This window comes from Hyaena hyaena, unplaced genomic scaffold (genome assembly GCF_003009895.1).
Source record: "Hyaena hyaena isolate Hyena2069 unplaced genomic scaffold, ASM300989v1 scaffold_9, whole genome shotgun sequence".
NCBI classification, from domain to species: Eukaryota; Metazoa; Chordata; class Mammalia; order Carnivora; family Hyaenidae; genus Hyaena; species Hyaena hyaena.
This window is the reverse complement of record NW_024080641.1, coordinates 5,187,613-5,258,148: the sequence shown is the minus strand read 5'-3', so window position 1 is coordinate 5,258,148 and position 70,536 is coordinate 5,187,613. Positions and strand designations below refer to the sequence as shown.

Sequence of the window (70,536 nt, the reverse complement as noted above, 5' to 3'; positions counted from 1 at the left end):
CCCCCCCCCCCCCCCCCCCCCCCCCCCATCCAAGCAGGCTCCAGGCTCCGAGCTGTCGGCACAGAGCCCGACTTGGGGCTCGAACTCACTCGCTAACAGGGAGATCGTGACCTGAGCCCAAGTCGGACGCTCAACCGACTAAGTCACCCAGGCGCCCCCTAGGAAAATCTAATTCTGACCGTTTGCCCCAAAGACGATTTGTTCTGCTGCTAATGATAAACGGCCATGACCGCCCCCGCCCCCCCGCCGCCCATGACGCTATTTTAATAGGTGTAATTACTTGAGCATGTTATAAAGCTGGAAGAGCCTCAACAAAGTTTCTTCTCCCATATGCAAGAAGGCCAACAATGACTGACTAAAACCGCAGACTAAGAAATCCTGTTGCATTTTAAATTAACAACACGGACCTGTTACACGTTCTCAACATTTAAGGACTCAGTACACCGCAAGCACTCTGCGAAGCCGTGAGCCGGGCTGTTTCTCTGGCATAAACTGCAGAGAACTTTCCCCCAGGATCCAGCTGAAGATGACTCTCCTTTCTCATCAAGGGTCTGGGAAGAGTCCAGGAAGCCCGGAACGGCCCCACCGCAGAAATCGATGAAGGGCCGGTGGAGCTGCAGCCGGGGCTCCGACCCCTCGCCCCGACGCCGGGCACTCAGGAGCTTCCAAATAACACGGGGCCCGATATTATGACAACATTCCTGGCACCATCCAACCTTTTACTAGGCACCAGGCACTGGTTTTAAGCTTTCCATACATAATCTCATTTAATTCTCAGAAGAACACTACTGGGCAGGCACTAACCCTTTTCAGGCATGGGGAAACTGAGGCAGGGATGCTCGCCCACTGGGTTACCGCGGGGCGCACGCACAGCCGGCTGGAGGGGTGCGTGAGGAGAGCCCCGGACGCAACGAGCGCGCAAGACCTTCAAACTCCGCACGCCACGCGCGCCCGCCCCGACGCGGAGGCTTCGTCCGGGGGAGTCACTCGCCGCCGCCGCCTCCGTCCCCGCCCTCCGCCGCCTGCCGCGGCTCCCCTGCCCCAGGAGCGAGGACTCGGAGGCTGCTGGCCTCACGCCGATGCCGAGAAGGCGCGGAGGGACCGCAGGGGCGCGGGGTTAACTCACCTCCCAGCCAAAAATCTCGGCCCCGACCTCGCCTTCCTAGAGCGGAAGTGTCTCCACTCTACCCGGCTCCTGGACTACACTTCCCAGAATGCCCAAGGGGAAGCGCCTCTGCTTTCACGCAATTCCTGGACTACATTTCCCAGAATGCGCCTTGCGGGACCGCGATTCCCACAGCTGGTTCTTGTTTGGGTCTAAGGTGGGTGCAGGTTGAGTCACCTCTCTGATGCCGTAACTCAGATTTCTTTTCGTTTCCTTCATTTGTTAGAGCTCAGGAGAAAATAGTTGCGAGTTGAAAAAAGTCGGTCGTATGAAAAAGAAACGAACCAGAATTTTTAAGGGAAGGCTGAAAATTGGAAACTTAAAAGCGACTTGCGCTGAATCGCCTAACGCAGAACCTGGGGTACACTGGCTCTCAAACTTGTATCAGATGCAGGCTCCCCGCTATCTCCATTACCACCGTCGGATAATAAACGGAGTTTATCGCTAATCGCAGTGAGGGAGAACCCCACCGCGAGGGACACGGCACCTTGACACGGACACGAAGTCAAGGTTGGAATTTACTGAGAATTGCAAGTTCGGTTTAAGGCGCGTCTTTCAGTGCGACGGCGGACTTGATTAGACTCGCGTAAGGCTCACGGTACTACAGGCCTTTTTAGGAGAACAGCAAGAGTTTTTAGGTGCCAACGGTTGCTTTCTTTCGAAGAGATTGAAGAGTTGATGGGCCTTGTGGACGTTTCTGTGTTGAACAATCAAGCAAGCACTTTGCTTGGACAGGAATCCCCTGGAGAAGTAAACGCGTGCTAATGACGACTGAACAGTTATTTTAACGTAGACGGTAGACAGTCGTAAGGTAGGTAGGTAGATAGGAGGTTTTGGTGGCGAAGCTGTTCCACGCTGTGTCTTGTGCGGAGGGGAAGGAACAGAGGTAAAGGGAGTGTGTTTGACTCCTCTGCCTCCTTTATTCTGCACGGCACCTAAGGGCTCTGGACACCGTTTTATGGCATGAGCTATTGGTTCCAATGTGCTAAGAATTTACAAAAAGTTGATACAAACGTTGATGATGCCTAAAAGGGAAATATTTTTACTTCTTTTTAAAAAATGAGTTGTGTTTTTAAAAAAGCCAAGTAAATTTAAAAATCTAATTGGCTTTATTTATCCATTTGTGAAATGAGCAGCATCCCTTCTAGTAAATGGAAGGGAGCTCCCGGGAGCTTTCCAAAGTAAGCAAGACCTTGCGTTCCTTACCTGAGATAAAGAGCCCAAAACCCCATCCAGGTTTATACCGACTCTCTGAGCATGCCCATAGCCCCTTCCCCTAGTCTGACAGTTATCTCTGTTTCATTATACTATTGAAGTTTCCACCCTGACAAAAGCATAAGATTTATTAAGATAACATAGGATGCATGTATGGGCATGTTTTCTAAGCACCTATGCACAACCTTATGCCCACCTTTGCATACAATGACAAAGCTCCTCTTACTGAATATTCATCCTAAACCCCAAAAAGAAACATCTCACCCCTGCCAGGGGAGTCACAGCTTTGGAACTTATTCCCTGTGGTCTCCTTATTTGCTGCAAATAAAATTTCCTTTGTGTGACAGCTCCACTTGGTGTTGTCTCTATCTGTAATTCACCACGGAGCAAACTCACATTAGTTGGGTGACAGAACTAAACTAAAATGGAGTCTCTTAGGTCAGGGAGAAAATGGAGATGGTTAACACAGGTGCAAATAGGAAACAACCTAATCTTACAGGAATTTACGGCTCATCTCAGAAAGCAGTAGAGAAACCAGCCAATCTCCAAATGCCAAGTCTGTTCATGGCCATGTCTGGACTTCCTTTCCTTGACTCGGCTACCCTGATCCAAATAAGACCACTAGGCAACGAATCAGCTGGAAAAAAAAAGCCAAATGACTTCCATATTTATCCTATAAATACCCTCTTAGCCTATGAACAACTCAGAACTCATTGTTTCTATAGCTGTGATATTCGTGGTTTGCAGGTCAAAAGCAAACAAATTTACAAAAGTAAATTTGTCCTGCTTTGTTTCATTCAGTATGCAGAAATTGCTTTTTGACACACCCAATCCCTTTTCCAGTTACCCCCCAAATCTCTCATAACTCTTTTGTTCAAGTCAGTGTCCAGAGTTGTTCATTCTGTTTATCTACTCAGGTGCATTTATCCTTGAATACTGCCCTTTCAGTTTATCTTTTCAGACCTTTGACCTGTGGAGGAATCCAGTCAGTGGTCGTAATGTCCCGCTTAACTGGATCCAGATAACTGGATCTCTCCAATTATTTTTTTGTGTCATTAAATAATTTGTTCCATGTACTTCCTGTAATGTTTATTTTTAAGTTTTTTTTCTTAGTAGTCTCTATACCAAACGGGGCTTGAACTCATGACCCCAAGATCATGAGTTGCCTGCTCTTCCAACTGAGCCAGCCAGGTGCCCCTATTTTTTTTTTAATATATATATTTTTATTTATTTCTAGGAGAGAGAGAGACAGCGTGAGCCGGGGAGGGTCAGAGAGAGAGGGAGACACAGATTCTGAAACAGGCTCCAGGCTCTGAGCTGGCAGTCAGCACAGAGCCCGACGCGGGGCTCGAACCCACGAACCGCGAGATCATGACCTAAGCGAAAGTCGGGCGCTTAACCGACTAAGCCACCCAGGCGCCCCTGCCCCTATTTTTTTAAGTTTTAATTTTAATCCCAGTTAGTATACAGTGTTATATTAGCTCAGGTGTCCAGTATAGTGATTTCATTCCTGTAAAGTTAAAATCTAAAGTCCTGATAGATTTGAATTTATCTCTCAACAAAAAAATCATAGAGGATAGGGGCGCCTGGGTGGCTTAGTCGGTTAAGCGTCTGACTTTTGCTTAGGTCATGATCTCGCGGTTTGTGGGTTCGAGCCCCGCGTCGGGCTCTGTGCTGACTGCCAGCTCAGAGCCTGGAGCCTGTTTCAGTCTGTGACTCCCTCTCTCTCTGACCCTCCCCTGCTCACGCTGTCTCTCTCTCTCTCCTAGAAATAAATAAAAAAATATTTTTTAAGGGGCGCCTGGGTGGCTTAGTCGGTTGGGCGTCCGACTTTCGCTTAGGTCATGATCTCGCGGTTTGTGGGTTCGAGCCCCGCGTCGGGCTCTGTGCTGACTGCCAGCTCAGAGCCTGGAGCCTATTTTAGAGTCTGTGTCTCCCTCTCTCTCTGACCCTCCCCTGCTCACGCTGTCTCTCTCTCTCTCCTAGAAATAAATAAAAAAATATTTTTTAAGGGGCGCCTGGGTGGCTTAGTCGGTTGGGCGTCCGACTTTCGCTTAGGTCATGATCTCGCGGTTTGTGGGTTCGAGCCCCGCGTCGGGCTCTGTGCTGACTGCCAGCTCAGAGCCTGGAGCCTGTTTCAGTCTGTGACTCCCTCTCTCTCTGACCCTCCCCTGCTCACTCTGTCTCTCTCTCTCTCCTAGAAATAAATAAAACATTTAAAAAAAATTTTTTTTTAAATATTTTTTAAAAATCATAGGGGATATTGAAAATATCTGAGCACCAAGTGAAGCCAATTCAAATCATGGGCAATGCACCTCTGAATAAGAAACTAAATAACAGTAAATATGTGGAAAATAGTGGTTTTAAAGAAAAGAACCATTTTAAGGATTAACCATTTTAAGATCAAAAGATTCTTCCCCAAAAGTAAAAACCTTTGGAAATATTTGTTTTGCAGTTTTATATATTCAGCAGGATCAACCTGATAAATAGGAAAGATAAAAATGACAAATTAACAAATAACAGAGGCTTCCACTTTGAGTAATGGCAAAATAGGTAATTCCCATTAACTGGACACACACATGCGCTGTTGATGAGCACCAGTAAGCTAACAGTGTGTACAGAATGAATAAGCTACAGTGTGTACAGAATTTCAGGAGAATAAGTTTTGAAATGCAGGAGAACTTGGAGTCACTATTCCCCTTGGGGGCACTGGCCACTTCTGGAAATGGTAAGGCTGAGAACAAGGCACTCATCTTTGACACTGTCATGGCTCCAGGGTTATAAAAGTTGGAGGCCAGGGCCTGCCAAGAGTGGATAACTGATAAAACCACCTATATTTTGTAGTGGATGCCAGGAACCAATGCATCCTGGGGGTAAGAGTGAATAGCATATTATCTGCCCTGTCAGGGGTCTGAAGCCCAAATCCAAATCAGAGATAACCTTAAAACTATATAAAAGGAATCTTGAATTGCTAATGCCCTGGGGTACCTGATGGTCAAGTGCATATCCTCTTTGGGTTTTTTTTTTAATTGTTTTTTTCTTAAATTTTTAAAATTTTTAAATTTATTTCTGAGAGAGAGAGACAGTTTGAGCAGGGGAGGGTCAGAGAGAGGGAGACACAGAATCTGAAACAGTCTCCAGGCTCTGCCAGCTGTCAGCACAGAGCCCGACGTGGGGCTTGAACCCACAAACCGTGAGATCATGACCTGAGCCAAAGTCGGACGCTTAACTGATTGAGCCACCCAGGTGCCCCATGAATATCCTTTTTGGAAAAAAGATATCACCCTAAGCCTGAAATTATTATGACAAATTTTTAAATACAATATCAATATCACAAAATATATTTTAAGGCAAGTAGCATTAATAGACCACACAAAAGTTGCACATGGATGTTAAAAGCCTATTAAATTCATAATATTCAGAAAAGTGGAAACCAGTGTCCAGCAACTGAGAAATGCGTAAACAAAATGTGGTCTATCTAAACAATGGAATATAACTTGGCCATAAAAAGGGAATGAAGTGCTGATACATGGATGAACCTTGAAAACATTATGCTAAGTAAAAGAAACCATCCCAAACTGCTGTATAGTATATGATTCCATTTATATGAAATGTCTGTAATAGGTAAATGCATAGAGACAGAAATGTAGATTGGTAGTTGTCAGGGGCTGGGGGGGGGGCGAGGCAGAATAGGGAGGGATGGTGCATGGATGTAGTTTCATTTTGGAGTGATGAAAATGTTCTGGAGGGGGAAAAATGGGGATGGTGCAAAATTTTGTGATTATACTAAAAACCCACTGAATTATATACTTTAAAAGGGTGACTTTTTAAAATTATATCAACACATCTGTTTTAAAAGCATTGCTAGAGAGACCTTCATAACGATAAAATGTTGAGTTCACCAAGAACATCTAACAACTTTAAACTGTATGCACCTGTATAATAAATAGGCTGGCTGAACTTTATCTCCATGTCCTGGAAGATAGCCATTAAATCCTTAGAATCTGCTAAGTAACAGGAGTTTTTCTTATTTATGGGGGATCCCTCAGACTACACCTGACAATTTACACTGGACAGATGAGTTATAGGGGGGGTGGCAAGATAGTTTTATGATAATGGGATGACTCAGTATGGGAGATGATCACACCAGAAATACTAACCATGTGATTCAAGGGTTGGGACTTTGAACCAGGTGATATCAATCTATGGTGGGGAAGGAGGCTGGAGACTGGGTCGCAAGACTAATGATTCATTCAATCATGCCTACATAGTTAAGCCCCAGTAAAGTCATTGGTGTCCTTCATTTTGACTGTTTACCTGATTTAGTTTTATTAAGACCTTTTCCAGGATTCTTCTGAGTAAATTTTATATGAAATTTTTGATATGAACTCAATATAATTTACTCCCTTTTGCCCATTTAACAACTAGTTTCTGGGCACAGCTACAAAGTGTTAAGCAGTGGTAAGATGTAGCTTCAGGAAGGGGGGTTATGGTGGAGTAGGAGGATCATAAATTCACCTTTTCCCAAGGATACATCTAGATAACAACCACATCAATGAAAATAGCCCAGAAAATGATTGGGCAGAACAGACTCTCCACCATTAAAAGGTAGAGAGGAGACCACATAAAAAAGGGTAGAAAGGATGGAGATGCAGATAGGAACCAAACTGACCTTTAGGATTGTACACAAGAGAGAAAATGCTTCGGGTGGAGAGAAAGGAAAGGAGCAGACCACATCAGGCACCCCAGGCATGGGGCACCCACACTGGAAAGACAAATCCCCATTAACATTTGGCTTAAAAATTGGAGGGACTTAACTTCATGAGTTCTTACCATCAGTAGGGTTTAATACCTAGAACTTTAAAAATCAGTGGGTCCCAGACCCAGGAGAAGTGGAGGGTGATAGGAAACTGAGTCTCTGCCCTTAAAAAGAGCATAACAAACAGTCCCACTGAGATATAGTTTAGAAGCAGCAGTTTGAAAAACACCTGAGGTTCAAAGGAAGATTTATTTACTAACCTCAGAACAGGTGCTGGAGGGGCAAAGATCTTTAGGAGACTTCTCCAAGAACAAAAGCACTGTTGCAAACCATTTCCCTCCCCTAACCCCAGACTAGATACACAGACATGTGTGAGAATCAGCATAGTGTGAACACTCTCCACCTGGCTTGCCAACAGCATGCCCCATCCCCACACTCTCCTGCAGACCCACACCCTCTGATCCACCTTCTGCAGTATTCCTGAGTGCCTACAGGTCCCCCACAGCAGAGACCTGTGCAAACCTTGCTAACATGCGCCCCCCAACCCCTGACTCTCCTGTAGCCCAACATCTTCATCGTGCCCTCAGCAAGAGTCTATCTAAAGTGGTGACACGAACATGGCAGTATGCAAGAGGCCCAAAGGAGGCCAGTAACACTCTAAAGTGACTCCTTTCCCAGACAGAAGGGAAAGATAAGCACATACATCAGTCCAATCATGGCTCAATCAATTGGCTGGGGACAGACATCTGGTCTGACTGCAGGCCCTGCCAACCAATGAAAGCGTCTCAGGAGACGATACACAGAGAGAGCCTTGCAGTTCAGTGCTACTAAACTGTGGAAAAAGCCTGGTCTGACCCAACTGAAGCCCATGGTGGCTCCAGACTGGCCCCCTAACAACACAGAGACCAAATTCTGCCCACAGCAAACAAAGAGTCATTGCAGATGACTGGACTGAAGGCAAATGTGGCTTAGCCACGACAGTAGGGTGCATATAACACATGTAGGAGACACCCATGAAGTGAAAGTTTCTGGTGAACAGGGGACCTTGAACTGCAGGGCACTACAGGACCTTTTTTTCATATGGTCACTACTTTCAAGAGCAAGAAACGTAGGGGCGCCTGGTGGCTCAGTCAGTTAAGCGTCTGACTTTGGCTCAGGTCAGATCTCATAGTTTGTGGGTTCAAGCCCTGCATCAGGCTCTGTGCTGACAACTCAGAGCCTGAAGCCTGTTTCGGATTCTGTGTCTCCCTCTCTCTCTGCCTCTCCCCTATTCATGCTCTGTCTCTCTCTGTCTCAAAAATAAATAAACTATAAGTTTTTTTTTTTAAAAAAAGAGCAAGAAACAGCTGAATTTCCTAACACAGAAACAGACACACAGAGTTAGACAAAATGAGGAGAGAGAGGAATATGTTACAAATGAAAGAACAGGACAAAATCATATCAAGAGAGCTAAACAAAATAGAGATAAGCAATATGCCTGTATAGAGAATCTAAAGTAATAGTCATAAAGATACACACTAGATTTGAGAAAAGAGTAAGGGACCTTTGTGAGACCCTCAACAAAGACAAAACATAAAAAAGGGCCAGAGATGAAGAACTCAAAAAGTGAAACTGAAAATTCTCTAGAGAGAATAAATAGTAGATTACAAGAAGTAGAAGAATGGATCAGTGATGTGAAAGACTGAGTAATGGAAAACAATCAAACTGAACATGAGAGAGAAAAAATAAAAATAAAAATAGATTAAAGGAATTCAGCAACACCATCAAGCATAATAACATTTGCATTATAGGGATCCCAGAAGGAGAAGAGAGAGAAAATAAGGCAGAAAATTTGTTTGAAGAAATAATAGCTGAAAAAATCCTGAATCTGTGAAAAGTAACAGAAATCCAAATTCAGGAGGCACAGAAAACCCTCAATAAAATCAAACCAAGGAAGTCCACACCAAGACACATAGTAATTAAAATGGCAATAAGTAGTGATAGAGAACTTTAAAAGCTGCAAGAGAAAAGAAAACAATTACATACAAGGGAAATCCCAGAAGCTGTCAGCTGATTTTTCAGCAGAAACTTTGCAGGCCAGAAGGGAGTGGCATGATATATTCAAAGTGCTGAAAGAAAAGAAAAAAAAAAAAAACTGCAGCAAAGCAAATTCTATTCAGTAAGGCTATCATTCAGAATAGGAGGGATAAAGAGTTTCCAAGACAAAAAAAATTTTTTTTTCAAAAACTAAGTTAAGGAATTCATCGTCACTAAATCATCCCTGCAAGAAATGTTAAAGGGGACTCCAAGTGGGAGGGAAACACCACAAGCAGGAGTAAGAAACATAAGAAGCACAAAAGCAGTAAAATTAAGTATATCTATACAAATAAATCAAAGGATTAACAAATTAAAAGGACATAAAACATGACACCATTTACCTAAAACATGGGGGGAGTGAGGAAGAAAGAATGGGTTCAAACTTAAATGACCAACAACTTAATATAGACTGCTATATGCAGAAGGTGTTATATACAAGCCTAATGGTATCCACAAATCAAAAAAACACTAGTAAATATGCAAAGAATAATGAGAAAGGAATCCAAGTATGTCACTAAAGAAAGCCAGCAAACCATGAAAGAAGAGAGCAAGAAAGGAACAGAACTAGAAAAAGAAAAAAAGTGAGTAAAAAAATGGCAATAAGTACATACCTATCAATAATTACTTTGAATGTAAATTGACTAAAGGCTCCACTCAAAAGACAACACATGGCAGAATGGATAAAAATACAAGGCACACTCATATGCTGCCTATGAGAGACACACTTCAGACCTAAAGACACCTGCAGATTGAAAGTGAAAGGATAGAAAAGCTTTTCTTATGCAAATGGAAATGAAAAGAAAGCCAGGATAACAATACTTATATTGGACAAATTAGACTTTAAAAGTGGTTGTAACAAAAGACAAGGATACAACATAATCATAAAGGGAAGAATTCAACAAGAGAATATAACATTGTAAATATTTATGGACCCAACATGAAAGCACCCAAATAAATAAAGCAGCTAATAACAAACATAAAGGAAATAACCAAGAGTAATACACCCTACTTAACGTCAAAGGAAAGATCATCTAAACATAAAATTAACAAGGAAACAGTAGCTTTGTATGACACATTAGACCAAATAGATTTAACAGATATATTCAGAACATTCCATCCTAAAACAGTGGAATACAGTCTTTTTGAGCACACATGGAAAATTCTTCAGAATACATCACATGTTAGGCCACAAAACAAGTCTCAACAAATTAAAAAAGACTGAAATCATACCATGCATCTTTTCCGACCACAACATTGTGAAACTAGAAATCAACCACGAGAAAAAATCTGGAAAGAACACAAATACATGGAGGTTAAATAACATGCTACTAAACAATGAATGGGTTAGCCAAGAAATCAAAAATGAAATAAAAAAATACATGGAGACCAGTGAAAATGAAAACACAATAGTCCCAAATCTTTGGGATGCAGCAAAAGCTGTTCTAAGAGGGAAGTTTAGCAACAGAGGCCTTACTCCCGAAGAAGGAAAAGCTTCAAAAAATAACCCAACCTGGGGGCGCCTGGGTGGCTTAGTCGGTTAAGCGACCGACTTTCGCTTAGGTCATGATCTCGCGGTTCGTGGGTTCAAGCCCCGCGTCGGGGTCTGTGCTGACTGCCAGCTCAGAGCCTGGAGCCAGTTTCAGAGTCTGTGTCTCCCTCTCTCTCTGACCCTCCCCTGCTCACGCTGTCTCTGTCTCTCTCCTAGAAATAAATAAAACATTTTAAAAAATGTTAAAAAATGGGGCGCCTGGGTGGCTTAGTCGGTTAAGCGTCCGACTTTCGCTTAGGTCATGATCTCGCGGTTCGTGGGTTCGAGCCCCGCGTCGGGCTCTGTGCTGACTGCCAGCTCGGAGCCTGGAGCCTGTTTCGATCTGTGACTCCCTCTCTCTCTGACCCTCCCCTGCTCACGCTGTCTCTCTCTCTCCTAGAAATAAATAAAACATTAAAAAAAAAATTTATAAAAAATGTTAAAAAAAAAATAACCCAACCTTACACCTAACACAACAGGCAAAAGAACAAAGAAAACCCCAAACCAGTAGAAGGAAGGAAATATAGAACAAAAACAAAAACTAAAACAAAACAACAACAACAAAACAACAATAGAACAGATCAATGAAACCAGGAGCTGGTTCTTTGAAAAGATCAACAAAACTGATAATCATTTAGCCATACTCATCAGAGAGACAGAGAGGGAGAGAGAAACAGAGAGGGAGAGAGACAGAGAGAGAGGACTCAAACTAAAATCAGAAATGAAAGAGGAGAAATAACAACTGATACTACAGAAATACAAACAATTACAAAAGAACATTATGAAACATTATATGCCAACAAATTGGACATCCTAGAAGAAATGGATAATATATCCTAGAACAATATACTGTACCAAAATTGAATAAAGAAGAAATAGAACATGTGAATAAACCAACTACCAGTAATGAAATTGAATCAGTAATCAAAAAACTCCCACCAAACAAAATTCCAGGACCAGACAGTGTCACAGATGAATTCTACCAAACATTTAAAGAAGAATTAGTACCTATTCTTTCCAAACTATTCTAAAAAGTAGAAGAGGAAGGAAGTCTTCCAAATTCATTCTATGAGGCCAGCATTACCCTGATACCAAAACCAGATAAAGACACCACACACACACACACACACACACACACACACCCTCTACAAGCCTATCTCTGATGAACATAGATGCAAAAATCCTCAACAAACTATTAGCAAACTGAATCAAACAGTAGATTTTTAAAAATCATTCACCCTAATCAAGTGGGATTTATTTCTGAGATAAGAGGGTGGTTTGATATACACAAATCAATCAATGTGATACATCTCATCATCACAGGAAAGATAAAAACTGTATGATCATTTCAATAGATGCAGAAAGAGCACTTGACAAAGTACAACATCCATTTAGGATAAAAACCCTCAGCAAAGTTGGTTTGGGGGAACATACCTCAACATAAGAAAGGCCATATATGAAAAATCCACATCTAACATCATACTCAATGGTTAAAAAGTGAGAGTTTTTCCCCTAAGGTTAGGAAAAAGACAAGAATGTTTACTCTCACTACTTTTATTCAACATAGTACTGGATGCTTTTGGGCACAGCAGTCAGACAAGAAAAAGAAATGACAAGCATCCAGATCAGTAAGGAAGAAGTAACTTTCACTATTTGCAGATTACATATATCATATATAGAAAACCCTAAAGACTCCACCAAAAAACTACTAGAGCTGGCAAATGAATTCAGGAAGGTCATAGGATCCAAAATCAATATACATAATTCTGTTGCTTTTCTATATGCTAATAATGAAATGGCAGAAAGAGAAATTAAGAAACCAATCCCATTTATAATTGCAAAAAAAAGAAAAGAAAAGAAAATTCCTAGGAATAAACTTAACCAAGAAAGTAAAAGAAGACCTGTACTTTGAAAACTATGAAACATTGGTTAAATAAATTGAAGATGACACAAACAAATGTGAACATATTCCATGCTCATGCATTGGGAGAACAAATATTGTTAAAATGTCTATAATACCCAAAGCAATCTACACATTTAATGCAATCCCTATAAAAATACCAACAGCATTTTTCACAGAACTAGAACAAATAATCTTAAATTTTGTATGGAGCCACAAAAGACCCAAAACACCCAAAGCAATACTGAAAAATAACAAAACTGGAGATAACACAATCCCAGATTTCAAGATATCCTTCAAAGCTATAGTAATAAGAGCAATATAATACTGACACAAAAGTAAACACATAGATTAATGGAACAAAATAGAGAGCCCAGAAACAAACCCTCAGATGGCCAACAGGCACATGAAAAGATGCTCAACATCACTTATCATCAGGGAAATACAAATCAAAACTATAGTGAGATATCATCTTACACTTGTCAGAATGGCCAAAATAAAAAACACAAGAAACAAAAAATGTTGGCAAGAATGTTGACAAAAAGGAACCTTGTGCACTGTTGGTGGGAATGTAAACTCATGCAGCCACTGTGGAAAATAGTATGGAGTTTCCTCAAAAATTAAAAATAGAGGGGCGCCTGGTTGGCTCAGTTGGTTAAGCATCAAATTCTGCTCAGGTCATGTTCTCCCGGCTTGTGAGTTCGAGCCCCATGTCGGGCTCTGTGCTGACAGCTCAAAGCCTGGAGCCTGCTTCGGATTCTGTGTCTCCCTCTCTGTGCCTCCTCTGCTCGTCCTCTGTCTCTCTCAAAAATCAATAAACATTACAAAAAAAGAAATTAAAAACAGAATTACCACCACAGGTTATTTACCCAAAGAATAAAAAAATGCTAAGTGAAAAACACATACACACCCCTGTGTTTACTGTAGCATTATTTGCCATAGCCAAGGCATGGAAGCAGCCCAAGTGTCCATCAATAGATGAATAGCTAGAGAAGATGTCGTAAATACATATACGATAGAATATTAATCATCTGTAAAAAAGAATGAAGTCTTGCCATTTGCAGCAATATGGATGGATCTAGAAAGTGTATGAAGCCATGTGAAATAAGTCATTCAGAGAAAAATAAACACCATATGATTTCACTAGTATGTGGAATTTAAGAAACAAAACAAAGAAAAAAAGAGACAAATGAAAAAACGGACTCTTAGCAATAGAAAATGAACTTATGGCCACCAGAAGGGAGGTGGGTGGGGGAGGGTTGAAATATGTGAAGGGGAATCAAGCGTACACTTACCGCAATGAGCACTGAATAATGTATAGAACTGTTAAATTATTATACTGTACACCTGAAACTAACATAACACTGTGCATTAATTATACTGGCATTAAAGAAGTAAAATAAATATTGAAAAAATATATCCTTTGGGAGCAAGAAAAAAAGACTGTAGCTTCAGCAGTGAACAAAGTCTCTGCATTCATCAAGCTTATATCTTAGCACACAACATGCACATTTAATCATATTTTCTAGATTTATAACCACTTATACGTTAGTTAACCACCATTATGAACTCTCAACAACCTCCAAAATAATTTCAGAATTTTATTTTCTAAAACGTTTATTTCCCTATTATTTCAAAGTCTCTAAATTTATACTGATATCTAAATGTTTGAGTTTTTTTTTCAATAAACTTTTCCATTCAGTGCTAGATGACTTGGTAAAAAATGTTTAGAGAACTTCCCCTCCCTCCCTGTAATAGTTATTAATAGTTATTAAATGTTGTTTCTTCTGTTGTTGTGGCAGGTGCCTGATAAACAGCCTCTATGTAATTCTGCCTACCAGAGTGTTTGAGAATCAGGGCCACACTGCACATCAGGGCTTCAGGGTGCTGCTCAAAATGTTTAGTAAAATGTTTACAGATAGATTACCAGGGAATGTGTTCATACACAGTTTAAAGCCTTTTTCTGTCTTGAGTATCAGATTGGAAAGGACGGTGAGGCCCTGGAATGGTTGGAATAACTGGCGAGTTTGGGAGAAGATACCTTATCACCCAGTCACGAAAGGCAGTGTTTAAGCAGACAGTGACCCTTTGGCTCCTTTGGGATGGTTTCTCTATGAAAATGAAGGGGAAACAAAGCAGAAGTGATAACATACAGTATTTTACAACCTCACGGTAATTCAGACCTTCATAAATTCCGGGGGGAAGGGGGAGTGAAAACCCGGAAGCTCATCTTTTACAACACAGATAGAGCCTGGGAGAATGAAAAGAACAGGGTACAACACAAACTCTGAAAGCCACCCCTTGGAAAGGGCTCGTACTGTGGCTGGAACTTTCTGAAGATAGCATATGGGATGACTCTCTACTTTCCGTAGGTCTCTGCTCAAATGTCAGTAGCAAATTGGTGATTTAACATTGGGTGGCCTTCTTTACTGCTCACAGTAAAAGAAGTCCTCCCCATGCCTGCCTGACTGTTGGGAGTCTCCATCCCATAACGAAATGTAAGCATTAATAAAATTCTGCCAATAATAATTACAGCAGCTGATATCTATGGAGCACATACACGCATCAGGGCACTAATTTAAGTGCTTTACATTTAATATCTTGCTTGATTTTCACAGCAATGAGATAGAGATAAGGACAGTAATTATCCTCATTTTACAGAGAAGAAAATTGAGGCAGAAAGAGAGAGTTCAGGAACTTGTTCCTGATAAGCCAGTAGCCAACAGAAAAGCCGAGATTTCTGCACAGAGCCTTCACTTCCAAGATAGTATCTCCCAACCCTGGCAGCATGTGAAAATTCCAGGGGAGCTCAAAATTTGCCTAGGGCTCTTCTAAAACTAAATTAGAATCTGTCAAGACGTGTAATTTGGGGAAGGACCCTTGGTGATTTTAGGACTCAGTTAGGGCAGAGAACCACTGCACTGTGTGAGAACCCAGGTGACTGGTGAGCTTAGTCCTTTCTGGTACCCATACACTAACCTATCTCACCAAGAGTAAAGGAATCGCCCATGGGATCACTTTATCATACCATATACAAAAGTAAATTCAGAATGGATGAAAGACCTAAATGTGAGAAAAGAAACCATCAAAATCCTACATGAGAAAATAGGCAGCAACCTCTTTGATCTCTGCCACAGCAACTTACTAGACATGTCTCTGAAGGCAAGGGATATAAAAGCAAAAATGAACTATTGAGACCTCATCAATATAAAAGCTTCTGCACAGCAAAGGAAACAACAAAACTAAAATGCAACCAATGGAATGGGAAAAGATATTTGTAAATGACATATTAGATAAAGGGTTAGTATTAAAAATCTATAAAGAACATCCATAAAATAAATACTCCAGTGAAGAAATGGGCAGGAGAAATGAATAGACACTTTTCCAAAGAAGACATCCAGATGGCCAACAGACACATGAAAAGATGTTCAACATCACTCATCATCAGAGAAGTACAGATCAAAACCACAATGAGATACCACCTCACACTAGTTAGAATGGCTAAAATTAAGAACTCAGGAAACAACAGATGTTGGTGGGGATTGGAGAAAGAGGGACCCTTTTGCACTGTTGGTGGGAATGCAAACTGGTGCAGTCGCTCTGGTAAACAGAAGAGGTTCCTCAAGAAATTAAAAAAAGAACTACCCCACAACCGAGCAATTGCACTTCTAGGTATTTATCCAAAGGAAGCAAAGATGCTGACTTAAAGGGACACATGCCCCCCCCATGTTTATAGCAGTGCTATCAACAATAGCCAAATTATGGAATGAGCCCAAATATCCATTGACTAATGAATGGATAAAAATGTGGTGTATATATATGTACATACACATACACACATACATACATATAGTGGAATACTACTCAGTGACCAAAAAGGATGAAATCTTGTCATTTGCAACAACATGGATGGAACTAGAATGGATTATGCTAAGCTAAAGAAGTCAGTCAGAGAAAGACAAACATATGACTTCATTCATCTGTGAAATTTAAGAAACACAACAGATGAACATAGGGAAGGGAAGGAAAAAGAAGATAAAATCAGAGATGGAGACCAAACGTAAGAGACTCTTAAACACAGAGAACAAACTGAGGGTTGCTGGAAGGGAGGGGAGTGGGGAGAAATGGGCTAAATTGGTGATGGCCATTAAGGAGAGCACTTGTGGGGAAGGGCACTGAGCATTATATGTAAGTGATGAATCACTAAATTCTACTCCTGAAAACAATATTATACTACATATTAACTAGTTAGAGTTTATATAAAAATTTGAGAAAAAACATTGTAAGATCAAAAATGTTAATACTTGAAAGATTTGCAAAACTCAGTCATTTAATATTCTCTAAATGAGCAATGCATAATGTCACAAAACCATTAATGGATGAAAGACTCAAAGTACAAGACAGACTAAAAGAGTCTTAATGTAACAGAATGCAAAAAGTACCCAATATGGTTTCAGATTCTACACTGCAATAGCCTTTACGAAACTATCACTTGTCGAACTTTGGTGCAGTATCAAAAAAGAACATTATCTGTAATCTATTAAAGTAATTCCTTTCCAACTATAACTATGGGAGGCTAGATTTTCTTCACTACTTTAACCAAAACAATATTATCACAACAGATAGAACACAGAAGATTAAAAAAAATCCAGCTGTTTTTCTTGAAGTCAGAAATTAAAGAGATTTGCAAAAACTGTAAAACATTGCCACCTTTCTTCTTAAATCTGTTTTTGGAAATACAGTTTCTTCATAAATGCTGTTACTTATAGTCTCATGTTATGGGTTTGTTTTTAAAATAAATTAAAAGGAGGAAGCTAATGGAGGACCGTGTGGGAGAAGAAGGAGAAAAATATTTCCGGAGAGGGAGGGAGGCAAACCATGAGAGACTCTTGAATGCTGAAAACAAACTGAGGGCTGATGGGGGTGGGGAGAGGGGAAGGGTGATGGACATGGAGGAGGGCACTTGTTGGGATGAGCACTGGGTGTTATATGGAAACCAACTTGATAATAAACTATTTAAAATTTTTTAAAAAAAGCCTAAGTATTAATTCCTAAACAGCAAATATACATCTCATAGGACTACTCTAAATGTAATTTGTATCATTGACCTTAAAAATAAAAAGTTATTTTACTAGGAAAAATTGGTGTATTAGGGAATAGCAAAGAACTCCAATTTGGGATATGGAAGCTATGTCAAAACCATAAGTAAGTTCAACAAAGGAGAGGCACATTATTTTATGGAGAAGGAGGACTTGAGAGAGGTTGTTTTGAATAAAGTCCATTTGAGAAAAAGCAACAGTTCAGAGTGATGAGGTGTCTCACTGGCTTAGGTGCTGAGGCAGTGGATTTCTCGTAGAAGATGTATGGTACCTCTTTTCCTGTTGGGCCCTGTAATTGAGTCTTTCCTATTCTTCTATAAGAGTCTGTAATTGGCAGTTCTTCCTGTGATTGACCTCAAATGGTAGGGGGTGAGTGCTCCCTTTTCTGGTCTCCCCACTCCATTAAAAATTTTTTTTAATGTTTATTTTTGAGAGAGAGAGAGAGAGAAAGACAGAGAGAGAGAGAGAGAGACGGAGCCCAGGCAAGGGACAGGCAGAGGGAGAAGGAGACACAGAATCTGAAACAGGCTCCAGGCCTGTCAGGCTCCATGAACTGTCAGGACAGATTCTGACCTGGGGCTCGAATCCACAAAGAGTGAGATCAATGACCTGAGATGAAGTCAGACGCTTAACCGACTGAGCCACCCAGGGGCCCCATCTCCCCACTCCATTTTATTTTATTTTTTAAATTTTTCTTTAATTTTTATTTATTTCTAGGAGAGAGAGAGAGAGACAGCGTGAACAGGGGAGGGTCAGAGAGAGAGAGGGAGGCACAGACTCTGAAACAGGCTCCAGGCTCTGAGCTGGCAGTCAGCACAGAGCCCGACGCGGGGCTCGAACCCACGAACCGCGAGATCATGACCTAAGCGAAAGTCGGACGCTTAACCGACTAAGCCACCCTGGCGCCCCTCCCCACTCCATTTTAAATGAGGTTTCCTTTTATTAATTTTCATAGTACAAAAAAAGCTTAGAAAGCTTAGACTGGAACCTAAAAACCTAAGGCTTAAGTATTGCTCACGACCAAGTACACATCCACATATTCTCTGATTTATATAACTATCGTTGTAGAAGAATGCCAAGTCCTACTTACATAGTGCCCGGATGCCAGGAGCCAAGGGGTCACTGACTCCAAGAGTGCAGAAGGAAAGGAGGATGCGAAATACCGCCATTGTCAGAACCACACTAGGCATCCCAACACTCTTAGGAAGGCACTATCGTCTACTCATTTTACAGATGAGCAAACAAGCCTCAGAGAGATTAAGTAACTCTTCCCAATGTTATCCCGCTAGGAAGGGGCTGGTAGTTGGGCGAGGGGGCGGAAAAACTGCAACGCAAGCCTCACGCACCCCAGGGAGGCAAAAACCTCCCCAAACGGGAGAAGACTTCGCCTAAGTGAACTACAACTGCCCTCCCCATACCTCAAACATCCCTTCTCTCCCCTTTAGAAGCAGACTACTGAGTTGTTGCTGCCTCAAGAGCAGGTGGGAAAACTTCCGAGATTGTGGGCTACTTGACTGACAACCTGTGTAAGGGAAACGATGGCCATAACTTCGCACACCTGGACCGGAAGTGCCAGCCACCACCGGCTGCTCTAGAGCAACACTTCCCAGAATCCCCAGAACGGGCTTCTTGGGAACGGAAGTGCCTAAGACTACACGGAGTTCCGGGACTACACTTCCCAGAATGCCCTAGAGGTTATCCTCTACTGCTCCGACCCTGGGAGCAGAAGTGCCTCCATCACGCTACACGCAGCTCCTGAGTTCTTGCTTTCCAGAATGTTAGAGTAGAGCAAAGGCCACGGGTCACGCCCCCCAGGGGCTGGAGTGCTAGGGGCTGTTAGGAGCGTCTGGACTATGCTTCCTGCAATGGTCTAGGACAATAATAACTACAGTCCCGACACTGTGGCAGAAATGTGGATTACCACATTGAGTTCTTAGATTAAATTTCCCAGAATCCTGGAGAGGAAAACATTCCAGAGATACATCATTCTGGAGCCAAAATGTCTCAAACAAATAAAAACAAAACAAAACAAAAAACACAAAAAGCCAGAGTTCTGGGGGACTGAGCACCACTGACACGCTTGCCTGTTGTAGAAGTTTCTTCAGCTACATGGATCTTCTGCATTAATGTTCTACATCCCTGCACGCACAGTCGTGCTTCTGGCCTGATGGCCCTTTGGTGTTTCGAATACAGGTATCCCTTGCTTTGCCCCACTTTGCTTTTACAAAAGATTTAGATTAGTCGTGACTTTGCTACCCAGAAGAAATCGAAAGAGCATTTTCACGGTTATGAAAAAAGCCATTACCATACTAATGTCTTTCATAAAAACCAAGGAATTCCAATGAAAGTGGGGGATACTGGGGAACACTACTTTCAGATAGTGGAAACCTGCAATGAGGTTCATGGTGGGTGAATTGTGGGCCTCTGGTCAAGCCTAGCTTTCCCTTTTCTTTTTCTCACTTTTTAAAAATTACACGTGTAACCATACTAATTGGCAGTGGTCAAGAAAATGTCAAGTGTAGGAGAGAAAAGTGAAGCTTGAAATACAGAAAGAAAATACAGACCGTCCTAAAGTGGAAAAGACGTGTGGGAGATTTTGAAAGAGGACTGGCCTAAAGTGCACTCACTAGACACCAAATGTAAGGAACACTATTTCAGTCTTACCTGGACTGAATTTCCTTTGTTCAACGTACACCTGGATGTATCTGGAATTCCAACAGTGTTAGCTGGCATGAGTTGTTTCCAAGGCACCAGTGAATGACAAAAGGACAAACATTAATCAGGTCATAAGGCAGAAGCGGCAAAAACTTCTCAAATTTCCTTGGCTTTCATTGCTCTCTAAAGAAATGTGGTCTCTTAGATGAATGAAAGCTACACGGTCAGGGAGTTGGAGAGAGCATTGCAGTATCAAAAGGAATAAATCCTATATAAAATCTTGAAAATATTTCTTCTTTGAATTCATTGTTAGGTATCAAATCACCTACTTCTAACTTGCTCTTAATACAAAAAAAAAAATCAACATTATGCCCTATTATTCCACAAACCAGTTGAAATCAGAGCAGCCGTGATTTTGTGAGATATGGACTCAAGTCCAGAAAACTTTTAGAACAACCACCACCAAGAGAAAACACACACACATAAAACCCAGAAAGTTTGTACTGTCTGCTTTTCCCTTGCACAAGAATGGATATTCTTCTATTATGAAAGTTTTAAAAAGCACACACTGAGAAAAAAATAATTAAATGTCCAGAATCTCATCTTCCATTTTCAACAATATTGACATGTTTCCCCACTTGTTTCACCTCACTTTATTTTCTTCCCTTTTTATTACTGAACTAAATTAAAGTCCATGAGATCTTGTCAAAATATTTTCATATTATTTCTCAAAAACATAAGAGCACTTACTTATATAACCATAATGCACTTAACAAAATTAACAATACTTCCTTAATATTAATTTACTCTATCCTTATTTGAAGTTCCAAGTTCTCTCTAGGGTTCTTCACACTTGGTTTCCTTGAAGCAATATCAAAACCTATCCATTCACTGCATAGCATTGCATAAGTTTTGTGAGTTTGTTGTAATCTAGAACTGACCCCTGTCTCTCCTTTTTGTCATCCTCTAGGCCTGCTGAAAAAGCTATATCATATACTGGATTTCTCATATACTAGATTTTCTCATATATGGAATTTGTCAGACAGCTTCCTGAAAAATCTGTCTTTTAATTTTTCCCTTAGTTGTTTTATGTAGAGGTCTCCAAAGCGATGTACACTGGGAGTCAGAGCGAAAGGGAAGTAGGCCTTCAGCCCATGTCTGAGTCATTTCTATCCCCAAGAGTGTTTTAAGCTGATCCTGGATCACTGATGGCCTCACAGCTAACTAGCAGAAGGAAATAAAATTTTCTGTGGAAGAAAGACATTATTATCATAATTGGCCACAAATTATTACTACATTTAAAACTACAACATAAACAATGGGCAAAGTAAACTTTAAGGCAAACACATTATGCTGGAATTACTAATGGGTCAATCATAATGATAAAGCGATTGCATCTTCCAAGAACACAATACAAACGTGTATTTGTATGCATGTAATAAATATATATTTATTTTAAATATATATATTTTAAAATTGGCAGAACTATAAGGATAAATATTCTCCAGTTACCTAACAGAATAAAAACCAGTGAAAACAGTATATGGAAAATTTGGCACCATCAGGAAATTTGATCCAATAGTTTTTTCTTTTTTTTGTAGAATACACATCTACTTGGGTATATATAAAATGTTAATAAAATTTGACCATATGCTGGGCCATAGGACAAGAGCAGCAAGTTTCAAAACACTTTAATAATATAAGTATGTTCTCTGGCAAAAATGCAATAAAGCTAGAAATCGGTAATAAAATCCTTACTGGATAATTATAGTTTGTCTGAAAATTGAGAAAATCTTAAGCATGGATTCATGATCCATGAGACCTCAGCAGATGGGCTCAGCAGAATCTGGAATATATTTTAAACTGAGTGGTAATAAAAATAATACACATATATATTTATAGAATGCAACCAAAGCCATACTTTAGGGGAAATATAAATAAATATATATATTGGAAAGGAATAAGTGCTGAAAACCAGTTAGAGACATATCCATCTCAAGAAATTTAAACAGGATAGCAATGGACCTCCAGTTCTGAACAGCATGGAGTAAGCACATTCTACCCTATTCCTCCTGCTATTTACAAGTGAAACCCCTACACACACAAAAATAGGGAAACTAAACAAATTATGAAAAGTGGAAAGAAGATGGCAGATAAGCTAAGATATCAGAACTTGAGGCATAATCTGAAGGTAAGCTCCCTGATATGTGTGTGTGTCTTACAGGACACAGCCCTTTTGACTAAATCCATTCTCCTTCAATAATACCACATGAACACACACAATTTCTCTCCCTCCTCACTCAGCCTGGATGTCCTGGAAGCTGTGGGTAGAGTCTTATTGTTCATTTATGCCCTGCACTAATGAGGGGCCACCTCCCCATCCCTACCATGACCTTTAGGGACTGTGAAATGGAGCCTTCTTGACCATTCCTGCCCCTGGCAGTGAGTGAATGTCAGCAAAGAGGCAGCACCCCACTCCATCCCAACTAGAGAGCGAGAGACAGATTTCAGAGAGGAGGAGGTTGAACAAAGGAACTCAACATATCTCAGCAAAATTAAATAAACAAACAAATAAAGCAAATAGGCAAAATCTTTATTGTCATTGAACCTGATGGGAAGAGGGAAGTCCATTTTACCACTCTTTTTGGGTATTTGAAAAATTTACAGCAAAAACTCAAAAGTAATCATAGCTCAATAAATTCAGATTCTACTATTTTTGTGAAACAAAGCAGCCATCTTAACCTCTGAGTCTAGTTTTTAATTTTTGCATTCAAGATGTGTCCACTTTATCAGAATAGGAACACTATTTTTAGGAGAAATAATGGAAATCCCAAATTACCTGGGACGTAGGTAACATATCCTATTTTTTAAAGAAAAGTAGTGTTGAGAAAGAAGGAAAAACACATGACACCACTGTTGAGTGCTTTACCTGTATTATTTAGGTGGGGACTACAGGGCCACAGGATGAAAACAGTTAACTAGCTGTGACTATTGGGTCTCTGTCACTTGCGTGATATCTTCGCACATCATGTTGTTTCCTTTTTCTCAATTTCCTGAAAGCAATGACATCATTTAGGTCCTAAATAACTTGAACAGAATGCTACATAATTGCTTCCTTGGAGATATGTCAGGGAAAATTACTATTATCAAGGAGTGGGGTCTTCCCCTGTTTTCATTTTCTAGAATTCTACTATTGTTCTGGTAGTTTGTTAGCCTGAAAAAAAAAAAAAAGCTTTAAGTTAGTTGAAATCTTAAATCTTGGCTTTCAAAAGTCTCTCTCCACCAAAAATGTGATTTGTCTTGCCCATTGCTTTCTGGAAACACAACTACACATACTGTATTTAAGTCAGGTTGTCCAGCTTGGGGAAACTCGAGTTATTGAGCTATTAACTTCCTAGAAATGTGAGTCTCAGAGACAAGAGTATAAACTGTACTTAATGTATTATTGAGTATAGCTACTTAATTCTTTTTTTTTTAATGTTTTATTTATTTCTAGGAGAGGGAGAGAGACAGTGTGAGCAGGGGAGGGTCAGAGAGAGAGGGAGATACAGACTCTGAAATAGCCTCTAGGCTCTGAGCTGGCAGTCAGCACAGAGCCCGACGCGGGGCTCAAACCCACGAACCGCGAGATCATGACCTAAGCGAAAGTCGGACGCTTAACCGACTAAGCCACCCAGGCGCCCCAATTCTTTTTTTTTTTTTTAGCCAGGTATGACAGAGATTGGTTGTCTGCTCCCCAAACCCACTTCTTCCTTTGGGGTTAGACCACATCTCCCAGGTTCCCTTATAGTTAGATGTGGCCATGTGACTGGGTTCAGCCTAGAGGAATACCAAGGGAAGCTTGGACACCATTTGCAAGCCTGGACCACGGAAACCCTAATGCTTGACTCTCTTTGCTCTTTCCGTGTTTGCCAACAGAATGAAAAGGGCACTGAGAAGGCTGGAGCCATAGGATGACAGAGCCTGGGTCTCTGATTCATCTTAAGGAAGCTGCCCATTAACTAAGTCTTCCCACTGGACAATGAGCCAGAAGTAAAATCCTGTTGTTTTAAGTCCCTGAGATATGAAGGTTGATTTACAGAAGTTGCCCTATCCCCACTAATACAGGTAGGCAAAAAAGGAGGTAGCTTTTGTTTGTTTTTTAAATTTATTTTTGTTTTTGGAAGATGTCCAGAGGTAGGAACAGGTTAGGTCATGAGTGTGGCAAAGGCCATGCTAAGAAAGCAAGGACTTTCAGTGATTCTTAAGCTTTTTTTGGTGTGTGGGTGGGTGGGGAATCAGTGATCCCTTTCAATCAGCTGATGAAAGTTATAGACCCTCTTCCTCCCCAAGCACACATACTCAAACAATTTTACAGATAATTTTGGAAGATTCTGACTCTGTGAAGCACATACATGGAGAGTTAGTTGGTCCATGGTGTCCAGGTTGCTTTGGATGATGAAGAAACACTTTTTTAAAAGTGACACATAATTGGCATATTAGTTTCATGTGTACATCATGATTATTCAATATTTGTATATATTGCAAAATGATCACAATAACTCTAGTTATCATCTGTTCATTTTAGTTATTGTATTTTTTGGTTCTATAGGAGATCAAAATCTCTGATGAAACCTTCCATCTTTTCATCTGTTATCTTGAATGTTTTAATCAATATTATTTAAACTTTTTAAAAAAAGTTTATTTTGGGGACAGAGAGAGAAAAGAGAGGGGCAGAAAGAGAGAGAGAGAGAGAGAGAGAGAGAGAGAGAATCTCAAGCAGGCTCCATGCTGTCAGCACAGAGCTTGATGTAGAGCTCAGTCCCACAAACTGTGAGATCATGGCCTGAGCTGAAATCAAGAGTCATACGTTTAACCCACTAAGCCACCCATGGGCCCCTAATCAATATTATTTTTAAGTCTGTCAGATAACTCTGGTAACACCCAAATTCTGTTTTTATTCATCTGGTCCTAGTTCCTAGGAAACATGATAATTTTTTGAATGTCAGATATTTTGTATGAAAAATTATGAAGCTTCTGAATGATTTTATTATGTTTTATAAAGGATTAGTTTTCTGGGGGCAAGCAGGTAAAGCAGATCCCCCTAATTTGGTAGGAAATGGATCTCCATTGTTCATAAGGATGTAGAGAATGTGGATACTTTTATGCATTTTTTGGAAGAAACGTGTTTAGGAAACATTAAATTTAAAATAAATATCTTTGGACCCAATAATCTTTCTTTTAAAACTTTCTTATACAAAAATAGAAACAAAATCATTAATATTGTCTCAGTAACTTACCCCTTCTCTCTGAAAATATCTTAAGAATGGTGACATCAATCAGACTACCCTGTAAGCATGCTAATAGTATTTACTAGCATGAAGATGAAATTAAAAAAATCTTAAAAATTTAAAAGTAATATTTTAACTGGGTAGACCTGGTCTATCCAAATTGTCTATTGCAAATAAATACAAAATTTATTTATGTATGGAATATAGTTTGCTGGAGAAATAAAGTCAGTCATGTAACTCTTTATCCTTACATGAAAGAGTAGTCAGATATAAAATCTAAAAGTTCTCAAACCAGGGACACCTGGGTAACTCAGTCAGTTAGATGTCCGACTTCAGGTCATGATCTCACAGTTTGTGGGTTTGAGCCCCACGTCAGGCTCTGTGCTGACAGCTCAGAACCTGGAGCCTGCTTTGGATTCTGTGTCTCCTCTCTCTCTCTGCACTTCTCCCGCTCATGCTCAGTCTCTCAAAGATAAAATTAAAATGTTAAAAAGGTTAAAATTTCCCCAACCAAACAGCTTCCTTTAAGCTGACATGCATCACATACATTGTAGATGTTCATCAATTACTATGAAGCCAAAATGCTACCTAGTGCATAATCACAAAGCCGTGCTTCATCATTTCAAATCTCTCAAAAAAGGATTGCTACATCTGGGCCTGATTTGGACAATTTTGACACACATTTTTAGTGATCATCTGTTATTCCCCAAAATGCATTCTGGTGCAAGAAATGGGACTTGTGAGGAAGGGGTGTTTTTAATAGTTTGGAGGTCCTCCTAAAGGAAAGTTACATCTGGGTGTGATTTTTGCTTATATGCTTTGAATCATTAATAATATGTGTTGTGTAAGAACGACAATTCATGTGAGCTTGATGGCAATTGATTATTTTGTGTTACTTCAGGAGTTAACAGGAGAATTAAAGAATATAAGTTTTGTGGTTCTCAATTTTTCATTGACCTTTTGGAGTGAAAAACATTCATCAGTAGGAAATAAAAGTTGAAACATAAGCATAGAATACTGGGTAGTCAATAAAAGGATGTAGTAGATTAATTTGTTGATAGGGTAAATGTCTTAACATATTGAGAAGTATTATAAAGTTAGAAAATAGTATGCATAATTGTAGTTTTGAAAAATATTATACAATGGAATTTGCCTTTGTAACATGAGACATAGTAGACCAAAGTATTCACAATATGTATTGGAGTGGTGAGTTGGTAAGTTTGAATTTTCAAATATTTTCACTTACATGTTGGGTTTTTCTATACAATTTGATTTGCAATGTTCAGTCATTTGTCTCAAGGCGATTCATTGAGATGTAATATGGAACACTTTCATCAGTCCAAAAGTTTCCTCATATCCTCTGTGATAATCCCCTTCTCTATATCCAGACAAACAATGATCTGTTACTAGTCCCTGATATTTTACCTTTTTACAGAATGTGGTGTAAATGGAATCACACAGTATTCAGCTTTTTGAGTATGGCTTCTTTCCATTAACATAATGCATTTGAGATTCACTCATGCTGTTCTATCAATACTCTGTTTTTTTAACTGCCAAGTAGTATTGCATTGTATGGATATGACAGTTTGCTTTTCCACTCTCCAGCTAAAGAATATTTGGGTTGTTTTGAGCTTTTGTAGTTATGATAATGTTGCTATAAACTTTTGCATATTTGCTTGAACCTGTTTTCATGGAGTTGCTGTACTGTATGAGAATGTACACGTTCTTCATAAGAAACTGCCCCTGCATTTCAAAGTGGCTGTAGTATTTTGCGTTTCAACAGCAATGTCTGAGAGATCCATTTGCTCTGTATCCTTTTCTGCACTTGATATTGTCCTGTTTTCTTATTTGGGTCATTCTAATAGGTGTGTAGTTCTATCACATTGTGATTTCCATGCCCAACATGGGGTTCAAACTCACAACTCTGAGATCAAGAGTCACATGCTGTACCAATGGAGCAAGGAGGTGGCCCTCATTGTCGTTTTAACTGGAACTTCCCTAATGAGTAATGATGTTGATCATAGTATCATGTGTTTATGTGACATCCATATATATTCTTTGGTGAAATGCCCGGTCAAAACTTTTGACTATTTTTTTTAAATGAGTTGTTTTCCTACTATCGAGTTTTGAGTGTTCTTTATATATTCTGAATACAATCCCTGTTTTAAAATTTATTTTTATTTATTTTAAGACAGAGAGAAAGAGAGAGCAAGCAGGGTAGCAGCAGAGGGAGAGGGAGACAGAACCCCAATCCCAAGCTGTCAGCACAGAGCCTGACACAGGGCCTGAACTCAAAAACCATGAGATGATGACCTGAGCTGAAATTAAGAGTTGGATGCTCACCTGACTGAGCCACCCAGGCACCCGTGACTACAAGTCCGTTTTAACATGTTTCGAAAATTATTTTTCCAGTCTGTAGATTCTCTATTTTCATAACAATGCCTTTTGAAAAGCAGAGATTTTAAATTTTGATTAAGTTCAGCTTACCAGATTTCTTATATGGATCATATTAAGAACTCCTTGCCTAACTTAAAGTGATAAAACTGTCTCACATTTTCTTATAGGTCTTTTATTGTTTAGGATTTACATGTAGGCCTAAGACTCATTTTGAGTTAATATTTGATGCAGTATGTTAGATAGGTTGAGATTCTTTGCTTTTTTTTTTTTTTTCTAGGAGAGAAAGAGAGAGAGACAGCATGAGCAGGGGAGCGTCAGAGAGAGAGGGAGACACAGACTCTGAAACAGGCTCCAGGCTCTGAGCTGGCAGTTAGCATATAGCCCGACGCGGGGCCCGAACCCACGAACCGCGAGATCATGACCTAAGCGAAAGTCGGACACTTAACCGGCTAAGCCACCCAGGCGCCCCAGGTTGAGATTCATTCTTTTGAACATGGATGTTTAATTATTCCTGCTTACTTTGTTGAAAGATTATTTTTCTCATTGAATTGCTTTGGCACCTTTGCCAAAAATCAATTGAACACATATATATGGATCTATTTCTAGATTCTATTATGTTTTACTGTGTTATGTGTCTATCTTTTCACCAATACCACACTGTATTGATTATAGTAGCTTTATAGTAAGTCTTGAGATCAGATAGTGTGAATCATCCAGTATTGTTCTATTTTTTAGCTCTTAGGCCATTCTTATTTATTTACTTCCTGCAGATCTTTTTCTTAAATAGTTTATTGTCAAGTTGGTTTCCATATAACACCCAGTGCTCATCCCCACAAGTGCCCTCCTCCATGCCCATCACCCCCCTTCCCCTCTCCCCCACCCCCATCAGCCCTCAGTTTGTTCTCAGCATTCAAGAGTCTCTCATGGTTTGCCTCCCTCCCTCTCCCCAACTATTTTTCCCCTTCTTCTCCCCCATGGTCCTCCATTAACTTCCTCCTAATCCACCTATATGTGCAAACATATGGTATCTGTCCTTCTCTGCCTGACTTATTTCGCTCAGTGTAATACCCTCAAGTTCCATCCATGTTGCTACAAATGGCCAGATTTCATTCTTTCTCATTGCCATGTAGTATTCCATTGTATAGATGAACCACATCTTGATCCATTCATCAGTTGATGGACACTTAGGCTCTTTCCATGTTTTGGCTATTGAGAGTGCTGCTATGAACATTGGGATACTTCCTGCAGATTTTAAAAAATAGCTTGTTGATTTCTGCAAAAACTACTGGGTTATTGAGTGAAACTATGTTGCATTTATAGATCAACTTAGGACAAATGGCTTAACAATTCCACGAGTAGGTCATATCTATTTGTTTGAGTGGTCTTTTAAATCTTTCATCAGTATTTTGTAATATGCAAAATAGAGATCACACACACTCATCCCCCCAGCGCCCCCCCACCCTGCACATTATATATTTGGTGTTATTGTAAGTTGTGCTTTTTTCTTTCTTAATTGAAGTTTCAGATAGTTTGGAACAAATACAGTAAAACTTTGGGTTGCAAGTAACTTGTTCTGCGAGTTTTCCACAAGACAAGCAAACATTTCCAATAAATTTTAACTTGATAAACAAGTGATGTCTTGCAATACGAGTCGTATGTGATGCCTATTGTCACATGATCACAAGTGGGCCAATGGTTCTTTTCTCTTTCTCTCTCCCTCTCCCTCCCTCGCTCTTTCTTTCTGCGGGATTGTGGGTGATCGTCTCTCATGCTCGGAATTTCGGTCTCAGGCTGTGGTATTTGGCAGAAATCAGTAATTTTTCAGAATTTTGGAAGGTGCCTACAACTGACACTAGTATATTTTTTGTCACTTCAAAAGACTTGTGGACAGTCCTTTGCTTTTTCATACAAGAGTAAGCTTGTATGTTTTGCCTGCAGATATAGACCCTTTCCTCTGCTGCCTTATTGCCAGTTACATTAAATACAGTATATGAAAGTTTATTAATACTATGCTGTAGTTAGCATCTGTGCAAGGGCCTTCAGGCAGAAGATTCCATTGAGCCAATAGATATCAGTGATTCCATTAGTGATAGTGAAAGTCATCCTACACAATAACCCTCCTCTCACCTCCCTCACACCAGCGACGAATGTTTTCAGAGGTAAGTGCAGGCTAATTTGTCTATTTTTCTTTATATTTTGTATGTTCTTTATTATTTTGTATTACATTACAGGAATCATTTTTATATGAATGGTTTTGGGTTGTGGAATGAATCATCTGAATTTCCATTATTTCTTATGGAGAAATTTGCTTTGATATATATACGCTTTGGATTACAAGCATGTTTCCAGAATGAATTGTGTTCCCAAACGAAAGTTTTACTCTATAGTGATTTCTGTATAGTCATCTTGTATCCTGTGACTTTGCTATACTCATTAGTTCTATTATCACTTTTGTTAATTCCTTGAGCTTTTCTGCAAATCTTGTCTTCCACAACTAGAGTTTTATTTCTTCCTTTCCTTTTTTCTTTTTCTCACTTTAGTGCAGTGGCTAGTTATCTCCCATATAATGTTGACATGGGGTGGGGAGAGAAGTCCTTGCCTTGTTTCCAAACTTTAGGTGAAAGCATCCAATCCTTTGTCCCACCCCCACCCTTCTAGCAGTTTGCGTTTTATTCATTTCTTCTGTTAACTAACTGGAATTAAAATAAAACTTTAAAAGAGCATTCAGTCTCTCACCATTAAAAAGATGTTAACAATATTTTTGTCTATGTCTTTTATCAGCTTGAGGAAGTTTCCCTTTAATTCCTAGATTTTTTTTTAAGTCATGAATTGATGTTCATTTTATAAAATTCTTCTGCATTTAACTGATTTAGACAGTCTGACTTTTGTATGTTGAAACAATCTACATTTTCAGGGGCACCAACTGGGTGGCTCACCTGGTTAAGCATCTGATTTAGGTCCAGGTAATGATCTCACAGTTCACAGGTTCAAGCGCCGGATCAGGCTCTATGGTGACAGCTCAGAGCCTGGAGCCTGCTTTGGATTCTGTGTCTTCTCTCTCTGCCCCTCTCCCACTCATGCTCTGTCTCTCAAAAATACATAAACGCTAAAAATTTGTTTTTAAAAAAAGAAACAATCTACATTTTCGGTCTATACTACTTTATTATTTATTATCCTTTTTAGAAGTTGCTGAATACATTCTGTTGGGAATTTTCATGTCTATGTTCATGAAGGATATTAGCCAATGGTTTTCTGTTCTTATAATGTCACTATTGGATTTTGTTATCAGGATAGTGCTAGCTTCATAAAATGACTTAGAAAGGTTTCATGTCTATGTTTTTTTAAGATTTTGGTTAGAATTACAATCATTTTTTCCTGAGATATTTAGCTAGAATTTGCCAGTAAAGCCATCTGCCCCTAGGTTTACTTTGCTAGAAAGTTTTTATCTATACATTTACCTTGTTTAGGAGATATAAGACTATCCAGGCCGTCAGTTCTTGTGTATGCTTTGGTAGTTTGTGTCTTTCAAGGAATTTGAACATTTTGTTAAAATTGTCAGTTTTATAAAGATGTTCCTAATATTCTCATGAAGTTGTTCCCAATATTCACAGAGACCTCAACACCTGCAAGCCATGCAGTGGATTGAGAATCTGGAACTGCTGCTCCTGGTGGCTTGCAACAGGTATCACTTGCTTGATATAATTTAATTCCATTTGGATTAGAGAACATACTTGGCATTTTACTTTTTTAAAAATTTGGTCTGGTTTGCCTTATGGCGCAGAATATGATTTGTCTTGGTGAAGATTCCAGATGCACTTTAAAGTAATGTTGAGGGGCGTCTGGGTGGCTCAGTTGGTTAAGCTTCCGACTTCGGCTCAGGTCATGATCTCACGGTTCATGGGTTTGAGCCCCACATCCGGCTCTGTGCTGACAGCCCAGAGCCTGGAGCCTGCTTCGGATTCTGGGTCTCCCTCTCTCTGCCCCTCCCCTGCTCATGCTCAGTCTCTGTCTCAAAAGTAAATAAACATTTAAAAAAAATTTTTTAAGTAATGTTTATTCAACTGAGATGTTCTCTAAGTGGCAAATAAGTCAAGTTGGGTGGTAGTGTTGTTCAAGTCTTCTATATCCTTACTGATTTTCTGTCATCTCATTTTGTCGATTACTATGAGAACCACTGAGTTCTCCAAATATACTTACGGTTTCCTATCAGTTTTTGCATCATAAATCTTGAAGCTCTGTTGTTAGGCACATACACATTTAGAATTGTGTGTCACCTGCTGTAAGTTTGGTAATATTGCTTGTATGAAATTTTTTGTTAATATGAATATAGTCCAACTTTCTTTTGATTAGTTTTAACATGGCATACCTTTTTTTCATCCTTAGTCTTTTAGCCTACTTATCTTTATATTTAAAAAGGGCTTCTTATACAAGTATATAGTTGGGTTTTGCTTTTTATCCAATCCGACAATCTTTAAGTGGTGTGTTTAGAACATTTAATGTAATTATTGATATCACTGGGTTTGAAGCTATTATCATGCTAATGTTCACTATTTCCACCATGTGTTATTTGTTCAGTTTTCCTATCTGCTTTTGGCTTATTTTTTATAATTCCATTTTGTCTCTACTACTGGCTTATTAGTTATATACCACTTAAAATTTTTTTAACGGTTACTCTGGGGCTTATAAATTTTTCAGTCTACCTTCTAATTTTTTATGACAATTCATGTAGAATAGCATACTTCTAATTTCTCTTAGCCCTGTTTTATGGTATTGATACATTTTATTTTTTATATATGCTATACTCACAAAACCTTGCTCACGCTCTGCTTTAGTGAATATTTTTGAGTTATTAAAAATAAGAAAAATTATTTTATATTTGCCTCTATTTTAACCTTTTCAATTGTCTTTCTCTCTTTTAATCCAAACTTAACTCTGGTACAATATTCTGCCTGTAGAAATATCTTTAATATTTCTTTCTTTCTTTTTCTTTTTTGCAAGTACATAAGGGTCTTTATTACAAGCTCGAGCAGGGGCTCACCCGTCTACTGGCGCAGCGGCAGCAAGGCGAGGCCTAATATTTCTTGTAGTACAGATCTGCCGGTAGTGAATTGTTAGCTTTTTTCATCTGAAAATCTTATTTTGCATACTTTAAAAAAATGTTTTATTTCTGAGAGAGAGAGAGAGCGCGCGCGAGCGTGAGCAGGGGAGGGTCAGAGAGTGAGGGAGACACAGAATCTGAAGCAGGCTCCAGGCTCTGGGCTGGCTGTCAGCACAGAGCCCGATGCGGGGCTCGAACCCACGAACCGTAAGATCATGACCTGAGCCGAAGTTGAACGCTTAACCCACTGAGCCACCCAGGCACCCCTATTTTGCATACTTTTTAAAAACACTTTTTCACTGGGCTTGGAGGTTTTGATTGACAGCATTTTGTTTCAAGATGTTTCAAGATTTGTTTCAAGAAGTCCACTGACTTCTGGCTTGAATGATGAGAAGTCTGCTCTTTTTCTCATCTCTGTTCCTTGTATGTAATGTGTCCTTTTCCTCTGTCCACCATCAATATTTCCTCTGCCTTGTTCATTTTCAGCTGTTTGGCAATAATAGGTCTAATATTTTTTTATTGCTTGTTTGTTTTTAAATCCTGCTTGGTTTCTCTGAGGTTCTTCGATCTAGAAGGGGCCTTTTATTATTTTTGGAAAATTCTAAGCCATTGTCTCTGCAAATATTTTTCTTTTAATTCTTCCTCTCTTCCTAAATTTCCAATTATACGTATATTAGACCAAAAAAAGTTTTTCTCCTGTTCTTTAATGCTCTGTGTCCTTCACACTTTTTGTTTTAATTTGGATTTCAATTGACCTATATTCAAGTTCTCTGACACTCTCCTCACCTTTGTTGAACTTACTCATGAGTCCTTCAAAAGCATCCTTTATGATAAAATGTTCTTCTCTAGCATTTCCTATTTGATTTTTTATTAATTTCCACTCAAGTTCCCCCATTTGTTCATGTATATTGTCTGCCCTTTTCACAAAAAAGCACTCAACACATCAGTTACATAAAAATTCTCTGATTATTTCCAAAATATGGGTATCTGTGTGGTTTTATTAATTGGCCTGCTGCTGTTTGCAGCAGTAATTTTTTTTACTGAATGCCAAATAACATGTATCAAGTAGTAGAAACTGAAGTAAATACTATTTTTGACTGGAACTGGGCACAGCTACTCTGCTAAGGTGTTAGGGTGAACCAATCTGGTCAGGAGTTAAGGTGGAATTAGATTCTGTTGTTGAAATAGTTATCCTCAGGATAGCACTTCAAATTTTTCTAATGTTACCTGGTGCTTCCGGTTGGAGCCAGAGTGCTGGAGGATTTTTCTGTGTTCCTTCTTCGCCCTCAGCTTTTGGCCGTCTCTGTGCACCTGTGCCACAGGAGTCTCTGTCCCTATTCTTGCTGTTTTTCCAATGTAGCCTGCCACTGCTTGTCACTATGAACAAGCTAGCCTGTTTATGGGAAACAGGGATATTCTTTATTGTCTTGGTTTAGTCTTGGTCTTGAGTTGGGGTTGGAGAGGACAGAGATCTTATGCATTTGGGGGAACTAGGACTACATAACAGTAAAAATGAGACAGAAGTTCTCTTCCTTCACCTGTGAGCAAAAAAAAAAAAAAAAAAAAAGCAGGTGATACTGCTATCTTGAGAGCAATCTAAAGACAAGAGTTCACATAAAAGGACAGAGGTAAGAGAAGCCCAGACCCATGTTTTCCCTACCTGTATATTTTCATTTGTATGAACTGAGAAATAATTTTGGTTTAAGCAAATCTAAGTTACATTTCTTGTTACTTACAGCTAAAAGCATCCGAAATGATAAAACCACCATGAGCTTTCATGATTTTTCCCTTGGAAGAGATGACAGTAAAGAAATGCATTAGAAGCCCCAATTTCTGATATGATGCAACTTGACCTAGCACCTTGAAAGCCAGGGTAAGGGAGTGCCTTGATCACCCCATTCATCATGGGGGAAATCTGAGAAAAATTATAATGCACCAATTTATAACACTGCTGAATTGTACTAGGGCATTCTAGATTGCATGGTCTATGAGACCTAAAGAAATTTCACAGAAGGGTCAAGTGTCTGCCACCTAATTTATCTGTATCCGTAGAAACCTAGAGAATTTTGAAAATTAACTTCAAGAATTTTATTCTTTAGTTTGGGTCATAATGCCATCTAGTGAAATAAAGCGATCACATCACGAGTTCTTAAATATAAAGGATGATATCTCAGTAGTTTATTACTTCGGTAAAATTGGTAAATGTTAATTGCAAAAATTTTAAATGAAGTACAAAAAAGGAAAAGACTAAGCCATAATTCTGCTTGTCAGAGAAAACTGTTGTATATATGATGGTGAGTAATCTTTCACACATTTTCTCTTAAGCATGTATTTGAACATATATGTATGCAGACTTAAGTTAACTGGATATTTTGAAGGTACAATCCACATTTTCACTGACACAATATACATAATTCTTTCCTATCATTATAGATTGATTCCTTACTTTCTGTAATTCCGTTTTATAGGAACTTGGAGAAATTTATTCAAACTCCTATTTATTTTTTAATTTAAAAAACTACCTTCATTATACAGTTTAAAAAATGTACCCTCATTGTACAAATCCCTTTACATCATTAAAATGGCTTTATCATAAATTATTATTCTAAGTTTCCAGGTGGAAATCAGTCAGATCAGTGTCATATGTAAGAAATGAATCACTGGATTCTATTCCTGAAACAAAGACTATACTGTATGTTAACTAACATGAATTTAAATAAAAAATAAAAGTTTCCAATAAAAGTGTTGACCAAAAAAATCAGATCAAAAGAACTTTGACAGAAACGTGAAGACTAAGAAAACCAAGTATTGTAACTTTGACATTTATTAAGAAAGTATTTTTCATTAGCAACCATTTCTGATACTTTGCAAATATTACAGTAAAACTCTGCCTTAACACACAAGGCAGGAGTAAAAAGTCAATTATGTAAAATGCAGTGTAACCAGAAATATTGTTTATCAATTTGTACTGTCATTTAAAGTGTACATATGTATACACACACACATACACACACAGTGCTAAACTTAAACTGATGGAATATTGTATAGAAAGAGACCAAATGGTAAGAATTCAGCTCATCTCTGTTTAAGACAAAGACAAAGGATGGGAGCCAATTCCAACAGGGTTACATCCCAATTCATGTAATTTCAGATTACAATATTGCTTGATATTCTACATTTCAAATATTTTCCCACTTGAAGTGCTTATGCTAAGGTTACTTGCAGGATTCCTCCTCCAAATACGTTTTTAAATGATTTTGGGGGGCTAAATGAGCTAAATAAAATTTTCAAACATGATCCTTTTAGACATTTTTAGTCATTTAATAAAAAATACTGAGCACCTACACTGAGTTATGCAATGTCATGGTTTTATAAATTCAGTAAATGAGTGAAGCCCCTTTTCTCATTAAGCTTAACATTAGAGTGGACATGGATTTAGGCACGCTCTTCACTGAACTTTCCTTACTCTGATCTTTTATAAGCCCTAGTACAATGACAGTTAGAGTCATTGCAATGCCTCTTAAAACTGTGAGAAAATCCCTTATGGGAACTCTTTAGTTAGATGTCTCCACAGCATGGTCTCCTGACTAAGGTGGATGCTGAGGTTGGGAAGAAACATTACAGTTTCATTAAAGAAAATTTTTCTACTATAAGAACTCTAGTGAGTGGAAAATTTTAGTTCCAACTTGAGGACTTCAAAACAAACAGAACTGTTTTTATATAACTTCATTTCTGTATGGATTCTCTGATGAAGGAAAATTCTTACCATACTCTTCACTTTTATAGAATTTATCACCACTATGGACTCTCTGATGAATTAGTAGACCTGAGCTCCAACGGAAACCCTTACCACACGCATCACATTTGTATGGTTTCTCTCCGGTGTGGACTCTCTGATGAGCCTGAAGGTTTGATCTCTGACTGAAGCCCTTTCCACACACCTCACATTTGTATGGTTTTTCCCCAGTGTGGACTCTGTGATGAGCTTGAAGACTTGAAAACCCACTGAAACCCTTACCACACTGTTCACATTTGTAGGGCCTCCCTTCTGTGTGGACCCTCTGATGTGCTTGAAGGCGTGAACTCTCACTGAAGCCCTTTGTGCATACCTCACATTTGTATGGTTTCCCTCCTGTGTGGACCCTCCGATGTGCTTCAAGACGTGAACTCTGACTAAAACCCTTCCCACACATCTCACATTTATACGGTTTCACTCTAGTGTGGACTCTTTGATGACCTTGAAGATATGCTCTCTGACTGAAGCCCTTCCCACATACCTCACATATATATGGTCTCTCTCCAGTGTGGACACTCTGATGGCTTTGAAGGTATGATCTCTGACTGAAGCTCTTACCACATTCATCACATTGGTATGGCTTCTCTCCTGTGTGGACTCTCTGGTGAGCCAGGAGAGTTGAGGCCTTACTGAAGCCCTTACCACATTCTCCACATTTATAGGGTTTCTCTCCTGTGTGAACCCTCTGATGAATTTGAAGATTAAAACTCCAACTGAATCCCTTCCCACACTCCTCACATTTGAATGGTTTCTCTCCAGTGTGGACCCTCTGATGGCCTTGAAGGTGTGAACTCCTACTGAAGCCCTTCCCACACTCCTCACATTTGTATGGTTTTTCTCCTGTGTGAACTCTCTGGTGGCCTTGAAGGTATGAATTGCGACTGAAGCCCTTCCCACACTCTTCACATTTGTATGGTTTTTCTCCAGTGTGGACTCTCTGATGGGCTTGAAGGTATGAACTCCGACTGAATCCCTTATCACACTCCTCACATTTATAAGGTTTCTCTCCTGTGTGGACTCTCTGGTGGACATTGAGAACTGATCTATGACTGAAGCCTTTACCACATGCATTGCATTTGTACGGCTTCTCTCCAGTGTGGACTCTCTGATGATCTTTAAGTTTTGAACTCCAATTGAAGCCATTCCCACAATCCTTGTAAGCTTTCTCTCCAATGTGAATTTTCTGATGACCTTGAAGATATGAATTTTGGCTGAAGCTGTTACCACATGCATAATATTTATATGGTTGTCCCCTAGTATGAACTATCTGAAGGTCCTGTAAACCTGAGTCCAGACTGAAGTTATTATCACATTCCTCAGAATTGTAAGGAATCTCTTCCATGTGAACTCTATGCTGAATGTTAAGATTTGAGCTACAAAGAAAACCCTTCTCATATTCCACATCTGTGTATAGCTTCTCTCCAGTGTGGATTTTCTGGTAGACTTGAAGACAAGAACTCTGATTAAAGACATCCCCATTCTCCTCATATTCATGGGGTTTCTCCATAGTACGGACCCTAAAAATACTATTAAGGTCCAAGCTATGATTCAAGGCTTTCTCATAAATATTGCATCTGTAGGATGTCTCCCCTGTGTGAATTAGTTCACAAGTGTTAAGAGAGGAGCGCTGACTGAAGTTCTCACCATATCCACATTTATATGGCTTCTCTTCCGTGGGTACTCTCGGATGGGACTGCAGATGTGAACTCTCAAAAACACAATCATCTCTTCTGTGAACACTTTGATGAATATGAAGAACTGAACTATAGCTACAGCCCTTTCCACATGGACGGTAGGCATGGGTTTTCCCTTCTAAGTGTAACTGCTGATAAACTTCAGAGTTGGAGTCATCACCGAAGGCTTTTCTGTACTCATTACAGGAGTAGGGCTTTTGCCCCATTTTGATTAAGCCTTGATTAAGCAGTGAAACCTTCATGAGGTTTTCTCCACAGTCATGGCAGCTGTAATTTTTTTCTGTTCTGCGTACTCCCAGACTATCATTGTGTGCTGTGCTCCAACTTGTGCTGTCACACTTACAGAAGTTATTTTTCATCAAAAGTTGCTGACATCGACACTGATAATTACGTGACTCTGTCAGATACATTTTTCTCCAAGAATGCTGGGCTCTCCAAGATGGAAATTCTTGACTTTTTAGGCAACTGGAAACATCTTCTATATGAGTCAATAGATAGTTCTCATCTTCAGGAATACGAACTGGCACTGTGGCCCAAGCCTGGCAGGGGAAACTACCTCGGTTTTGCAACTGAGAAATATTCCTTTGAAAATTTTTCATGGCATCTTGACACCTGGTTGACCTGCTGCCACCTTGTTGCCAGGTCTTCTGAGAAGAAAGGTCTTTGGAGGAAATGTAACCTAATCCCACTGCTTGGCTACTCTCCATATTATGTTGACTCTTGGTTCCTGTAATGATAAAGAGAATTTAGATATGTTTTTATCTAAATAAAATAGTGATAGATTTTTCCTTAGAGGCTTTAAGATTTTGCACTTAGATCACATGAAATTACAGGAAAATTCATGTTACTACTTCTAAGACTTAGGGGCGCCTGAGTGGCTCAGTCGGTTAAGCTTCCGACTTTGGCTCAGGTCATGATCTCACCGCTCGTAGGTCGAGCCCTGTGTCGGGCTCTGTGCTGACAGCTCAGAGCCTAGAGCCTGCTTCAGATTCTGTGTCTCCCTCTCTGCCCCTCCCCCCACTCAAAAATGAATAAATGCTAAAAAATTTTTTTTTAAAAAAGAATACTTAGAAAATGGCTCTTCTTCAGTTATATCAGGAATATAAGTAAGGTCCACATAATTCAAGCTATCTGTATGCCTCAAAATCAGGGATTTGCAATGCAACTGGGAAACACCAAACATGGCAGCCCTGTTCAAAAGGTCTAGTGAAACCATACACATATTATTATGGGTTTATCATTGGTTGCATGGAGATGCCAAGAAGGGGGTATTCTCAAATTGGGAAGAATGTAGATTCAAGTGGACAAAACTTTTTTCCTCTCTGGCATGTGGGTATGGCAATGTGAGGAGGTAGTGTTAAATGCTGTGTAAAGGTAAACACAGACCTTTATGCATGAGGCATCATATGGCCCCTATAAGCTATTTATCTTCATGAGAATAATAAGGTCTTCTAAGTCACTGTAAGCCATATCACTTTCAATGCTTTTCAAAAGATATTTCATGGGGCACCTGGGTGGCTCAGTCAGTTGAGTGTCCGACTTCAGCTCAGGTCATGATTTCACAGTTTGTAAGTTCAAGCCCTGCATCGGGCTCTGTACTGACAGCTCAGAGCCTGGAGCCTGCTTCAGATTCTGTGTCTCCCTCTCTCTCTGGCCTTTCCCCACGCCCACTCTGTCTCTCTCTCTCTCTCAAAAATAAATAGATATTAAAAGAAAAAGCTTTTTAAAATCTCACCAGTAGACCCATACAATCCCCAACTTTATTCTTTTTTAGTTTTGCATTTTATTGTTTTTTTCCAATTAAAATTTTTAGTTTACTGAAAATTTTTTATTAAGGTCAATTTTTTTTCCATAAACTTTTTTTTAATTTAAATTCAAGTGAGTTAACACACTGTGTAATCTTGGCTTTAGAAGAACCCAGTGATTTGTCTCTTACATAGGCCACCCAGTGCTCATCCCAAAAAGTGCCCTCCTTAATGCCAGTCACCCATTTAACCCACCCCCCCACCAACTTCCCCTACTATCCCCAACTTTAAAAAAAAAAAAAAGAAGACGAAGAAAGAAACAAAAGAAACAAAATGCCACAATGATGACTGAGGGGCACTAGGCTGTGTGACACTGCAGTGACCACAGGGTAACACTTTATGGCTTTTCCACACAAACTCCTCTCAGTACTTAAAAAAAAAAAATGCTCAGTGATGTCTCTGGTTTCTCAAAAGCAAAGTTTCCAGTTATTACACTCATACTTTATCACATAAACATGAAATGAAGAGACATACTACAGGAAACAGAAAAAGTAAATAGCTGTATGTAAGAAGTTTGGCGTCCAGCTAGAGATCATCACAGTCCTTATAGTTTTGTTGGTATCAAAAACATTCAGGATACATCCAAAAGATACAGCTTAATACATTATATCTTTTGGGACTGACATGGTGGCTTGAGGACATGGAAGAGGCTTGTTGGTCAAAACCCAGTTGTTTACAAAGCAGCTCTGTCAAAAGACATATGTATATAATTTTTGACATGACTGTCTCAAACATTTAAGAGATTAAAGTGTCTTCTTGACCAGTGGCTTTACAATGTTAAAGCAATACAGGAAGGGGAAAAAGGGTCATTTCACTTGGTTTCAGGCTCCATGGAAAAGATCACACAGTTAATGACAGTAATTTTAATTTCCTTTAGCCAGTGAAATTTCCCCCACAATTAAATGAGTTCTTTCTTTTTGGAAGGTTATTATTTATCAATTCAATTTCTTTAACGGACATAGGCTTATTCATATCGTCTATTTCTTCATGCATAAATTTTGGCAAGTTATGTCTTTCAAGGAATTGGTCTACTTCATCGAGGCTATCCTATTTGCATAGAGTTTGTCCACAGATTCCTTTATTATTCTTTTAATGTCCATAGGACCTGGGTGATGTCCCCTCTTGCATGTCTGATATTAGTAATTTGTATCCTCTCTCTTTTCTTCTTAGTTTGCCTGGCTACAAGCTTACTGGTTTTAATGATTTTTCAAAGCACCAGTTTTTGGTTTTTTCTCCATTGGTTTCCTGTTTTCTATTTGATTTCTGCTCTAATTCTCATTATTTCTTTTCTTCTGCTTACTTGGGATTTAATTTGCCCTTCTTTTTCTAGTTTTTTAAAGGTAGGAGCTTAGACAATTGATTTTAGATCTGTCTTCTCTTCTAATATATGTCTTCAGGGCTTTAAATTTCCCTCCTTCAGGTGCCTCGTTAGCACAGTAGGTAGCGTGTCAGTCTCATAAATTTCCCTCCTAGCACTACTTTCTCTGCGTGCTACACATTTTTATGAGCTGTGTTTTCATTTTCATTTAGTTTAAAATATTTTTAAATTTCTCTTGAGATTCTACTTTGACCCATGTACTATTTAGAAGTGTGATGTTGAATCTCCATGTATTTTGGGATTTTCCAATTATTTAGTTTATTGATTTCTAGTATAATTCAATTGTGCACAATTGCATGACTTCTATTCTTTTAAATTTAAGACGTGCCTTATGGCCCAGAATGTGGTCTATCTTGGTGAATGTCCCACATGAGCTTGAGAATAATTCTCTTTCTAGTCATGCACGTTAAAATTGGCTCTGACGTCCAACTCCATGCCACAAAGTTAAAATTTTAGAATTCAGTTTTGAGTCAGTCTACAGGGGAAACATACAATGTATGAAAACAAGAGCAGGTTATGTAGAGTGGGAGCAGAGAGGGTGAGATGCAGAAAACAAAGACACCTTTATATTAGAGCATAAAATTGACCAGCCTATCACAGCCTGAGATCTGATAGTAGAACCACTATTAATGATCACAAGTTATTAAACATATGTGTAATTTAAAAAATGGATTTGTCTTATTTTATTAGCAACATGCCATTTTATGTGTATTTTCTGTATGTCTGAAGTTAGTTAAGGCAAATGTGGCAAGTTTTCTATTAAAAAGTAAATTCTGGTGAGGTGAGGAATTATAATTCTGGATAAACATGTCTGCCACATGTAGGACATCATTAAATATTTATAAAAAGGTTGTGTTAAAATTTAAGTTTAGTTAAAGGTAAGTTGACATATAAAGTTAAGTTACAATTGCAGCAATTAGTAACACAGTGATGTGTGATATTCCAATTAAGCCATAAAGGAATTAAAATTATCAAAGGAAACAGAACAGGAGTCTGAGACCCACTGATAGGCATGGGAAGTTTCTTTGCTCAGTGTCAGATAATTATAACCTGAAGGAAGCAGAATTAAAGATGAGGAATTCTTAGAGACTGTTTCTAAGAAAAACACTGACTTCTCAGCTGTTCTTTTTCACTGTGGGTGACAATCACCTTGAGACAGAGAAGGAGATCAGAGTGCAAGAAATGATCTATGAGAGGGGCGCCTGGGTGGCTCAGTCAGTTAAGTGTTCAGCTTTGGCTCAGGTCATGGTCTCACGGTTCATGGGTTCGAGCCCCGCATCGGGTTCTGTGCTGACAGCTCAGAGCCCGGAGCCTGCTTCGGATTCTGTATTCCTCTCTCACTCTGTCCCTTTCCCGTTCATGCTCTGTCTCTCTCTCAAGAACAAATAAAACATTAAAAAAATTTTTTTAAACATCTGAGATTATTTAAAGATAATGCTGAAGAAGTCTGGTCCATGAGTAGACTCATGGCATTAAAAATAAAAATGGATCAGTGCTACGAAGAAGGGAGGCTTCAGTACTGAAAGAGCCTTTAAAAAGTACTGAAAGAGCTTAATACATGCTCTGAAAATACTGTGGTCTTCGTTGAAGGGAAAGTTCCTTTCTGGGTTTCCTAAAGGTGTTCAAATGGTGGTACCAGCCTCGGGGTCCCTCAGGACACCAGAAGAGTGATCAGAAGCAGAGGAGCTGTGCCACATTGGGGGGTATATGTGGGCAGGTGTGTGTGTGTAATGCACACACATGTACACTCGTGTATGTGTTGTTCCTGGTAATGAGTAAGGAAAATCTCTAGTGGTTGACAGATATAATAATCCCATAACACTCCTTCTGGTGGATCTGACATTCTTGACATGTGCTTCGGAGTCTGTCATTCTGTCCCCGGACTTTCTAAGAGCCTCAACAACAGACAGGAATATAAAACCAGGAAGCACTGAGATACATTTCATGCCTCTTGAGAAATAAGAAAACTTGGGCCACGAGGATTCCTATCAAGAACATGCAAATGGAGACCGGCGAGAGGGAGCACTCCCCCCCGATTATGGATTAGTGTGGCTCTTGCCAAATATTGTACTACATGCTCACTGATACGCAGAGGTGCTGCTTTCCAGTCTCTTCTCACAGAGAAAATAAAACTTTCGAAATACTTCCTGCAAGATAATTTGCATGGAGCCCCTTCTGACTTGACAGATGGAGATTACTAGAAGTAAGGATCTCATGGTTAACGAGGTGGATGGATTCGGTATAATTAGAGATGACACTGAAAAATGAAAAAACAGGGGCGCCTGGGTGGCTTAGTCGGTTAAGCGTCCGACTTTCGCTTGGGTCATGATCTCGCGGTTCGTGGGTTCGAGCCCCGCGTCGGGCTCTGTGCTGACTGCCAGCTCAGAGCCTGGAGCTTGTTTCAGAGTCTGTGACTCCCTCTCTCTCTGACCCTCCCCTGCTCACGCTGTCTCTCTCTCTCTCTCTCTCTCTCTCTCCTAGAAATAAATAAAACATTAAAAAAAAAAAAATTTAAAAAAAGAAAAATGAAAAAACAGAAACAATTTGCTACAGGAAAAAAAAAGAAAGAAAGAAAGAACACAAAAGCCCAGAAACCCTTGGTGTGTGGAACAATGATGCCTGCCTGGCCTTAGGGACCAGACGCTTTTCTCTCTTTCCATTCCTGGTGGGAGTTTCAGATTACATCAGCAGCACCCAGCGCTGTTGAGGTGCAGTGTTGGTAAAGGGTCATCCTTCGGAGCCCCTGGGGACTGTGATGCCTCATGGCAGCGACGGTTGGTGTGTCTAACGGGCTGCTGATGCTGCACCGCTGACAGAATTAACCAGGCAATTCCATGAAACAGATTTTGTTTGCGTACGTGGGTATCAATTTTATCAAAATTGACTTTACGTAGATGTGGATTACAAGTCACTCGTTTTACTGGAAGTAGGATTATTTTTCTTAAATTTAATGACTGGCAGGGAAGGCTGTACATTTGAAAATAGATTATGAGGACCTGTCTAGTATATTTGGAACAGATGGTCTGTAACAGCATGAGAACACTTGGGGTGGAAACAATTAGCGAGGCTTAAAATCAATTTAGTAGCTTATGACATGCAATTAAAAAAAAAAAGAAGATATCAGAGGTACACTGCATGCCACGGTATCACTGCATGAAACACTTATATCAGATGTGCAGATATGTACATATACATGAGACTGTACTGGGGTACATTATATACTGAGGGACATGGCTGAAAAAGTATGAAAACCACTGGTCTAAATATTTGAGGAAGGTATATAATTCACATCAAAACAATTATAAGGTGCAAATGCAAAACTCAAATATGGAAACACGGAAAAATATCAGCACATAGGTTTGTACCTCTTAGTTTCATGCCTACGTGGGTGGAAGCTTCTGAATATAAGGAACAAATTACCACCTGAAATCATATTCTTTCTCTCCCTCAGGGTATGTGAACTCTGAGAGTACAACTTCTTTTTTTCAGTTTATAATGGTCACCAGTTGAAAGTTATTTACTAGATCTTTAATAAATGAAGATCTGAAAACCATCTAAGATCTACTTTAACCAGTGTTTGTTTAATGGTTAACCCGGAGGGAATAAAGATGAAGAAATACATACTCATCTATGTGGATGCTGACTTTGGACAAGATGGATGGGGTGTAACTTAGAAAATGTTGCAAGGAAATAATAGCTTAGAAACCGTAAATAATTAATTATTAATCAATAAATAATTGACATCTTTCTCTTTCCTAATGTAAATGGCAATATTTCTCCATGGGGAACCTGCTAAGACAGTGGCTGTAAGAACAGTAATTTTAAGGAATACAATAAAAAAATTAAAAAGTGATACAAAAATACTAATTTGAAGGGATACATGCACTCTGATGTTTATAGCAGCATCATCAACAATAACCAAACTACGGAAAGAGCCCAAATGTCTGTCGACTGATGAATGGACAAAGAAGATGTGCTATATATGTTTTATTCTTTGTTTTTTTTCTCTTAAGTAGGCTTCACACACAAGCATGGAGCCGACTCAAGACCTGAGCTGACGGAGCGCCTGGGTGGCTTAGTCAGTTGAGGGTCTGACTTTTTATTTCAGTTCAGGTCATGATCAAGACCTGAGCTGAGGGAGCGCCTGGGTGGCTTAGTTAGTTGAGGGTCTGACTTTTTATTTCAGTTCAGGTCATGATTCTAGGGTTATGAGACCAGTCCCTGCAAAGGACTCCGTGCTGTGCCTGGAGTCTGCTTGAGATGTTCTCTCTCTGCCTCTACCACTTACCCTCGCTCACTCTGTCTCTAAAAAAATAAAGGCCTGGGCTGAGATCAAGTGTCAGACGTTAACTGACTGAGCCACTCAGGTACCCTAAAAAAATGGCTAAATGATGTATGTTATAGCCACATAATATTATATACCCATGATTTTTTTAAAGTTATAATCTCAGACTGGGTGGTATTTCCCCAAGGTATCATGAGAGAGAAAAATCAGTATATTAAAATTAGTTAATTAAATTTAAAAATTAGTATATTAAAAATATAAAGGATGTACTGTATCTAAAGAATATATTGTAGGGGCACCTGGGTGGCTCAGTCAGTTAAGCGTCTGACTTTGGCTCATGTCATGATCTCGCTGTTCGTGGGTTCGAGCCCCGCATCGGACTCTGTGCTGACAGCTAGCTCAGAGCCTGGAGCCTGTTTCAGATTCTGTGCCTCCCTCTCTCTCTGCCCCTCCCCTGCTCACGTTGTCTCTCTCTCTCTCTCTCTCTCTCAGAAATAAATAAAACATTAAAAATTTTTTAAATAAATAAATAAAGAATGTATTGTAGCATGTGTGACCCTGAATCTTAACTGAGATGGCAGCAAAAATTATAGAAGTGAACTAGTTTGCTCTTAAAATTTCTACTGGTTCTTGCCCACCCAGGAGAACCCTTAGCTACAGTTTTAACAATGGCTTTTGACGTCAAGAGCCTTAAGGACTCAAGAGGTATTACTAAAATGGCTGGACTCACAAATGTCTAACTTGAAAATTCTACTTCCAAAAGAAAATTATAGGCCAATATCCCTGATGAACACAGATGTGAAAATCCTTAACAAGACATTAGTAAACTGAATTCAACAATACATTAAAAAGATCATACACCATGATCAAGTGGAATTTATTACAGGGATGCAAGGATGGTCCAACGCTCTCAAATCAGTCAATATGATACAACAGATTAAGAAAATAAAGGATAAAAGTCCTATGATCATCTTAATAGATGCAGAACAAGCACCTGACAAAATTCAACATCCAATGATGATAAAAACTCTCAACAAAGTGGATAAAAAGGAAACATACCTCAACATAATAAAGGCTATATATGAAAAGCCCATAGATAATATCATACAATGAAAAGCTGAAGCTTTTCCTCAAAGCTCAGGAACAAAACAAGGATGTCCACTCTTACCACTTTATAGAACATAGTATTGGAAGTCCTAGCCAGAGAAATTAGGCAAGAAAAAGAAATAAGAGGCACCTGAATTGGAAAGGAAGAAGCAAAACTGTCACTATTTGCAGATGGCATATTATATATAGAAGCCTAAAGGCTCCACACACACACAAAAAACCTGTTAGAATAAATGAATTCAGTAAAGTTGCAGAATAAAGAAAATCAATACACAAAAAATCTGGGTGTTTGTTTAAACTAATAACAAACTATAAGAGAAATTAAGAAAACAATCCCATTTACGATTGCATCAAAAAGAATAAAATACCTAGGAATAAATGTAACTGAGGAAGTAACACTTATATATTAGACAAATTACAAGACACAAAATTAATGAAAACAAGACTTAATGAAAGCAATTGAAAAATAAAGAAGTAAATGGGAAGATATTCCATGTTCATGGATTGCAAGAATCAATATTGTTAAAATGTCCACAGTACGCAAAGCATTCTACACATTCAATGCAATCCCTAACAAAATTCCAAAGGTATTTTCCAGAGAAAGAGAACAACCCTGAAATTTGTATGATGAAAGATCCCAAATAGCCAAAGCAATCTTGAGAAAGAACAAAGCCAGATGCATCAAACTCTCTGATTTCAAACTATACTACAAAACTACAGTAGTTAAAATAGTATGGTACTGGTATAAAAAAAGATGAAACAGATCAATGAAACAGAATAGAAAGCCCAGAAGTAAAACCCACACACATATAGTCAATCAATTTACAACAAAAGATCCAAGAATATACAAGGGGAAAGAAGTCTCCTCAATAACGAGTGCTAGGAAAATCGGGCAGCTACATGCAAAACAAGGAACCTGGACAACTGTCTTATCTTACACTGTGCACAGAAATTAACTAAAGATGGATAAGGACTTGAACAGAAGATTAAAACCATAAAACTCCTAGAAGAAAACACAGGCAGGAAGCTCCTTGACAAAGATAGCTCTTGATGATGATTTTTAAATCTGACACCAAAAGCAAAAGCAACAAAAGCAAAAATAAACAGTGGGACCGCATCAAACTAAAAAGATTCTGCATAGCAAAGTGAGCCATCAAATAAAGGCAACCTACTGAACGGGAAAAATCATTGCAAATCGTATCACTGATAAAGGGCTAATGAACAAAATGTATGAAAAACTCACAACTCAACAAGAAAGAAACCCCAAACAATCCAATTAGAAGACGGACAGAAGATCTGAACAGACATTTTTCCAAAAGACATACATATGGCCCATAGGTGCATGAAAAGATATTCGACATCATTCATCATCAGGGAAATGCAAATCCAAACCATCATGAGGTATCAGCTCACACCTGGTACAATGGCTAGTGTCAAGAAAGACAGGAAGAGATAACAAGTGTTGACCAGGATGCAGAGAAAAGGGAATCCTTGTGCACTGCTGGTGGGAACGTAAACTGGTGCAACTGGTACAGAAAACAGTACAGAGGTTCCTCAAAACATTAAAAAGAGAACTATCATATGATCCAGTAATTCCACTGCTGGGTACTTATCTGAAGAAAACAAAACCACTAATTTGGAAAGACATACAAACCCCCATGTTCATTGCAGTATTATTCACAATAGCCAAGATATGGAAACAACCTAAGTAAGTGCCCACCGATAGATGAATGGATAAAAAATGTGATATTTACATGCATACTTATATATACTTATATGATATATTAACACATATCATATATAACAAATATAGAACATGTAACAAATTTACATAATAAAAATATACATAATATAAATAATAAAATAGAATATGATTCAGCCATAAAAAAGAAAAGAGTCTTGCCATTTGTGACAACAAGGCTTTATGGACCTTGAGGGCATTATGCTGAGTGAAGTAAGTCAGACAAAGACAAACACCATATGATCTCTCTTATATGAAGAAATTTAAAAACAAAACACCAAGCTTGCAGATATAGAGAACAGACAGCGGTTTTGAGAGGACAGGGATGGGGTGGAGAAATAGGGGAACTGCTGGTTTTGTGGGGTTATTTTAAGTTTAAACAAATTGAATAAGAATTTTAAGGGGTGCCTGGGTGGCTCAGTTAAGCCTCCAACTTCGGCTCAGGTTATGATCTCACGGATCATAGGTTTGAGCCCCACATGGGCTCTGTGCTGACAGCCCAGTGTCTGGATCCTTCTTCGGGTTCTGCGTCTCGCTCTCTCTCTCTGCCCCTCCCCTACTCATACTCTGTCTCTCAAAAATAAATATACATTTAAAAAATTTTTTTAAAAAGAATCTTAAGAAAACTGGGGCACCTGGGTGGCTCGGCTGGTTAAGCGGCCAACTCTTGAGCTGGCTCAGGTCATGATCTCACAGTTCATGGGACGGAGCCCTGAATCTGCTCTATCAGTGTGGAGCCTACTTGAGGTTCTCTCTCTCCTTCTCTCTCTTCCCCTCCCCTGCTCACTCTCTCTTTCTCTCAAAATAAATAAATAAACTTTAAAAATTAAAAAAAAAAAAAAAAGAATTTTAAGAAAACCGTAGCGAGGTCAAGAGGCTGTTCAGATGCTGGAGGAAAAGAGAGGGCAGAATGGAAAGATAAAGAGCTGGGCATCTCAGGGGGAAGTTAGTGCAAGAGTGTCTCAGTTGAAACGGCTTCTTGGGAAGGATCAATCGCGATGTTGGCACGGATCACTTTTCGTACTGACTTTGGCTGACTGGCTAGCCTCAATCTTCTAAGAATAACGGCTACGCATCTATACTCAAGGACACCTTAACGATTAGAATCAGGACAGGCATGCATCAGAAAACAAACAACATTCTGGAGTATCCTTCGATTCTGCGGGTTTATCTTATGCCTCCCGGCTGTCTCAAGGGGGACTGAAGACAGCAAGGACCATGCCTCTCATAACCAAGTCATTCATTCAAGGCAAAAAGAAAAGCAAGTCAAGTGAGCTGAAGCAGAAGCAGGATCATGAAGGGTCTCCTGGGCAGCAACAGGGCAGTGCGGAACAGAATGGATGAGCGGCGATAAACTACAGGGGATACGGGGAAAGCCAGAGGAGGCTGAGGGGACAGACACCTTAGGGCCTGACATGTTCTGACTCACGTCTCAGGAGAGCTCTCTACCTGCTGTGTTACTGCGGGGCGGCTCTTACCTGAACACCCATCTCTCTCTGTTTCTGTCTCGGTCATCAACAACTTTTCTTCTTTCTCCAACTGGGATATAAGCTCTGGTTTGAAGGGCTGATTCCCTGTAGAAAGGCAAGGACAGCAAAAGTTTTAGGTTTTAACAAAATCCAATGGATCACTTTATTTTTTTTTCCTTTTCTGAATCATGCTTTTGGTGTCTAAGAACTCTCTGCCTAACCAAAGGTCATCAAGAATTTCTCCTGTGTTTCCTTCTAGAAGTTTCATGCTTTTACATTTTCTCTTATCCAAAAAATTATTTGAGTTAATTTTTTGGTGAGGTGTGAGGCATGGATATAGACCCATACAGAAGTCCAAATGTTTTAGCACCCTCTGTTGAAAAGACTATACTTTCAGGGCGCCTGGGTGGCTCAGTCAGTTAAGAGTCCAGCTTTGGCTCCAGTCATGATCTCATGGTTTGTGGGTTTGGGCTCTGTGCTAACAGCTCAGAGCCCAGAGACTGCTTGGGATTCTGTGTCTCCCTCTCTCTCTGCCCCTCCCCTGCTCATGTTCTGTCTTTCAAAAATAAACATACATTTTTTAAAAATTAAAAAAGAAAAGGGGAGCCTGGGTGGCCCAGTCAGTTAAGTGTCCAACTTCGGCTCAGGTCATGATCTCACGGTTCGTGGGTTTGACTCCCACGTCTGGCTATGTGCTGACAGCTTGGAGCCTGGAGCCTGTTTCAGATTCTGTGTCTCCCTCTCTCTCTGTCTCTCCCCCACTCACGCTCTGTCTCTGTCTCAAAAATAAACATTAAAAAAATTTTTTAATTAATAAAAAAGTATTATATCTCCACTGGAAATACATAAGAGAATATTCCTACTTCCACAAAATAGACTGTTTCATGAAGAATTAACCATGCCTGAAGAGATGTCTGCTCTTTGTCCTCAGCTCTTGTGAAGTGATCTCTAAGTCTGGGGATTCCTGTCTGGTACGAGTGTCCTTCTTACCTAGAGGCCTTGGACTACAGTGTCACTTATGGTGGGGCCTGTGGGCCAGCAGCTATCAGCTCAATTTCCAGAGGGGCTGGAAACTAAAGTCAGCCACCCAGGTGTCCAAGCACATTGCTGTGGTCGAACCACAATAAAAGCTCTGGACACCTTGGCTTGCACGAGCCTCCCTGGGTGGCGATACTCCACGTGCACCATGGCCCGCCACCACCAGGCAGAGTGGGTGCTGCGCACAACCCCTCTGGGAGAGACTCCGAGAGCCATTGGTTTCTGCCCCAGGTGCCTCTTCCCATGGCTGATTTAAACCTGTATCCTTTCCATGTAACAAAGTGAACCGTGGGGAAAACAGTTTTCAGGGCATTTTGAGAGTCCCTCTACTCAATTACTGAGCCCGAGGGATATCGCAGGGACCCCTGAGCTTGCCAAAGGTGTCAGACTAAGAGTAGTCTTGGGGACTCCCAAATTCTGCATATACACTCAAGTATTTCGAGGTAAAGGGCCATGATGTATGAAAATTACCCTCAAATAGTTCAGAAAAAATTATCACACATATACATATGTTTTCATATATACGCAAAATATATATGGAGAGAGAAAGAACATGCACGTAAATTTAAAAAAATGAACGGGGTTTAATGTTACTACAGGTGAATCTAGGGAGAAGCTATAGGGGTGTTCTTGACTTTTACTTTACTTTGGCAAATGATCCGTAAGTTTGAAATTATTTACACATACTTCTTTAAAAATTTTGTTAATGTTTATTTATTTTTGAGAGAGAGAGAAAGAGATAAAGAGTGCAAGTAGGGGAGGGGCAGAGAGAGAGGGAGACACAGAATCCGAAGCAGGCTCCAGGCTCGGAGCTGTCAGCATAGAGCACAACGCAGGGCTCGAACCCACCAACCATGAGATCATGACCTGCGCCGAAGCTGTACGCTCAACCGACTGAGGCTCCCAGGCGCCTATGAATACACTGTTAAACCCCCAAAAAACCAAAACCAAAGAGACCCTGAAACAACATCAAGTTAATAAACAGTTGCCGCTACCGGTACCCTGGAAAAAGAAAAAACAAACAAACAAAAAAAGAAGGTGAGCTACTCACTAAATTGATTTCACGACAAAAAATGTCGCAGGATTACAATTTACCCATTTACATAGTTCAAAGGACGGATTTTTGCCTAGACAGAAACATCTTGTCTGTGTTCTACAGGGATTAGGACTCTCGTTTGGCCAAGCTCAGAGGATGGTTTCAAGAGTCCCAGAGCTTCAAACACCTGAGCACGTAAAGACACCTGAGGGGGCTGGCATTCGGTCACCGCGTGCCTGTCCTCACCCACAGACAGCAGGTTCCGGAAGTTCTCCAGCATCACGTCTCGGTACAGCTTCCTCTGGGCAGGGTCCAGCAGCCCCAGCTCCTCCTCCGTGAAGACCACGGCCACGTCCTTGAACATCACCGGCTCCTACGACACCAAACACATGCATACCATGTTTATGGATGAAGGGCTATAAGAAAAGAACTCCTTGCACATTAAGTTGCTGCCAAACAAATAAATAGCTTCCTCTTTTTAGCACTCCTATAGGTAAGTCTCTGGACAGTCTACTGTCACATCATGAGCTACTGATATTTTAAATTTTATTAAGAATGTCATTTGAATTCTGTGTCTGCCTCTCTCTCTCTGCACCTCCCCTCTCATGATCTCTCTCGCTCTCTCAAAAAATTATTAAAAAAAATTTTTTTAGGGACGCCTGGGTGGCTCAGTCGGTTGGGCTTCCAACTTTGGCTCAGGTCATGATCTCATGGTTTGTGGGTCCAAGCCCTACATCAGGCTCTGTGTTGACAGCTAGCTCAGAGCCTGGAGCCTGTTTCAGATTCTGTATCTCCCTCTCTCTGACCCTCCCCTGCTCACGATGTCTCTCTCTCTCTCTCTCTCTCAGAAGTAAATAAAACATTAAACAAATTTTTTTAATTAAAAGAAAGAACGCCATTTGCCCCAGAAAAGCTTTAGTTCCAACAGTGTGTGATGGAGTCTCTTTTTTCTCTCTCACAGACACAGACACAGACACACACACACACACACACACTCGATTTACTTAATTTGCCAAACTTACAGACTAGCAGTCACCCTTACTGTTGAAGTGTATAGTTTATCCTCTGTGGCCCATCTGGAGTGTGCAGCGCTTATAATGCTGTGGTGTGGGCACGGCTCTGGAGCCTGACTGTACTGACGCTGGGGGGCTCTGCCCCATGTTAGCTATGTGACCTTGGATGAGTTCTTCATTCTCTCACCTGCATGCTGACACCCACAGCAAAGGGTACTCATAGCAAAACAAGCGGCTACAGGTAATGTGCTTCGGAACAGAGCCAGGCACAGAGCGCCCAAGAGATGTTACCCGTTATCATGATCACCCTTACCATCACTTTCATCCCGTCACGGGGCTGTATCCTAAGTCAAGGAATGGATGGCCTAGGATACAATGGACTGATCCAAACAACACATGCTGGCTTAGTTTCGGCTTATCTACTATAAACAATGTTGCCCAAAAAATTCCTTTCACATAGACCCAGGATCGTCCCCCTGAAATAAATTCCAAAAAGGAGACACGGTAATGCTGAATGACAGCTTTTAGTGCTTTAAACTCAGAATGACAGGTGTTTCTGCCAAAAAGATTTTTCCAGCTTATTCATCTTCCACGTATAAATCCCTAAACCTCTATACCCTGGCCAACACTGGACGTGAATACTTTAAAAAAAAAAAAATCTCTGGGGCACCTGCGTGGCTTAGTCGGTTAAGCGTCCGACTTTCGCTTGGGTCATGATCTCGCGGTTCGTGGGTTCGAGCCCCGCATCGGGCTCTGTGCTGACTGCCAGCTCAGAGCCTGGAGCCTGTTTCGGAGTCTGTGTCTCCCTCTCTCTCTGACCCTCCCCTGTTCACGCTGTCTCTCTCTATCCTAGAAATAAAAAAAAAATAAAAATATTAAAAAAAAAATCTCTGACAATCTTAGAAGTAGACAAGGGAAGTAAAAACGGGCTACTTAGAAAAACGTTCGCCAAGGTGGTCAGTAACGAAGGCCATTCCTTTTTCATGTATTTGCTGGTCATCTCTATTTCTTGTTGTATTCAATATATTCATGTGGGGGACGTTCAGTCCTTTTCTTCCAAATACGCTGTAAATATTTTTCATTCTACTTTGCTACTTGTCTTGTAACTTTTTACCGTAGGGAATTTTAAACTCTCTGTATGAAGCCCTGTTCAACAGTGCCTGTGTTCCGGCTGGAGCTCCACAAATCACAACCTCAGGCCTTAAGTCTCTGCGTGAGAACTCTGCTTTGGTTTTGGATCTTGTTTTGTTTGGCCGCTCTTTCCTCCCGAATCAGATGCACCTGATACTCGTGATCTGGGGGGGCGGGGGGGGGGGTGCTTTGAAGTTGGCCAGATGCTTGTCTGCTGTAGGAACCTGCACAGGACTTTAACTTCCACGGACATCTTACCTTCATGTTAACACTGCAGATTATTCTAAATTCCTCTCAGAGCAGCGAATCAAGTGACAGATGGAAAGTGCCTGTATATCCTAGAGTAGGACTAAAATGTTTTTTACATCAAGTACCTCTAGTGCTCTAAAAAAATAAGTTAATATGAAGAATGAAACACACAAGGACACAGACATACACAGACACACAAAGAAAGCTTCAGGTCGTGGGAAGAAAAAATCTAGCTCTTTTTGTATGAAAACATCTTGCACATTTTTTTTTGTATGAAAACATCTTGCACATTTTTGGGGGGAGAGGGGTGTTCAGCTTCAGTATGGTCCTGTTAGACAGAACCGCCTTTTAGGTATTCTTTTTATAAAGTCCTAAAGCATCAGTTAGAAAGAAACAAATTTTTTTTCAAGTTCTGAGTCCCTACAACAGAAGGACAAAGTATATTAGAATTCTCTCAGAACTGCTTTTTCATAAAGATTTTATGTAGTAAAACTGATATTGCTGTGTTAAACTTGCGAGAATTCTCAAGAACTTAACTTGTGCATAGGGAATAGAAAAGAGGGGGCAGAGAAGTTCACTGAAATAATAAATATTAGATGACAAACATTAGGTGCAATAATTTTAAGTGAAAAAAATTCAAAATTATATTATTGCGTATAATAATGCATGTAAAGCAACTGTGGAAAAACAAGGAATTTATAAGCAGAATAATGTGGGGGCTTTTTCATCTTTAAAATTTCTTTTTTTTTTTTTTTTTTTTTGCAGGGGCGCCTGGATGGCTCAGTCAAGTGTCTAACTTGATTTTGGCTCAGATCATGATCTCACAATCATGAGACTGAGCCCCACATCACAACTGGCTCCAAGTTTAAGATTCTCGCTCCTTTTCTTTTTTTTTTTCCTCTCTCTCCTTCTCTTTCTGCCCCTCCCCTGCTCACACTCTTATGCTCTCTCTCAAATCAATACATAATTTTTAAAATTTCTTCTTAAAGGTTTCATTTTTTCGTGATCTCTCTACCTGACGTGGGGCTCAAACCCACAACCTCGAGATCAAGAGTCACACACTCCCTCAGCTTAGCTGGTCAGGTGCTTCCCATTTTTAAAAATGTCTATTATTTGTGAAATAAAATGAAAATAAAACAAAAACTGAGAGGAAAAAGTTTTTAAAAAGAAAGTGCGTGGCACCTAAATGCTATTAAACATCTGCTGGAATTCTCTATTCTTGGCGAGGAAGGGATAAAAGAGTGTCCCCCTAACCGAGAAGTGAAATGATGGGTTCAGGGACAGAAAGAAAAAATCCAGCTCACCTGGAACTTGATCATTTTCTCCTCCTTTTCCCAGGGAAAGGCAGACACCTGAGAAGGCAAAACAAGGTACTAAGAAAGGAGCCAGGCGGACAGAGGGAAACGTAGCTTTGTGCAACATAGAAAGAGGTGTCCCTTGGCCCGCAGAAGCTGCCACGCACGCCTTAGCGGGCAGAGTGTGGGCCGGATTCCAGCCGCCGTGAGGTTATGCTGGCAGGATACGCGCACGCGTGGGACCTTCCGCACAATGACCCTCAGCTCTCCCCACAACCCTTCTGCTCCTAAGGAACTCGCTCTGATCCTGCAAAATGTGGAAAAGGAGAGGCGGTGGAATACACTGGTTAAAAGTGGACACTGGACACAAAATTCAGTTCCAAAACCTGGCGCTGTTGTGTATTCGCTGTACCTTTGCTATATGTTGGCACTGCTACAGAATACACATGTATATGATACATAACATAATACATATTGTATATTGTATACAATATATAATATATAACATAATATATATTATATACGATACATAATACATAACATACAACATATATTAGATATAACATATATTAGATATTATATATAACATAATATATAATACTACCTATAATACATAATATATGCATCTATTTACCATGGTTAATTAATCTCTCTATGCTTCATTTCTGTAATCTAAATAATGGAATCAACGTTACCAGATTGCTATTAGGATTACATGTGAATAGCAAAGAGCTATTGTCATGATACCAATTTCTATTATGAGAAAATCAGATGCTAATCTTCATCATAAAACCATCCTTGAAAACGTGTCTTGTAAGACATCTGGGTGACAAAGATGGCTTACTTCATTATTACACACTGAGACCACCCTTCTGAAAAGTTTACTGATTGATGGACATCTTTAAAATTTACTTAGATTATTCATCTTTTTTTTTAAACTTCTTTTTTTAAATTTATTTATTTATTTTTATTTATTTCTAGGAGAGAGAGAGACCGCGTGAGCAGGGGAGGGTCAGAGAGAGAGAGGGAGACACAGACTCTGAAACAGGCTCCAGGCTCTGAGCTGGCAGTCAGCACAGAGCCCGACGCGGGGCTCGAACCCACGAACCGCGAGATCATGACCTAAGCGAAAGTCGGACGCTTAACCGACTAAGCCACCCAGGCGTCCCTTATTCATCTTACAAATTTTTTTAATCTTTGTTTTTAGAGAGCGAGCGTGTGCAAATGGGCGAAGGTCAGAGAGAGACAGAGACACAGAATCTGAAGCAGGCTCCAGGCTCCGAACTGTCAACACAGAGCCAGACACAGGCTCAAACCCATGAACTGTGACATCATGACCTTAACTGAAATGAGCCTAGGTCAGAGGCTTAACCGACTGAGCCACCCAGGCACCCCTGGTTTTTACCATTCATAGCAATGGACTAATACTGATTTTTTTTAATGGCTGAAAAAAAATTTTTTTAAGGCTATTATTCTATGGGGCGCCTGGGTGGCTCAGGTCATGATCTCACCACTCCTGAGTTTGAGCCCTGAAGTAGGCTCAGTGCTGACAGCTCAGAGCCTGGAGCCTGCTTCTGATTCTGTGTCTCCCTCTCTCTGCTCCTCCCCTGCTCATGCTCTGTCTCTCCCCTCAAAAATAAATAAATGTTAAAAAAATTTTTAAGACTATTATTTTATGACATACGGAAAAAATCAAATTTCATTAATTCACAAACTCTATAAGGTATTACTAGATCCTGGCCATGCTCATTTGTTGAAGTCTTGTTTCTGGCTGCTTTCATACCCCACCAGCAGAGAACCGTATGGCTGTAACCAAGACTGTCCGAGCCACTTATGACTCTGTACTAAGCACAATCCAAATCACTGTGACTCTGTTATAAATCACAAGCACTTCAGTAGCACACGTACTGCCGTACCATAATGTTTTAGCTATTATTACAAGTACATACTAATCACATCAAAACAAGAAGATAAAAATACTTTAAATGTCTTCTGGGGTGGGGCTCCTGGGTGGCTCAGTTAAGCGTCCGACTTTGGCTCAGGTCATGATCTCACGGTTCGTGTGTTTGAGTCCCACATCGGGCTCTGGGCTGACAGCTAGCTCGGAGCCTGGAGCCTGTTTCGGATTCTGTGTTTCCCTCTCTCTCTGACCCTCCCCTGCTCACACTGTCTCTCTCTCTCTCTCTCAGAAATAAATAAAACATTAAAAAATTTTTTTAATAAAAAAATAAAAATACTTTAAATGTCTTCCTTTTAAGGCACACTGGAGTGAAATATTCTGTTAATGAATTGGATGGCAACGCCTTTTGCTTATTATGAGGTGACAACATAGCTATGCTGAAAGAAAACAATATACGTCAACATCAGACCAAGTACTCATCACAAATATCCTCAATTCACAGTAAAGGAGTGGTCAGAAAAATCATAAAAACGACTCCAAAGGTTGCCTTTTAGTCTTGTCGATTGTTTCCTTGGCTGTGCAGAAGCTTATTTTGATGAAGTCCCTATAGGTCATGTTTGCTTTCGTTTCCCTTGCCTCAGGAGACACATTTAGCAAGAGGTTGCTATAGCCAATGTCGAAGAGATTACTGCCTGCAGTCCTCTAGGATTTTGATGGTTTTCTGTCTCACATTTAGGGAGAAGATATTTGCAAATGACATAGCTGATAAAGGGTTAGTATCTAAAATCTGTAAAGAACTTCTCACACTCAACACCCAAAAAAACACATAATCCAGTGAAGAAATGGGCAGAAGGCATGAATGGACATTTTCCCAAAAACGTCGAGATGGCTAACAGACACGTGAAAAGATGCTCAATATCACTCATCATCAGGCAAATAGAAATACAAATACAAGGAAATACAAATCAAAACTATAACGACGGATCGCCTCACACCTGTCGGAATCGTTGACAGTAACGACACAGGAGACAGTAGATGTTGGTGAGGATGCCGAGAAAAGGGAATCTTCTCACATGATTGGTAGGAATGCAGACTGGTGCAGACACTCTGGAAAACAGTATGGAGGTTTCTCGGAAAGTTAAAAATAGAACTATCCTACAATCCAACAATTTGCACTAGTAGATATTTACCCAAAGGATACAAAAATAACTGAGTCGAAGGGATACATGCACCCCAATGTTTATACTAGCATTACCAAAAATAGCCAAATTATGGAAATAGCTCAAATGTCCATGGACTGATGAATGGGTAAAGAAGTTGTGGCATGGAATATTACTCCACCATTAAAAAAAATGAAATTTTGCCATTTGCAACAACATGGATGGAGCTAGAGTGTATTATCCTAAGTGAAATAACTCCACCCAAGAGAGACAAATACTGTATGATTTCACTCCTATGTGGAATTTAAGAAATGAACCAGACAAGCATTGGAGGAAAACTGAGAGAGGCAAATCATAAAACAGATTCCTAACTATAGGGAACAAACTGAGGGTTGCTGGAGGGGAGGTAATCAGGGGGGATGGGTTAAATGGATGATGGGTACTAAGGAGGGCACTTGTGATGAGCACTGGGTTTTATATGTAAGTAATGAATCACTAAATTCTGCTCCTGAAACTAATATCACAATGTATGTTAACTAACTGGAATTTAAATAAAAACTTGAAGCTACAAAATAAGGAAATTAGAAAACTTAAAATGAAATGTCTCATTGGGGTGCCTGGATGGCTCAGTTGGTTAAGCATCCGACTCTTGGTTTTGGCTCAGGTCATGATCTCGTGGTTCGTGGGATCAAGTCCCATATCTGGCTCTGCGCTGACAGCACAGAGCCTGCTCGGGATTCTCTCTCTCTCTCTCTCTCTCTCTCTCTCTCTCTCCCTCTCTCTGCCCCTCCTCAGCTCATGTTCTCTCTCTCTCAAAATGAATACACTTTAAAAACAAAATGAAATGTCTCATTGGAGCAGAATTTCTTCACAAAAACATAAACAGTTAAGCAGAGAAGATACAAGGATGGCAAATAAGCTAAAGATATATCTGCTGAACATCATTCATCATTAGGGAAATGTCAATTAAAGTCACAATGAGATTGCAATACAGATTCTAGAATGGCTAAAATTAAAAATAAAACACAGACAACACTAAATGATGACAAGGAATTTTCATGTATCATTAGTGGAAATGCAGGATGGTAGATAGCCTGAGGAACAGTTTGGTAGTTTCTTATAATGTTAAATATACAATTTCCATAGGACCCAACATTCCCATTCCTGGCTACGTACATTAGAGAAAGAAGCACAAAAATCTGTACACAAATGTTTATAGTGGCTGACTCATAACAGCTAGGAACTGGAAACAACCCAAATACCCTTCAGTGAATGAATGGATGAACTATAGTATATCCATAAATGTAGTATTAACCGGCGATAAAAACAGATGAAGTAGTGATACATGCAGTGTGGATGAAAGTCAAAAGCATTATGCTGAGTAAAAGAATCCGGCCACAAATGTTTACGTATGATATGAGTTCACTTATATGACATTCTCAAAAAGACAAACCTATAGGGTTATAATGGTTGTTGGTAGTTACAGATGTGGGAAGGGTGATTATAAAAAGAAAACAGGAGGGGAATTTTGGGAGCTGATGTGACTGTTCTCCATCTGATGATGGTGGTGATTATATAAATTTATACCTGCATTGAAATTAATAAAATTGTGCCCCCCAAAAAAGATAGTGAACTTTACTATGCAAGAATTATTTTTTAAAAATCTATTTCCTTATCTGTAACATAAGGGTATTAGGTTTGTTATGAGAAATACATGGGGGTTTTAAATGTATTTTATTATTTTGGAGAGAGAAAGCATGTGTGTGAGTTGGGGAGGGGGAGAGGGAGAGAGAGAATATTAAGCAGCCTCCATGCTGGGCTTGACCTCACGACCGTGAGATCATGATCTTAGCCAAAACCAAGAGTCGGAGACTTAAATGACTGAGGCATCCAGGTGCCCTGAGAAATAATATATGTAAACTATTGGAAACACTGCCTCCCAGTCATAGCAGTCTACAAATATTTGCTATTATTATTTCTACCAACGTATTTCTGAGGAAAATGTGGGTTTTTACTAATTGAAGTACAGTTGACATACAACGTTACATGAGTTTCAAGTGTACAACATAGTGACTCTTAGGAAATCTGCAGATAATCAAAATAATGGCTCATCAATAGTTGAAACAGTTGGCAGATTCTATAGCTCACCAATATTAACTGAGATTGAGAAATATCTTCATGGGCTACAGAATAGACCATTTTGCTACCTAATTCGAATTTCAGAAATTCTACGCTGCAAACGCTTGATGCCAGCTGTCTGTTGAGTAGCTATTCTAACCAGAACCCTTGTCAATCTTATACTGAGCGCTGAATGCACAGAGAAAAATATGACAAGGTCCCAGCAACACAAGAACTTCAAGTATATGGAAAGAGAGGGATAAGAAACAAACAAAAAAAAAGCAAGACATAGGTTAAGTCAAATTCTATAGAGGAAAACAAAATCCATTACCATCCCTCTCCAAAGTGCCATGTTCTTGCATAGCCTACTCAAGTAAGTAACATTCTCCAAGCATCAAAGAGTGAAAGTGGCTGTTAACATCTCCCTTTCTTGGTCTTGGATATAAAAAATATGTGATAATTTTTGGCAATTATGACAACCACCGAACCACTATCACACTGACTCAATGTTGGGGATTTGCTTTAAAATATTGCAACAAGGGGCGATATAAGATTGACAAATAGTAACAAGGATTAAATGTGGGCGATGATTCCACTGGGGTTCGTTAATGTATTCTTATTACATTTGGCTACGTTTATAAATTTCCACAGTAAAAACTCAAGGAGTAAATAAAACCTATACCTACTTTGTAAATCTTCAGTAAAAAAAAAAAAAAAAAAAAAATCCAAATATAGGACCAGGAAAACATTAAAATATTAATATTGTTCTCTCTACAACCTGCAGTTATGGGCAATTAAACTTTTCTCTTGTGGAACCTGAATGGCTTTGTTGGTTGAGTGTCCAACTTCAGCTCAGGTCACAATCTCACAGTTTGTCAGTTCGTGCCCCATATTGAACTCGCTGCTGTTAGCATGGAGCCCACTTCTGATCCTCTGTCCCCCTCTGTGCCCCTGGTGCGCTCTCTCTCTCAAAAAGAAATAAACCTTAAAAAAAAAAAAAAGTAAAAGTCCCTTTAATAGAGATCAGAACCTTAAAAATTTTTTTTCTTTATACTTCAGGTATTTTCTTAATTCTCTACAATATGCAATCATTATTTCTATAATCAGAATATGAACTATAAATTTCTAGGATTTACTTTTTAAAATATTTATTTATTTATTTATTTTGAGAGAGAAACAGAGTGAACAGGGGAGAGGCTGAGGGGGGGGAGGAGAGAGAATCCTAAGCAGACTCCATTCTGTCAGCAAAAGCCCGATGTGGGACTCGATCTCATGAACTGGGAGCTCGTGACCTGAGCCGAAATCAAGGGTTGGACGCTTAACCAACTGAGTTGCTCAGGCACCCTTAAGATTTAGTCTTTTTAAAGTATAGTTGACATATTATATTTGTTTCAGGTATACAACACAATGATTTGGTAATTCTACCAAATATGCAATGGTCAGCACAATAAGTGTAATTATCATTTGTTACCATACAAAATTAATACGGTATTATTGACTCTATTCTGTACTTTTTATCCTTGTGACTTATTTTATGACTGGAAGTTTGTACCTCTTAATTCCCTTCACCTATTTCACCCATCACTCCCAACCCTCTCTCATTCAGCAACCACCAGTTTATTCTCTGTATTTATGAGTCTGTTTTTGTTTGGTTTTGGTTTTTAGATTCTATGTAAGTGAAACCGTATGGTATTTGTCTTTCTCAGACTCATTTCACTTAGAAACATAAATATTGTTTCAAATAAAATGTAATTAAATTACAGACGACTGAAAATCTTATCAAAAACTCAAAATTCACTGAAATAGCTCTCACGGCCCTCTACAAAAATCCAAAATATGCCTCTCAACCTGATACTAGGCACAGTAAAAATTAAGGCAATAGGTTGCAACCTAAACTCAAATCCCAGCTCAGCTTCTTACTAGGTGTGTGACCTAGGACAAAGAACTTATGCTGTGTCTCCCTTTTCTCATCTATAACATGGGAAAAACAGTATCCATGGAACCCCATAGGGTCTTGTTGGGATTGAATGTTAAATCACATGGAACCCCTAGGGGGCGCCTGGGTGGCTCAGTCGGTTAAGCGTCAGACTCTGGCTCAAGTCATGATCTCACCATTCGTGAGTTGGAGCCCCGCGTTGGGCTCTGTGCTGACACCTCGGAGCCTGGAGCTGCTTCAGATTCTGTGTCTCCTTCTCTCTCTGCCCCTCTCCCTCATCCCGCTCATGCTCTGTCTCTATATCTCAAAAATAAATAAAAACATTTTTTTTAAAGTTCTAAGAAAAAATTCCTAGGATAATATTTAGCACTAAATGTTTAAATAGAATCGTTAGGAGACAGGAAGACGGTGGCAGAGCAGGAGGGCACTAGGCTTGCCTGGTCCCACAAATACAACTAGATAACCATCAGATCAAGCTGAATACCCCAGAAATCAACCTGAAGACTGACAGAACAAACTCTACAACTAAACAGAGAAGAAGGGGCTACATCCAAGATGGTAAGAAATGCAGAGATGTGGTTAGGGGAGAAACAGATCCTGGTCGTTGTGGAGGGGAGGGAGTCGTGATCATGGAGAAGGGAGAGAAAGAGAGGAGCGGGGACACCCAAGGAGAATGTTTCCCCATTGGCTTGGAAAGTGAGAGGGGCTGAATTTTGTGCGTCCTTACAATCAGCGGCGCTTAAAGCCTGGAGGTTGTTTTGGTTTTGGTTTTGGTTTGCTTTTTGTTTTTGGTTTTTTTTCCCCTCCATTGCATTTTTTAATTGCACAGGTGGTTTTAAATAAATGGAAAAAGCACCTTCCAAAAATTACACTAGCAGGGAAATATCAAGCATTTACATGGTAAGTTTCTATCATTTTACAAAAGATTCTTGATCTTTACTTTAACTGTACATGAGGAAAAGGAGCTTCCTCAAGTAGGTGTTCTCTCTGCTTTCAGAAGCAAACTAAAGGATCTAAAATTAGAGGCAAGCCTGGGATGCCAAGAAGGGGGAAAAGATATGATAAAGGGCCATTCCTAAATACCATGTCTAAGCCACTTGTTCAATGACCCTTACGTAAGAATTTTAGGGCAAATTAATGTCCTAATGATAAAGTTACGATCTCAAAAGCTATAATTCTGGATTATAGTAATATATCTCAGTACCTTGCTAGATGATAAAAGACAATACCTGGGCTCACCTATAAGATTTGAACAGACAAATACTTTAGAAGAATTCCCTAGGACTTTATAGCCTCTACTTTGAAAGCCTGGAGTTAAAAAAAATTTTTTTAATGTTTATTTGTGAAACAGAGAGAGACAGACAGACAGAGCATGAGCAGGGGAGGGGCAGAGAGAGAGGCAGTCACAGAGTCTGAAGCAGCTGTCTGAGCTGTCAGCACACAGCCTGACACGGGGCTCAAACTCACAAGTTGTGAGATCATGACCAGAGCTGAAGTCGGATGCTCAACGGACTGAGCCACCCAGGTGCCCTGGAAGCCTGGAATTTTAAAGGCCAGTTGGCTTGGCTGGGATAGAGCCCAAAAGGCTCTTAAAGAGAAGCTGCTCTTGAAGAGAAGGAAAGCAAACAAACAACCGAGGGGAACACAGCATGAAGAAAGCAACCTGAAGAGCAGCTGGAGCACACAGTTGGGACGTTATTTGCTCTTCTCAGAGCATGTCCCTGAGAGGCAGCATTCACAGAGACACCTCCCCAGGAAAAAAAGAGCTGGCTGCCACCATTCCCCTCCCCCGTCCCTCTGCATAAACGCAGAGCCACCTGCAGAAAGCAGTGCAGCACAAACACTAGCTGCCTAACCTGCTTACACCAAGCCCCACCCTCCTGTGCTCCAGTGGAACAGCCTCTCCAGGTCATTCTGACCACAGTCTCAGCACAGTGGGATCCTCCCCCAGAAGACTAACACAAACCTCTGACCACACCACGGCTCCTGACCAGAGAGTTTTACAGGGCCTCATTCCAGTGGAGATGGTGAAGAGTCTCATTTCACAAGCAAACCAGAGCACACTTATTTAAAACTCACCACATTCAGTCCAGGGACCAATCGTTGCTCATAGCAAGCAAAGAGAGCCTCTGCAGGCAACTGTCCTGAAGGACAGGGCAACCAGAACACAAGAGCAGAGTGCATGCAGCATACACTGTAGACATACCCTTAAGTGCCAGGCTCTGGAAAATTCATGCCTTCTTCTTCACAAGGCCATTACTTTCAGGAGCAAAGACATAACTGGATTTTCTAACACAGAGGAGCAGACAGAGACTGAGACAAAGTGAGAAGATAGAAGAATTTTATCCCAAATGAAAGAAAGAGGTAAGATCATAGGCAGAGATCTAAGTGAAACAGATATTACTAACATACCTGATAGAGAATTTAAAGCAACAATCATAAGGATACTCAGTGTACTTGAGAAAGAATGGAGACATTAGTGAGACCCTTAACACAGTGGTAAAAGAGTTAAAAAAGAATCAGAGATTCTTTTTGCAATGAACAAGATTAGAAACATGCTTGATGCAATGAACAACAAGCTGGAAGAAGTAGAAGAACGAATTAATGACTTAGAAGACAAGGAAATGGAAAACAATAAAGCTATATAAAACAGAGAAAGAATTATGCAAAACAAAACTTAGGGAGTGATTCTATCAAACATAATAAGATTCATATTACTGGAGTCCCAAAAGAAGAGAGAGAGGGGGGCAGAAAATTTACCTGAAGAAATAATAGCTGAAACGTCCCTAATCTGGGAAAGGAAACAGACATCCAGATCCAGGAAGCACAGAGAACGCCCATCAAAATCAACAAAAGCAGGCCAACACCAAGACATAGTGTAATTAAATTTTAATTTAATTTTAATTTAAAATACACTGACAAAGAAAAAAATCTTAAAACAGCAAGACAAAAGAAATCAGTAACTTACAAGGGAAAACCCATAAGACTAGCAGGAGATTTCTCAATAGAAACTGCAGGCCAGAAGGGAGTGACAGGATATTTTCAACCACAAGATCATGACCTGAGCTGAAGTCAGACGCTCAACCACTCAACCAAAGGAGCCACCCTGAAAGGATAATTTCAAAATACTCAATTAGAAAATTCTGCAGCCAAGAATACTCTATCCAGCAAGGCTATCATTCAGAATAGAAGGAGAGAGTTTCCCAGACAAACCAAAGGAGTTCATGAGCTAAACCAGTCCTGCAAGAAATATTAAAGCGGACTGAATGGAAAGAAGACCAAAAGTGACAGTATGAAAGTAGGAAAAACAAAAGCACTAAAAATGAATATTCATGTAAAAACTCAGTCAAGGAACTCACACACACACACACACACACACAGACACACACGGATATAAAATACAATAACATGTACCTACACTGTGGAGAGGAAAGGAGAAAAGAATAGGTTCAAACTTAAATGACCACCAAGGTAATATAGATTGCTATATGCAGAAGAGATTATATACCAACCTAATAGTGACCACATTAACAAAAAATATGCAACTGATAAAATATTAACTGATAAATATGCAAAGAATAAAGAGAAAGAAATCCAAATATATCACTAAGGAAAATGAGCAAAATATGAAAGAGGAAAAGACAAGAAAAGATCAGAGAAAACCTCTAGAAACAGCCATAAAACAAGTAATAAAATGGCAATAAATACATATCTATCATAATTACTTTGAATGTAAATGGACTAAATGCTCAATAAAAAACAGAGGGTTTCAGAATAGAGGAAAAAAAAAAAGGCCCATCTATACTCTGCCTACAAGAGATTCATTTTAGACCTAACGACACCTGTAGATTGAAAGTGAGGGGATGGAGAAACATTTAACATGCAAATGAAAGAATATCAAAAGAAAACCAAAGCAGCAATACATACATCAAACAAACTGACTTTAAAACAAAGACTGTAACAAGAGACAAAGAAGGGCCTTAAATAATAATAAAGGGAACAATCCAGAAAGAAGATATAACAATTGTAAATATTTATGCCCCAACATAGAAGTTTCCAAATATGTAAAACAATTAATAACAAACATAAAGGAATTGATAATAATACAGTAATAGTTGGGGGCTTTAACACCCCACTTACATCAATGCACAGACCATCTAAGTAAAAATCAACGAGGAAACAATGGCTTTGAATGAAACACTGGACCAGATGGACTTAACAGATATTTTCAGAACATTCCACCCTAAAACAACAGAATACACATTCTTTACAAGTGCACATAGAACGTGCACTGACTAGATCATATATTAGGTCACAAATCAGCCCTGAACAAATACAAAAAATCATTGCATGATCTCAAAAAGACTGAGATCATACCATGGATATTTTCTAACCACAACACTATGAAACTTCAAATCAATCACCAGAAAAAACCTGGAAAGACCACAAATACATATAGGTTAAATAACATGCTACTAAACAATGAATGGGCCAACCAGGAAGTAAAGAAGAAATTTAAAAATCCATGGAAACAAATGAAAATGAAAACATGACAGTTCAAAACCTCTGGGATGCAGCAAAAGTGGTCGTAAGGGGGAAGTAATATAGCAATAGAGGCCTACATCAAGAAGAAAGGGGGGGGGGAGCAAGAAAAATCTCAAACAACCTAACCTTACATCTAAAGGAGCTAGAAAAAGAACAACAAATGGAACCTAAAGTTAGCAGAAAGAAATAATAAAGATTAAAGCAGAAATAAATGATATAGAAACTAAAAAAAAAAAAAATAGAACAAATCAATGAAACCAGGAGCTAGTTCTTTGAAAAAAATAATAAAATTGATAAACCTGCAGCCAGACTTATCAAAAATGAAAGGGAAAGGACCCAAATGAATAAAATCACAAATGAGAGAGGAGATATATCGACCAACACCACAGAAATACAAACAATTATAAGAGAATCTTATGAAAAAGTACATGTCAACAAACTGGACAATCTGGAAGAAACAGATAAATTCCTGGAAACATATAAACTACCAAAACTGAAAAAGGAAGAAATAAAAACTTGAACAGACCAATAACCAGCAAAGAAATTGAATTAGTAATCAAAAATCTCCCAATAAACAAAAGTCCAGGGGCAGATGGCTTCACAGGGGAATTCTACCACACATTTAAAGAAGAGGTAATATCTATTCTTCTCAAACTATCTCAAAAAGTAAAAAAGGAAGGAAAACTTCCAAATTCATTCTATGAGAGCAGCATTACTCTAATACCAAAACCAGACACAGACTCCACTAAAAAAGAAAACAATATCCCTGATGAACATGGATGTGAAAATTCTCAATAAATACTAGCAAATCAGATCCAATAGTACATTAAAAGAATCATTCACCATAATCAAGTGGAATTTATTCCTGGGCTCCAAGGGTGATTCAATAGTTACAAATCAATGTGATACGCCACATTAATACAAGAAAAGATAAGAATTATATGATCCTTTCAATAGATGCAGAAAAAGCATTTGACAAAGTACAATACCCATTGTTGATTAAAAAACCCTCAACAAAGTAGGTTTAGAGGAACACCTCAATATAATAAAGGGCATATACAAAAAAAAAAAACAAAAAAACAAAAACAAAAAAAACACGGCTAATATCATCCTCAATGGGGAAAAATTGAGAGATTTTCCTCTATGGTGAAGGAACAGGACGGGGATGTCCACTCTCACCATTGTTATTTAACATAGTATTGGAAGTCCTAACCCAACAATCAGACAACAAAAAAATAAAAAATAAAAGGCATCCAAATCAGCAAGGAAGAAGTCAAACTTTCTCTATTTGCAGATGACATGATACTCTATATAGAAAATTCAAAAAAATGCCACCAAAAAACTGCTACAACTGATAAACGAATTCAGTAAAGTCACAGGATTCAAAAAAACAGAATCTATTGCATTCTATACACCAATAATGAAGCAGCAGAGAGAGAAATCAAGGAACCAGGCTCATTTACAAGTGCACCAAAATAATAAAATACCTAGGAATAAACATAACCAAAGAGGTGAAAGACTTGTACTCTGAAAACTAGAAACACTAATAAAAGAAACTGATGGGAACACAAAGAAATGGAAAGGCATTCCATGCCTATAGATAAGAAAAACAAATATTGTTAAAATGTCAATACTACCCAAAGCAATCTATACATTTAATGCAATCCCTATCAAAATACCACCAACATTTTACACAGAGCTAGAACAAACAATCCTAAAATATGTATGGAATCACAAAAGACACTGAATAGACAAAGCAACCTTAAAAAGGCAAAGAAAAGCTGGAAGCACCAGAATTCCAGACTTCAAGTTAAGTTACAAAGCTGCAGTGATCAAAACAGTATGGTGGGGGCGCCTGAGTGGCTTAGTCAGTTAAGCGTCCGACTTCGGCTCAGGTCATGATCTCACGGTTTGTAGGTTCGAGCCCTTCATCGGGCTCTTTGCTGACAGCTAGCTCAGAGCCTGGAGCCTGCTTCGAATTCTGTGTATCTCTCTCTCTCTGACCCTCCTGTGCTCATGCTGTCTCTATCTCTCTCTCAAAAATAAATATTTTTTAAAAAACAGTATGGTACTGACACAAAAATAGACACAAAGACCAATGGAACAGAATTGAAAACCCAGAAATGGATCCACAATTATTTAGTCCGTTAATCTCAGGCAAAGCAGGAAAGCATATCCGATGAGAAAGACTGTCTTTTCAACAAATGGTGTTGGAAAAACTAGACAGCATGCAAAAGAATGAAACTGAAACACTTTCTTACATCATACACAAAAAATAAATCCAAAATGGATGAATGAAAAGACCTAAATGTGAGACACGAAGGCATCAAAATCTTAGAGGAGAACAGAGGCAGTAACCTCTTTGACACTGACTGTGGCAACTTCTGTCCAGATAAGTCTACTAAGGGAAGGGAAACAAAAGCAAAAAGTAAACTATTAGGATTACATCAAAATAAAAAGCTTCTGCACAGCGAAGAAAACAATCAACAAAATTAAAAGGCAATCTATAGAACAGTGGAAGATGTTTGCATATCTGATAAAGGGTTAACATCCAAAACAAATGAAGAACTTATACAAATCAACACCCAAAACCAAATAATCCAGTTAAGAAATGGGCAGAATGGGGTGCCTGGGTGGCTTAGTCGGTTAAGCGTCCGACTTTCGCTTAGGTCATGATC

General features: G+C 39.5%; 2 protein-coding genes across 3 annotated transcripts in view; both read right to left on the bottom strand.

The window, feature by feature from the left end:
* Positions 1–496, bottom strand: part of ZNF235 (zinc finger protein 235) — a 35,568-nt gene extending 35,072 nt beyond the window's left edge. The window contains exon 1 of the mRNA XM_039251105.1: positions 408–496. The gene's annotated coding sequence lies outside the window, so the exon portion shown is untranslated. The remainder of the gene's footprint in view (positions 1–407) is intronic.
* A 33,651-nt stretch (positions 497–34,147) lies between these two features.
* Positions 34,148–56,242, bottom strand: ZNF112 (zinc finger protein 112). 2 transcript variants are annotated; one of them, XM_039250058.1, is made up of 5 exons: positions 56,209–56,242; positions 52,758–52,884; positions 50,447–50,542; positions 37,440–39,379; positions 34,148–34,700 (listed from the first exon to the last, which is right to left on the bottom strand). In XM_039250058.1, exons 1-5 carry the CDS (start codon positions 56,221–56,223, stop codon positions 34,659–34,661), a joined length of 2,220 nt encoding a protein of 739 aa, XP_039105989.1. In that variant the 5' UTR covers positions 56,224–56,242; the 3' UTR covers positions 34,148–34,658. The 2 variants fall into 2 exon arrangements, with proteins under 2 accessions (XP_039105989.1, XP_039105982.1); XM_039250051.1 differs by lacking the exon at positions 34,148–34,700 and having other exon boundaries at positions 35,969–39,379.
* Positions 56,243–70,536: the final 14,294 nt, after the last annotated feature.

Bases quoted from the DNA above. Each gene is read 5' to 3' on its own strand.
- ZNF112 (XM_039250051.1), bottom strand. The intron at 50,543-52,757 runs GTGAGGACAGGC...GCCTTTCTACAG, and splicing joins CCGGAACCTGCTGTCTGTGG to GGAATCAGCCCTTCAAACCA. The intron at 39,380-50,446 runs GTAAGAGCCGCC...TTATCATTACAG, and splicing joins AGAGAGAGATGGGTGTTCAG to GAACCAAGAGTCAACATAAT.